The sequence below is a fragment of the Arachis ipaensis genome, chromosome B3 (assembly GCF_059453495.1).
Source record: "Arachis ipaensis isolate K30076 ecotype BB chromosome B3, ASM5945349v1, whole genome shotgun sequence".
Taxonomy (NCBI): domain Eukaryota; kingdom Viridiplantae; phylum Streptophyta; class Magnoliopsida; order Fabales; family Fabaceae; genus Arachis; species Arachis ipaensis.
In genome coordinates this window covers 97352400-97424488 of record NC_142438.1, presented here as the reverse complement: position 1 = coordinate 97424488, position 72089 = coordinate 97352400, and the positions used below count along the sequence as shown (strand labels likewise).

Sequence of the window (72089 nt, the reverse complement as noted above, 5' to 3'; positions counted from 1 at the left end):
CTCAGAAGGGTTTTATGCAGAAAGTTGCAGCATCACTTTTTTTCATTCTTATCAGGTAAGATTATCACTTTTTCATTGCATCCATCAAACACTGCTATGGCCTCTTGTTATTCTTATGTCCTTGGCACTTTTCTCTTCTTTGTTTTTCTTTTCTTTTTCTTAGAGCTTCTTTTGCTCCTTGTTTGCTTAGTGTCATGTGTTGCACAAGCCTTTGGCATTTTCTTTTTCTTATCAGTGCACTACACATATCCACTTTAGGCATTTTAGTTCACATTTCTTCTTGAGACATTGGTGCCCAGCACCTCTTTGTGTGACTAAATGTTTTGTATTTAGGTTGCTCTTGATAATGGACTTTTGGTTGATAATCCCGGGTTAGTTAACCCAAGTTACCAAGTGTTGAAACACTCCTCAGAACCTATTCATCCAAGCATATCCTTAATACATAAACACCACAGGCATTTGTCTCAGAAGTTCAAACCATTGGTACCTAGCTTATTTTCTCAATTTTTTTTGCTTTTTGGTTGCCCTTTTTCAGTGGCTTTTTCTTCTTCTTTTTCTTTCTTTTTCATGGCCAAAGACATTTATTCATCAAGATCCATAGACAGTTTTCAATTTCTACACAAAGAATGATAATTCTACACTCTAATTCCAGTGATCTGACTAAACAATCAAGCATGCATACCACCACTTAATTCTACTTGATTTGTCACTAATTTAGCCAAGTTACTTTTGTTCAAACTTTTCTTTTATTTTTGGAAACAGAACAAGCATGGCAAGCACTTGTTTAAGAAGGTGAAGTTATATCCAAACATCTAGGCATTCACTTTATTCAAAGCAATAAACAGACACTCATACTAAAAAAAAAAACTCCACATAACACTTAAATGACTTATGATGAAAGAAAGCTCATAAAGACAATCCACCAATGATCATTTGATTATTAAGGAACGAGACCACCTCTTATTTATTGCTTGGTTCTTCTTAATTCTTGGGATCCTGCTTCTTCTTGCTTCCTGCCTCTTTTTGACCACTTGTGCTTCCTTTGTCTTTTCTTATGAGCTTTTTCCAGAATCCAGCCTTTTTCATCGTTTCTTCCACTCCTTTTTCAAGGATCATTGCCTTGTTTATTTCTCCTTCTTTCCTCCCTTGGCTGCTTGTCTTTTCTTCTTTTGTGGCTAGATGAAGCTGCCATTGGTTCTTTAGTTTTGGTAAGTGACAAGCTAAAGTTGACAAGGTGAAGCAAGAAGTGTTGTTGGAAGTGTGGGGAGGTTGTTTTCGGCAAGAGATAGTTTATGCTATGATGAAGGAAATGTGCATGAAGGAGATTTGGTGGTGTTGAACTTGTTCCCCAAGTGGTTCTTTATAGTGCCCGTAAGTGCAAAATGGACGGCTAGGGTGATTTGTGAAGGGTGGCTTGATGGTAAATATATGAATTAGGGAGAAGGACGAATTGCTTTTCATTTTCTTGGAAGTATTCTGGGTGCATTAGGTTGTACATGTAGCTATCTTTTCTTGCAGAACTTCCTTTTCCCATGTGTTAGTTTCAAAGACTTGTGAATTTTCTTTTTGACCAAGCACCGTACCTCCCTTTGTCTTTTTCCTCCATTTTTGTCTTTTCTTTTGTACCTGCACAAACAAACAAGTTTGCTATCATTTTTCGGTCCATGTGAATTATGAATAGTACTTGCACATGTAAATCAATGATTGTCTTTATGAGCTTATAGCCGTGACTTCTACATGTATGCACACTTATTATTTGGACACCAAACTTAGTGTTTGGTCAAGTCTCCTGATGACATGAAATCCATATTGGTTGTCCTTAATGAATGTGCTTAATTCTAATAAATCATAGTCACCTTGGCTCTTTGATTCTAAACAAATTTACTACCCTAAGTAATTGAAACCAAATCATTAAAACATGCGAATGGTATACTTGTCATGAATTTCGAAATCCAGAGGAACTTCGTGCTTTTCATGTACCGTGTTCAAAGAGGAACACCAAACTTAATCTTTGGTTGTGCACTAAAAATTGAATGCATTTTGAATAAAATTTGGGGTGCCTTCAGGCACACCAAACTTAGAGGCAAATTGTATTTTACATGCAATGTTTAGTGCACTCTTTCAGCAGTTGTCCTGAGGATTCAAGTTCATGCATAAGAAACCATGCTTTATTAAATGCACAACAAAACAAAAAAAAGTAAGGATATTAAAACATGGGTTGCCTCCCATGAAGCGCTTCTTTAACGTCACTAGCTTGACGGTTGTCCCTTGTTAGGGTGGATTGTAGTGCTTGACCTCTTCTCCTCTCACTATGAAAACGTCCCCACTTGATTCATTCATGACCTCTAAATGTTCCATAGAAAGAACTTTCCTGATTGTGAACACTTGAGGGAGCTGGGAAGGAATGGTTTTGAGGCCAGGTGGGATTGGCAGATAATGACTTGATATCACGTTATCTCCCAGAGAAAAACCTTCAGTGGGAATTTTCTTGTTTCTCCACCCTCTTGGCAATCTCCCTATCACTCTTCCCTTTCTCTTGAGGATTTCTTCATTGACCCTTATGTCAGGAGGATCCTTCTGATCTGTTTCCACTGATTCTTGTGGCTTTAACTCTTGCAACTCTTGTTTGCCTTCCAAGGACTGTTTTAGAGTTTCAGCTGCTGGATTACTTTCCTCCAAACACAGATGGCTACTATCATCCTTAGGCTTTTCAGGTTCTGGTTCAGGCTCAGATGCAGGTTTGAAAACTTTGAAAATGAGCTGTTCATCATGTATTCTCAGAATTAGCTCTCCTTGTTCTACATCTATGAGCGCTCTAGTAGTGGCTAGAAATGGTCTGCCCAGAATGATAGGGTGTAAGTAGCTTTCCTCCATGTCCACAATGACAAAGTCTGTGGGGAAGTAATAATCCCCCACTTTCACCAGCACATTTTCAACTACCCCTTCAGCTTGCTTCTGAGTTTTGTCAGCCAGTTGTATGATTACATCAGTGGATCTCACCTCATTCAGTTGTAGCCTCTTCATAAGAGTTAGAGGCATCACATTTATGCTAGCTCCTAGATCACAGAATCCTCTGTCAATTTTTGTTTCCCCTATGATGCAAGGGATATGAAAACTTCCTGGGTCCGTTTTCTTAGAGAGTGTGTCCTTCTTGATGAGAGAACTGCATTCTTTGTTCATTGTTACCGTTTGTCCTCCCTTCAAAACTCTTTTCTTGCTTAACAATTCCTTTAAATACTTGATGTGTGTAGGCATTTGATGGAGAATCTCAAGAAAGGGAATATTGACATGGAGAGAGTTAAATGTCTCTAAAAACCTTGAATAGGTTTTCCCTTTTTCACCTCCTCCTAACCTCTGAGGAAATGGTGCTTTTGGTTGGTATATTTCCAGCATGCCTTTTTGCAGTTCCTTGGCTTGCTCAGTTCCACTTTCCTGCTTAACTTCTTCCACACCTTCCTTCAAGATTTCTGGCTCCTGCTCTGAGGGCCTGATTCCTTCTTCTTCTGAAACTTCCTTCAATATGGTGATGGCCTTGCATTCTTCCCATCTCACTCTCTTTTGTTCCCCTTTAGGATTCTTTTCTGTGTCACTAGGGAACACTGCAGTTGATTGGACGGCCTGTTGAGATAGCTCTCCTACTTGAGACTCCATCCTCTTGAGTTTTTCACCATGGTTTCTTAAGGTAGCTCTCACATCATCCCTGAAGCTTTTCAATTCGGTTATGTCTTGACTCATGGTTGCCATCATTCCTTCTATCCGGTTTAATTGATCTTGAAATTGTTGGTTCGGATTAAGTTGGGTAGGTTGATTATTTTGGCCATGATATGATGGTTGGGGGTAAGTGTTTTGTGTGGCTTGGTATGATCTTTGGTTGGAGTTTTGGTATGTGGAATTGTTATGTTGGTTGTGGTTGTAAGGTTTGTGGTTTTGTGGTTGGGTTTGTTGGTTCCCCCACCCAAAGTTTGGGTGATTTTTCCATCCTGGGTTGTAAGTGTTGGAGTGTGGATCATATGATTGCCTTTGTTGGTTTCCCACATAGTTGGCCTCTTCCCAATCACCTCCTTCAATGCTTACTTCCTCTTGATCTTGTGTGTGTATTGTAGCCACTTGCTTTGTTTCTAATTGCCTGGTAAGCTCTGCTAGTTGCTTGGCAAACACCTTGTTTTGGGCTAGAATTGTATCAACATGGTTCAGCTCCATGACTCCCTTAGTGTTGTGCCTTTTTGATGCATAGTAGTACTCATTCTCAGCCACTGTCTCAATCACCTCAATGGCCTCTTCCACAGTCTTTTTCCTGTTCAATGAACCTCCTGATGAATGGTCTACAGCCTTCCTTGATTCATAAGAGAGTCCATCATAGAAAATATGCAATTGCACCCAATCATGGAACATGTCTGGTGGGCATTTCCTTGTCAAGTCCTTGAATCTCTCCCATGCCTCGTAGAGAGTTTCACCATCTTGTTGTCTAAAAGTCTGAACCTCAGATCGAAGCCTATTGACCTTTTGTGGGGGGTAGAAACGTGCCAGAAACTTGCTTTCCACCTCATCCCATGTTGTTAGACTCCCCCTTGGGAATGATTCCAGCCACTTAGCTACCTTGTCCCTAAGTGAAAATGGGAACAAAAGCAGTTTATATGCATCTTCCTGGACTCCATTGGACTTCACAGTGTCACAAATTCTCAGGAATTTTGTCAGATGTTGGTTTGGGTCTTCATTAGCACTTCCACCAAATGAACAATGATTCTCCACAAGTGATATTAGCTGTGGTTTGAGTTCAAAATTGTTAGCCTGAATGGGTGGTTTCTGGATGCTGCTACCACAATTCCCAGAGGTTGGGTTTATGTATGAACTAAGAACCCTCCTCTCAGGAATGGCATTGTTTCCATCAGCTCTCTCATGGTTGTGAACTTCTCTATCCATGTTGAGATCTAAAGCTTCCTCAAAATTGTCCTCAGATTCTCCTTCAGATTCCTCTTCTTCCACTACTCTCTTCCCTCTTGCTTCCCTTCTCAGTCTATGAAGGGTCCTCTCTGGTTCGGTATATGGAGGAGTTGATGTCTCTCCTCTCCTACCTGTCATACAAGAACACAGCACAGGCACAAACAAGTGAAATACTCTTGGTTAATGGAAGAGTATGGTTAGAGCAATTGAGGAATTAATTCAAACAGTTAGTGAGTCAGTGAGTTAGTTGCTTGAATTTAAAGGCATAAAGAAAGAAAGCATGTAACCGAGTGCAGAAATTAAAATTCAACAAGTAACTTGAACAGAATTAACAAAGCAAGAGAAATTGCTCAATCTAGTTAGCTTCCAATTGGAGAATTGTCAATCGAAAACCAATCCCCGGCAACGGCGCCATAAACTTGATGCGCATAAACTAGTTATGCTATGATTTAGGAAATTGCACGATCGGCAAAATTCCTTCCGGCAAGTGCACCGGTTATCGTCAAGTAAAAAGTCACAATAGAGTGAGGTCGAATCCCACAAGGATTGGTTGAGTGAGCAATTCGGATTAGAAGTGTGTTCTAGTTGAGCTGAATCAAGATTGAGATGAGAATTGCGGAATGTAAAATTGGCGGGAAAAGTAAATGACAAGAAATTGAAATGGCGGAATCTTAAATTGCATGAATTAAAGAGCAGAAACTAAATTGCTGAAATTAAAAGGGAATGGGGGTGATTGCATGAATTGAGTTGCAGAATGTAAAGAGAAGATGTAAATCAGAATTGTGGGATTCATTGGGTTATAGGAGATATTGAGATCTCCGAATCAAAACATGTTTATCTCTTCCTCAAGCAATGCGTTCATTGAATTTTGCTTGGCAATCTTATATGATTGGATCCCAATCCCTTGGCTCACCAATTCTCTCTAAAAATGAACAAATTCCCAATCCCTTGGTTTAAATGTTCATAAGAAGAGATGATGCTTGATCACTGATTATACCACACAGTTTCATGAACCACAATTTGGTAGGATTACATGTCACAATATCCATCCAAACCCCAATCCAATTCACTGTGAGAAAGCTTCTCTAGCATGAATCCTCTATTCCTTTCCCAAGGTTCCGAAGGATTCCAATTATGGGTAGTTTCTTTCCCAAGACAACTACCCAATGGAATTAGATCAAGAAGCTTTCTAACAAAATTCAAGAGAAAAGATTGAAGAAGAAGATAAACTATTATTGATTCATTGAATTACAATAGAGCTCCCTAACCCAATGAAAGGGGGTTTAGTGAGTCATAGCTCTGAATTCAATTACAAAGATATGAAAACTAGCTAAAAGTGAAGGTCCCCGTCTCCCTAACTTAAATTCTATCCTATTTATACACTTTCTATATTGAGCTTCTGTTGTGTTTCTTGGGCTTTGAGGCCTCTCCCTGCTTTCCTTTTGCCTTGGGTTTATGATCCATAATCTTGATGAGGCTGTTGATCCAAATTCTGTAACATTCATTGAGCCAACTTAGTGATAATCAAATAATGACACATGACTCAATAAATTGAGATTTCAAACTCATCAATCCTTCAGGCCCAATCCCATAAACCATGATATTCAATTGGGTTTCATACCAGAGTAAGTTTAAGTTAATGTTTGTGCTCAAAGACTAACTTAAACCGCACTATTTTTGGCCCAGAAACCTTTTCCAAGAGTGGCGTTTAAGTTGCAGTTTAAGCTTAAACTGCAGCTTAAACGCCAGACACTTCCAGTGAGGCCTTTTGTAGAAGCACGTTTAAGCTTCAGTTTAAGGTTAAACTGAAGCTTAAACGTGGAAATGGAAGAAGGCAGCCCTGGAGAGTCATGTAGTCGAACACGTTTAAGCTTCAGTTTAAGGTTAAACTGAAGCTTAAACGTGGAGATAGGAAGGGCAGCCCTGGAGGTCGAACACGTTTAACCTCCAGTTTAAGGTTAAACTGGAGGTTAAACGTGGAAATGGAAGGAGGCATCTTGGAGGTCGAACACGTTTAACCTCCAGTTTAAGGTTAAACTGGAGGTTAAACGTGGAAGCTTAGAAGGGTAGCCCTGGAGGTGTCGAACACGTTTAAGCTCCAGTTTAAGGTTAAACTGGAGCTTAAACATGGAAATGGAGAAAGCAACCCTGGAGGAGAAAACTTGGTCGAACACGTTTAAGCTCCAGTTTAAGGTCAAACTGGAGCTTAAACGTGGAAATGGCTCCCTGGTGCACTTCCCATTTCTGGCGTTTAACCTCCAGTTTAAGGTTAAACTGGAGGTTAAACGTGGAACTCCTTCCTCAGTGGCATTCTCATTCTGGCGTTTAACCTCCAGTTTAAGGTTAAACTGGAGGTTAAACGTGGAATGCTTCTTTGGTGAGACTTTCATTCTGGCGTTTAACCTCCAGTTTAAGGTTAAACTGGAGGTTAAACTTCAATTCCAGCATTTCTTAGCCTTCATGATTCTGGCGTTTAAGCTCCAGTTTAGGCTTAAACTGGAACTTAAACTCCACATGTGATATTCAAGCTTCCTTTATTGATTTTGTTGCTTCCTTGCTTAGCCTCTTCTTCCCTGAAATCATCCAAACAAATGCATCAAAGTCTTGCAAAATTTCATGAGAAATCTTCCATTCATAGCATTCAAGTAATATAACTAAAACTCATGGAATTTGCATCAAAATCATATTGTTTGGATGGTTCATTGCTTTGTTATTCTTTTAACCATTCTTGGTTACTTTAAGCTCAAGAAAATGCATAAAACCACTAAAACTAACAGAAAAATACTAGTGAAACTAGCCTAAGATGCCTTGGCATCACCTTTCCTAGCCACAGCAGGAGCTGTGATAGATGTTAACAGAGGTGAATCAGTCCTTCAATTGAATGGAGACTCCCTTGTGTTTAAAGCACAAGGTTATTACCCTGTAAACATGGAAAAGAGGCACGATAAGCTTCTCTCAGTATAGTGTCAAATAAAGCCCCCACAATCAAACTTTAAGTTTGGTGTTGGGAGGCCTCGGCCAAACTCTAAGTTTGGTGTTGAACTCCCATATCCAAACTCTAAGTTTGGTGTTGGGAGTCTATAAAATTGACCTGATCACCTGTGTGGCTCCATGAGAGCCCACTGTCAAGCTATTGACATTAAAGAAGTGCTTGTTGGGAGGCAACCCAATTTTTATTTATCTAATTTTATTTTTATTTTATTGTTCTTTCATGTTTTATTAGGTTCATGATCATGTGGAGTCACAAAATAAATACAAAAATTAAAAATAGAATAAAAAACAGCAGAAGAAAAATCACACCCTGGAGGAAGGACTTACTGGCGTTTAAACGCTAGAACAGAGCAAAGAGCTGGCACTGAACGCCAGAAACAAGCATAGAACTGGCGTTCAACGCCAGAATTGCATGCAAATCCTTGACACCTCAGGATCTGTGGACCCCACAGGATCATCTCAGCATCTGTGGACCCCACAGGATCCCCACATACCTCCACTCACCTTACCTCCTCATAATCCTATATCACCTTTTCCCAAGAACCCTTCACCTATCACCCTCTCTCTCTCCACTCACATCCATACACCCCACCAACCTTCAAAATTCAAAATCTCTTTCCCACCCAAGCCCACCCATATAGCCGAATACACACATCCCTCCATCTCCTCCATATCTTCTTCTTCTTCTACTTTTCTTTCTTCTCTTGCTCGAGGGCGAGCAACATTCTAAGTTTGGTGTGGTGAAAGCATAGCTTTTTGTTTTTCCATAACCATTGATGGCACCTAAGGCCAGAGAAACCTCTAGAAAGAGGAAAGGGAAGGCAATTGCTTCCACCTCCGAGTCATAGGAGATGGAGAGATTCATCTCAAGGGTCTATAGCTCAGTGGTAGAATATTTGACTGCAAATCAAGAGATCCCTGAGATACCTCAGAGGATATATTTTCCTCCACACAATTATTGGGAGCAACTAAGGGTGGAACATCAAGAACACTTCATCATCCTTCATGAAATTAGAGAAGATCAAAGAGCAATGAGGGAGGAGCAACAAAGAGAAGAAAGAGACATAGAAGAGCTCAAGGACATCATTGGTTCCTCAAGAAGGAAACGCCACCATCACTAAGGTGGACTCATTCCTTGTTCTTAAATTTTCTGTTTTTCGTTTTCTTATGTTAAATGTTTATCTATGTTTGTGTCTTTATTACATGATCATTAGTGTCTAAGTGTCTATGCCTTAAAGTAGTAAATATGAATCCATCACCTCTCTTAAATGAAAAATGTTTTAAAAACAAAAGAACAAGAAGTACATGGTTTCGAATTCATCCTTGAAACTAGTTTAATTATTTTGATGTGGTGACAATACTTTTTGTTTTCTGAATGTATGTTTGAATAGTGCATATGTCTTTTGAAGTTGTTGTTTAAGAATGTTAAATATGTTGGCTCTTGAAAGAATGATGAACAGGAGAAATGTTATTTTATAATTTGAAAAATCATAAAAATGATTCTTGAAGCAAGAAAAAGCAGTGAATACAGAAAGCTTGCGAAAAAAAATGGCAAAAAAAAAAGAGAAAGAAAAAGAAAAAGCAAGCAGAAAAAGCCAAAAGCTCTTAAAACCAAGAGGCAAGAGCAAAAAGCCAGCAACCCTTAAAACCAAAAGGCAAGGGTAAATAAAAAGGATCCCAAGGCTTTGAGCATCAGTGGATAGGAGGGCCTAAAGGAATAAAATCCTGGCCTAAGCGGCTAAACCAAGCTGTCCCTAACCATGTGCTTGTGGCGTGAAGGTGTCAAGTGAAAACTTGAGACTGAGCGGTTAAAGTCAAGGTCCAAAGCAAAAGAAGGGTGTGTTTAAGAACCCTGGACACCTCTAACTGGGGACTTTATCAATGCTGAGTCACAATCTGAAAAGGTTCACCCAATAATGTGTCTGTGGCATTTATGTATCCGGTGGTAATACTGGAAAACAAAGTGCTTAGGGCCACGGCCAAGACTCATAAAGTAGCTGTGTTCGAGAATCAACATACTGAACTAGGAGAATCAATAACACTATCTGAATTCTAAGTTCCTATAGATGCCAATCATTCTGAACTTCAATGGATAAAGTGAGATGCCAAAACTATTCAAGAGGCAAAAAGCTACAAGTCCCGCTCATCTGATTGGAGCTATGTTTCATTGATATTTTGGAATTTATAGTATATTCTCTTCTTTTTATCCTATTTGATTTTTAGTTGCTTGGGGACAAGCAACAATTTAAGTTTGGTGTTGTGATGAGCAGATAATTTATACGCTTTTTAGCATTATTTTTACATAGTTTTCAGTATGATTTAGTTAGTTTTTAGTCTATTTTTATTAGTTTTTAATTAAAAATCACATTTCCGGACTTTACTATGAGTTTGTGTGTTTTTCTGTGATTTCAAGTATTTTCTGGCTGAAATTGAGGGACCTGAGCAAAAATCAGATTCAGAGGTTGAAGAAGGACTGCAGATGCTGTTGGATTCTAACCTCCCTGCACTCAAAGTAGACTTTCTGGAGCTATAGAACTCCAAATGGTGCGCTTTTAATTGCGTTGGAAAGTGGACATCCATGGCTTTCCAGCAATATATAATAGTCCATACTTTGCCCGAGTTTAGATGACGTAAACTGGCGTTGAACGCCAGTTCCATGTTGCAGTCTGGCGTTCAGCGCCAGAAATAAGTTGCAAAGTGGAGTTCAACGCCAGAAACACGTTACAAACTGGCGTTCAACTCCAAGAATGACCTCTCCACGTGTAAACTTCAAGCTCAGCCCAAGCACATACCAAGTGAGCTCCGGAAGTGGATTTCTGCATCAATTACTTATCTCTGTAAACCCTAGTAACTAGTTTTTATAAATAGGACTTTTTACTATTGAGTTATCATCTTTAGTTTTATCTTTAGATCACGTTTGGGGGCTGGCCATTCGGCCATGCCTGAACCTTTCACTTATGTATTTTTCAACGGTAGAGTTTCTACACACCATAGATTAAGGTGTGGAGCTCTGCTGTTCCTCAAAGATTAATGCAATGTACTACTGTTTTTTATTCAATTCAACTTATTCCGCTTCTAAGATATTCATTTGCACTTCAATATGATGGATGTGATGATCATGACAGTCATCATCATTCTCAACTTATGAACGCGTGCCTGACAACCACTTCCATTCTACCTTAGATTGAATGGATATCTCTTGGATATCTAATACAGGGGACCGAGTCCGAGTTATTAGTGTCTTCGTGGTATAAGTTAGAACCCATGGATGGCCATTCCTGAGATCCAGAAAGTCTAAACCTTGTCTATGGTATTCTGAGTAGGATCTGGGAAGGGATGGCTGTGACGAGCTTCAAACTCGTGAGTGCTGGGCGTAGTGACAGACGCAAAAGGATCAATGGATCCTATTCCAGTATGATCGAGAACCGACAGATGATTAGTCGTGCCGTGACGGAGCATTTGGACCTTTTTCACAGAGAGGATGGGATGTAGCCATTGACAACGGTGATGCCCTACATAAAGCTTGCCATGGAAAGGAGTAGGATTGATTGGATGAAGACAACAGGAAAGCAGAGATCAGAGGAACGAAAGCATCTCTATACGCTTATCTGAAATTCTCACCAATGAATTACATAAGTACCACTATCCTATTTTATATTTTATTTAATTTTCATCCACTATAATTTCTTAAAACTATTTGAATCCACCTAACTGAGATTTACAAGGTGACCATAGCTTGCTTCAAGCCGACAATCTCCGTGGGATCGACCCTTACTCACGTAAGGTTTATTACTTGGACGACCCAGTGTACTTGCTGGTTAGTTGTATCGAAGTTGTGACAAATTATGAATTAAGATTAGAGCACCAAGTTTTTGGAGCCATTACCAGGGATCACAATTTCGTGCACCACCCCATCCCCTTGGTCATGGGTTCAAGTCTTGGTGAGTGCATAGTTGAGCTTTTTCTCAATTTTTCCCTTGGAATGCCCGAAAAAGCTCTTGGGCAAAGCTCTTGGCAAGAGCTTTGCATGTGAGCTTGCCTTGCTTTCTTCTTCCATGTGCTTTTGATAAAGCTCTTGGCAAGAGCTTGGCTTTTGATTATGCTCCTTAGGCTACGCTTTTCTTATTTTTTTCTTTTCTTCATCTACAAGTAATCAAAACAACCAATCAAAGTATCACAAAATTCACAAAGCTTAAAATTCATCTAAAGCCAATAAATTTTAGCTTAAACTTCATGATTTTGTGTCAATTAAAGGGTGGTTGATTGATTCAAAGAAACGATGCAATTCCACTCCAAATTGCTAACTTACAATGCAAGAAAGTGAATAAAACCTATTAAAAACAACGGAAAAAGGCTAGTAAAACTAGGCTAAGATGACTTGTCATCACAACACCAAACTTAAAAATTGCTTGTCCCCAAGCAAGCATAAAACATATGAGAAGATAGAATGAAATATAGTAGTATACATGTCCTTATTAAGCAGATAGTTGAACTAAGTTCATGGGATTTCATGCAAATCAATAGTAGCTCATTTATTCTTTGTTGTTACATAAGATATGTTTCTTCAAAGATTCACTAAGGTTGCTGCTACAATGCCTTACTTTTTGCTTACTCCCTTGCTAGCTTTTCCCTTTTTTCTTTTGCATTAGAGAGCTTATTACTTATTGAAGGCTTGGTGGCAAATGTTGCAGTAGCCTTTGGCTTTGTTTTGCTCAACATTTCTTCACCACAGACACATGGCTCACCTTTTTCTTCCTAGGATCATTGATGCCCAGCATCTCTTTGGATAACTAAATGTTTTGTAGCTAGGTTGCTCTTTATTGTGGACTTTCAGTTGGCAATCCCAAATCAGTTGATCTAAGTGGCCAAGTTTCGAAATACTCCTTAGAACTTACTTGTCCAAGCATATCCTAGTACACAAACACCACAGGCATATGTCCTAGGGTCCAAGCTATTGGTGTCTAGCCTTATTGTTTATTTCTTTGCCACTTTTTGGCTTTTTTTTTTCTTTTTCTTTCTGCTTTGACTCATCTTCAAGGGATTTTTCAATAATACAAAGTTTCATAGTAGCAAACTAGCTTAGGCTTCAAGGAGCATGTCATTATGCAGCATTTATTTTGTGAGCTAACAATTGAGTCAAACACATACCACCACTAACTTTCATTCTAACTTTTGTAACATTGAACAATGACTTTTCTAAATCAAACATCTCTCTTTTATTCAAACAGCATGGGGAACAAAACAAAATTTTCAAACTTATGAAGGATGACAATTATTATGCAGATAGTTTATTCTAGCATGTACTTCCACTTGCAACTAAATGAACATTATACCCAGACATAAAGGAATCCCTGAATTAAAACATTTCACAACAATAAGGATCAAGTGTAAATACGACTTGTTGAGTTGCAACTTTTCATCCTTCCTTCTGTTGTGCTCTCCTTTTGAGTCATGCTGCATACTGTTCTTTAATTTGTTGATTGTTTTCCTGCATATTGCTCAAAAGTTGCTTGCTTTTCAATCCCTTTAGGTATCTGGTTAATCTGCCAATCTTGTTCATGGGCTTTTGAACTTACTTTGGTGTGTGAACACCAAACTTAGTTCCTTGCCAATATTTCTCATGCCACAAGTTAACTATCTGTGAAATTCTTTTTCCTAACTAAGGGTAATAAAAATAAAAACTATGAAACAACTAATTGGTTAACTAGTGTATCTGATTGCTTGAGGCTAGCATTATGCAGAAGGTGAGAATGTGTTTTATGATGAAGTTTTTGGTGGAACACAAAACTTAGAATCCTTCATTCTCCCTTAGATTGTTTTGGTGTGCAACACCAAACTTAGCTTCTTGCAATGTAGATAAAACTAATTGACCTTTTTATTAAAATAGCTATGAAAAGAAAACTACCTCAGGTTGGGTTGCCTCCCAACAAGCGCTTCTTTATTGTCACTAGCTTGACATCTCATCCTTTGATCATGGGGGTTGAAAATCATAGTGCCTCAGCTTTTCTCCTCTTACTGTGAACTTTCTTCCGGTCTCCTCTTTGATGATCTCTAGGTGTTCAAGTGAAAGGATCCGGTTCACAGTATTGCACTCAGATAATTATGGAGACACCTTCATTGGTTGGGTGTTTAACATCACTTTATCCCCTGGTGAGAAGCCTTCAGTGGGGATTTTTTTGTTTCTCCACCCTTTTTGCCTCTTCTTCTTTTCTTCTTTCTCAAGAGATAATTCATGCCTTGGTGGTTCTTTATCTGGAGTGTTGAGGTTCTCATCTGGGGGGTTTTGGATCTAGTTCCTCCTTGATTTCTTTGGTCTATTGCACCATCTCTACTTCTTTCAAGCATGGATTTAGAAGTCTTGGAGTTAACTCATTGAATGCATCTTTCAAGCTTTGATCCTTGGCTTTATCCTCCATACAATCTTCTTCTTGAGTGGGCTTATGCAGGGTTTTAAAAACATGGAATGCTAGGTGCTCATCATGCACTCTCAGCAATAATTTCCCTTTTTCAACATCTATCAATACTCTGTCCGTAGCCAGGAAAGGCCTTCCCAGAATGATGGGAGTGTTAGGGTCCTCCTCCATATCCAGGATAACAAAATTAGCTGGGAGAAGGAATTTTCCCACTTTTACCAGCACATTCTCTACAACTCCAAGTGCTTACTGAATGGACTTGTCAGCCATTTGAAGAGCTATTCGAGTGGGTTTCATCTCAAAAATTTGAAGCTTCCTCATAAGAGATAGAGGCATTAAGTTTATGCTTGCACCAAGGTCACAGAATGATTTCTCAATAGTTATGTTTCCTATGGTACAAGGTATATAAAACCTTCCAGGATCATCCTTCTTCTCTGGTAGACTTCTTTGGAGAATAGCACTACACTCCATTATCATTTCAACAATCTGTCCTTCCTTCAAGGGTCTTTTCTTTGTTAGCACTTCTTTCATAAATTTGGCATATAATGGCATCTGTTCAAGTGCTTCTAAGAAAGGAATATTGATGCTGAGTGTCTTGAATATGTTCAGGAAATTTGAGTATTGCTTATCCTCATTTTCTTTTTTGAACCTCTGAGGGTATGGAAGTTTGGGGACATATGGCTTCACCCCTTCCTTCTTCTCTTGTAGCTGTGTTTCAAGGATGTCCTTGTCTCTCTTTGAGCTTTTTGCATTCTTGGTCTTTCTCTCCTCTTCACTTTTCTCTTCTATCTATTCTTGTGGAACTTATCTGTTGTATTCTTCCTGATTGATGGCTTCCTTCTCACTTTCCACTATGATTGCTTTGCACTCCTCCCACTTTGTAGCTTTCCTTTGTCTTTCAGTGACATTGGGGAAGGTAATTGCTCTCTTCTCACCCATTTTTGCAATTCGTTTAGCCATTTGTTCTATATGCCTCTCAAGATTTCTGATTGAAGCTTCTTGGTTTTTACTTGTTGTGGCTTGATCTTGTCTTGCCATCTCTTGATTTTTCATGAGTTTCTCCATTAATATCTCTAGACTAGAGATTCTTTGAGAGTCTGGATTTGGTTGTGATTGTGTGAGATGAGATGGTTGTTGCTGAAGGTTGTTTGAATTATTTACGGGGATATTTTGTGGGTAGAATGTGGATGTGGAAAAGTTATTCTGGTGGTTTTGTGAGTTGTTATGGGGTTGGTGATATGTGTTTTGTGAGTTTTTGAATTGGTTAGTATTATTGGATGAATGGTTATAGTTGTTTGTGTTGCTGAGGCTGCCAGAGTTGAAGTCCCTTTGTCCTTGATTCTGATGCTCACCCCACCTTGAATTAGACTGAGTCTTCCAGGGTGTCTTGTGTGCATCACCATGAAAATTATGTTGAAATGAACTTGAAGTGTTATTCCTGTATTGTACCTGCTCAGGGCTTTGTTGCTCATAATTGAATGTCCCAAAACTTTCTTCAGGTTGATTCCACCTATGTGAGGTTTGAGATTGGCCTTGTGTATTTACTGCAGAAATTTGTAGTCCATCAATTTTCTTGGCCATATGCTCAAACTGTTGTTGAATCTGCTGCTGCATTATCTTTTTTTGAGCTAGGATGGTGTCCACTCCTTCCAATTCTAGCACTCCTTTTCTTTGTGATGGTTGGCATTGTCTTTGATGAGAAAAGAAGTATTGATTGTTTGCCACCATATCAATGAGGTTCTGAGCTTCTTCAGCTGTCTTCATGAGTTGCATTAAGCCTCCTGCTGAATAGTCAAGTGCCTCTTGAGCTTTCATTGTCAGTCTTTCATAGAAATTTTGGAGTTTATCCCATTCAGTAAACATCTCTGGTGGACACTTCTTGAGTAAAGCTTTGTATCTCTCCCATGCTTCATACAATGACTCTCCATCCATCTGAGTAAATGTTTGGACCTCTGTTTTGAGCCTGATGATCTTTTGAGGAGGATAAAACTTGGCTAGAAACTTGTTCACTAGATCCTCCCAATTGTTGATGCTTTCTCTTGGAAATGCCTCCAACCATTGGGTAGCTTTGTCTCTCAGGAAAAATGGAAATAACAGTAGCTTGTAAGTGTCAGGATGCACACCATTGATCTTCACTGTGTCACATATCCTTAGAAAGGTGGATAGGTGCTGGTTTGGATCTTCCAAGGGGCCTCCTCCATAAGAACAGTTGTTCTGCACCAAGGTGATGAGTTGGGGCTTCAATTCAAAGTTATTTGCATCGACATTTGGGGTAAGGATGCTACTCCCACAATGCCTTGGATTAGCAAATTTATATGAAGCCAATACTCTCCTTTGGGGCTGACCATTGTCGTTGGCCACTCCCACTTGTGGATTTGTTGGATTTTCTTCCATTTCTTGGTTCTCTTCTCAACCTCCAAAGTGTTTCAGGATCAAAAGGTGTGGATTCATTGCTTCTTCCTCTTGACATAAACACAGAACCAAGAACCAGAATTAAACACTCTATTGCTAGAGTGAAGTTAGTGCTAGCTTAAGCAAAAATTCAAACAGTTAGTATGCTTAGTAAAAAGAAAAAGAAAAAGTGCTTAATCTAGACCACCACCTTACTTAATCATTGTCAATCTAATTAATCCCCGGCAACGGCGCCAAAAACTTGATGTGTGGAAAACGATCCAACACAAAACTCACCGACAAGTGTACCGGGTCGCATCAAGTAATAATAACTCACATGAGTGAGGTCGATCCCACAGGGATTGAAGGATTGAGCAATTTTAGTTTAATGGTTGATTTAGTCAAGCGAATCAAGTATTGGGTTGAGTGGTTTGTAATTGGCAGAAGCTAAATTGCATGAAATGTAAAGGGAGAAGCTAAATTGCATGAAATGTAAAGGGAGAAAGAAGAATTGTAGTAAATTAAAGAGAACAAGAAGTAAGGGTGCTGAATCTTAAAGAACAAGCAATTTAAATTGCAGAAGCTTAGATTGCAAGAAATGTAAATGACTGAATCTTAAAGTGCAAGAAATATAAATGACTTGAATAATAAAAGGAATTGGGAGCTGGGATTTCAGAATTTAAACAAGAACAAGTGAATTGCAATAAATAGAAGAATAGAAGATGAATTGAAGTAAAGTAAATCTTAAACAGAAAAGTAAAAGTGGTTGAAGAATTAAAAAAAACAGGAAGTAAATGTAACTCAATTGCAGAAATTAAAAGAGAGATTGAAGATCTCAGGAGTAGAGGAGACTAGAAAACAAGTCTAGATCTCAAATCCTTCCTTGATCCAACAAGAACAATTACAAAAGAAATTGGAAAAGTAAATTGCAAAAGAAGTAGAAGAGTGAATGCAGTAAACAGAGTTTAAATTATGCAAACAGGTAAACAAAGAGATCTCAAGGTGAGATTGAAACAGAATTTCTTTAATTCTCCACACTTAAGACTCCAACAAAGCTTTGCAGAGAAGGAAACAAGAATGCCCAAAGGAAGAGAACTCAATTCTCCTTCCAATTCAAGCAAAGGTTTCCCAAAAGAGCAAGCAGTATTCAAAACAGAAAGCAAATTACAAAAAAGATTCCAAAAGCCAAAGAAAAGGTAAAACTAAAAAATTGTAAAAGTCCTTTTTACATCTAACTAACACCTATTTATACACTTCCTAATGTGGTTCTAAGAATTTGGGTGGGCTCTTATAATTGGTGAAGAAATGAATTAATTTGGATTTTTGATCAATTTTTGGCCCATGGTGCACCTCCCAGGGGAAAGTTTGGCTCTTGGCAAGAGCTTTGGTTCCCTTCCTTGCCAAAGTGTTGCGCGCCTTTTCTTGTGACAAGAGAACAAAGCTCTTTGCAAGAGCTTAAAAGCTCTTGGCAGGAGCTTTACTTGTCCTTGAGGTCCCTAGTTCAAGCCTTGGGTGAAGCACTTGGTGGCTATTTTCCTTGGCACAAGAGTAGCGCCCAAAATCTCCCTTCCTTGAGGTGTCCAGTTCGAGTCTTGGTGAAGGAAGTTGCAGGCCATTTTCCTTGGCAAATGAGTGGCGCACAAGGCCTTGCTTCCTTGATGCTTCCTGTTCGTACCTTGCTGAATGAAAACAAGCCAAATTGGCTTGTTTTTCCTTGTGGAATAGCGTTGGCCTCCTCCCATTGGTCATGGGTTCAAGTCTTGGTGAGTGCATAGTTGAGCTTTTTCTCCTTGATTTTTCCCTTGGAATGCCCGAAAAAGCTCTTGGGCAAAGCTCTTGGCAAGAGCTTTGCATGTGAGCTTGCCTTGCTTCCTTCTTCCATGTGCTTTTGATAAAGCTCTTGGCAAGAGCTTCTCTTGGCAAGAGCTTTTAAGCTCTTAGCAAGAGCTTGGCTTTTGATTATGCTCCTTAGGCTACGCTTTTCTTAATTTTTTTTTCTTCACCTACAAGTAATCAAAACAACCAATCAAAGTATCACAAAATTCACAAAGCTTAAAATTCATCTAAAGCCAATAAATTTTAGCTTAAACTTCATGATTTTGTGTCAATTAAAGGGTGGTTGATTGATTCAAAGAAACCATGCAATTCCACTCCAAATTGCTAACTTACAATGCAAGAAAGTGCATAAAACCTATTAAAAACAACGGAAAAAGACTAGTAAAACTAGGCTAAGATGACTTGTCATCAGGTCCCGACCGTCCTTTGTGCATTGTTGGTAGCACGGAGGACCGTGCTAAATTCTAAGTGTAGGGAGGTCGTTCGACCGATCTCCATCCGTTTGACCTGAACAGGTCGGTCGCTTCGCTACTGAACATCCCGGTTCGGACAGCTCGACCCCGGGTATGAACAGTGCCCCTGCTTGAACTCGGTCTTCCTTTTGGGGTCGAGTTCTCGACTTCGGTCCTTCTTTAGTGAAGCCGAACTCAAGCATTTTGTCGATTCCTTTGCAGAAGCTTTTTTGAATGTAGAAACGTTTTCCTCTAAAAGCGCGCCCTTTTGTATTAGCGCTTTGTCCTGGGGAACGTGCGAGGGTTTAATACCCTAATTAATTAGTATTAATTGCTCCGTTTTTCCTTTGGCTCTTTATTTTGATTTTTGAAAGCTCAGAGACGGTTTCTCTTCTTTACTCTTTCGTAACTTCTTCACCATTTTCCTCCATTTTTCTCGTTCTCTGTTTTTGTCTCTTCTTTTCCTTCGTGGCGGCGTCGCTTGGCGATTCTCGGGACAACTTACATCTCCTTCTTTCCTTTGAAGCATTTCTCTTCTCCAGGTGAGTTCTATTCACATTTTCTTTCTTTTTTGCTGCTTTTGGCTTTTTGTGATTAAGTTGCGATTTTTGCTTTGAGGGAAGTTTGGATCTTCCTGCTTCTACTGTGCCTGGTTATAGTCGTAATGCGTGCTCTGAATCTTTTTCGCCTTTCCTAGTGCTTTAGGGCTTCTGCATGTTATTTCTCGTTTGTGCTTTTGATGGTAATGCGTTTGATTCTGGAAAAAAGCTGGTGTCTTTGATGATTTCTTGTCTGGTATGCTCGGTGTTGGTGCTTGCTTTTTGCTTGATTTCGAAAAAAGTTTGCGCCTTTTCGCTTGGCCATTTTTACTAAACTGTAGAAATAGTGCTTTCTTCTGATAAACTGTATGAGGGTGATCCTTTTTGTATTTTCGCTTTCTTTTGTTTTCTTTTTGAGAGATGCTGGGGTGCGAGCTGTAGATTTTTCCTGGAAACTTTGCCTGATTATTGCCTCCAAAGGATGCCCCAAGATTTTGGTTTGAGTCTTGGGGTTTTTCCTTTTCTGCGTGATCTCCTGCATCGTATTGAGTTGTTTTCTCCCTTGTCCGAGATGCTTTTAGTAATCCCCTCTTCTTTTCTTATTTGTAGGATTTAGTTGGCCTTATGTCTTCTCGCAATAACATTGTAGAGATGTCTTCCAGAGTTTCCGAGGGGATGTCCGATTGGCTGGGCTCCCTTGTTTTGTTGTGTGTTTCTATTGTGGATGCTGAATTTTGCACAGAGCTGAGGAAGCGCCATAGGATTTGTGCTAACAGTTCCTGCGAGGGTGATTATGAGCTTGTTGCTCCTGATTCTGATGAGAGAGTTTGTTTTCCGACTTCCGTCGAGGGGGAGCGCCCCTCTTTCTATGCTTATGAATACTTTTTCAGCCAATTGAACGTTACTTTCCCTTTTACTTCCTTTGAAACTGATTTGTTGTGGTCCTGCAACATTGCCCCATCCCAGCTGCATCCAAACTCCTGGGGTTTTATCAAAATATTTCAACTTCTTTGTCAGGAGTTGGATATAACACCTTCTGAAACTCTTTTCCTTTATCTTTTTGTCTCGGCCAAACCTGGGGGTTCCTCCAAAAAGAAAGCTTCCTGGGTTTCTTTCAGGTCGGCCCAGGGGTATAAAGTTTTTGCCATGTATGATGAGTTGTTTAAAGATTTTAAGAACTATTTCTTCGGAGTCCGTGCCATTGAGGGGGTTCGCCCCTTTTTTCTTGATGAAAATGATGAACCTGCTTTTCCTCTGGAGTGGCAAAATAATGTAAGAGTGCCACGTTACACGTGGGAAATGCTTAGTGAGGTTGAGCGGACCTTTGTGGTCGTTCTTGAAGATTTGTGGGGGAAGCCACCCCACCTGGACACGAAGAGATTTTTGAGTGATCCATCTTTGGTTCGAGCTGCTTTGGGTACTGCCTGATTTGTTTTTATACTTGTTTCCGGGCTTTGTTTCTCCTGTGTTGTAACTTGTCTTTGTTTTTTTGTGTTTTTCAGAGATGTCGAAGAATAACGATTCTATGAGAGCCTATAAGAAGGCGAAGAAGGCGACCGCAGCACTAAACCTCTCAGCCAAAGCGGCCGGAGAGGGGTCTTCTCAGCCTCTAGTTAAACCTCCTATACCGAGTTCTCCCGGGCCGAGGAGAGCAATTCCTACTCCTCGGGTCCGTCAGGTCGATCCTCCCCAATCTTCCGTTGCTGCTTCCGGTCCCCCTAGTAAGAAGCAAAGAACAACTGAACCTTTCAACCTTGATGCTCCTGACTTTGATGCAGTTGAGTTTGTAGATCAACAAATCGGCCCTTATGGTGTTCTTCCTATGGACGACGTGTCGATTCTTCATCATTTTGATTATATCACCCGGAGTTGTATCAAGTTGGCACACATGGGGGCGGCCCTATATCGGACTGCTCAAAGTCTTCCTCTCCATGCCACTAAAGCTTTTATGAAGGAGGCCAAACAGGAGTTTGATCGGATGAAGGATTTGAAGGGGGAGCTTGAAGTAAGGGTGGCCAGGTTGGAGAAAGATTTGGAAAATGAAAAAGCTATTTCTACTTCCTTGGCTGGCTCTCTGAAACTGGCCGAGGACACGGCTATGCGGCATAAGGATAGTTATTTGACGTCTTACCGGGAGGTGTTGTGTCTAAGAGAAGAATTGGAGAGTGCCCGGGAGAATTATTCCGAACTCCAAGGTCACCTTGTTGGCAGTGTAACTGCTGCCTATGAGAACCTGAAGGAACAAGTTCGGGTTATTGCTCCCGAGGCTGACCTGAGCCTCTTTAGTTTGGAGAACGTTGTCAGGGATGGCAAGGTTGTCCCTGATGACGAGGATGAGGATGACGTCGATCCTCCCCCTGTAACCTCTACCAAGGTGTCGACTTCTGCTGCCCCTGCTGAGGTTGGTCTTCCTGTTTCTAATCCCGACTGCCAGATTTTGAATCGGGATGACGGTACCGTAGATGCTGTTCCTCTCCAGACTCGGCCTCCGTTTCCTCAGCCTGATGTTGCTAAAAAATCTTCTGACTCTTAGCTTTTTATTTTTATTCTGGACATGTAGTTGGCCCGGCTTGTGGGCTTTTTTAAACTCTTTATGTTTTGCTGATACTTTCTTGTTGCTTGCCTTGCAACTTTTGTTTTTTATAAAAACAAAATGTTAGCATGCTTCTACTTTTTGTGGTAGGTTTTAGTTGCCTCCGAGGCTTTTTAACCTTGTGGATGATAACTTTGTCTTTGTGCTTGACTTGGTGTTTCTTTTTCTGAGAATGTTGAAACCTTACAGCTTAACCTCCTTTGGATTGCTTTTGTATTTTGTATTTTGAATCCTTTGTGGCTGTGGCTAGGTAGGTCTAACTAAGAATTTTTCGGTTCGCTCTCGCTCTGGTTTATTTCTGACGATTCGTAACCGATTCCTTCAAGTTAGTCTCCGAATTGTTTTCGCAGTCTATTTCCAAGTTATATTTGTAGTCCTCTTTCTTGGATTCTTGTCAGATCTCTTTCAGGGACTACTTTGATAACTTTTAGTAGTAGTAGGAGTCCTGACTTGATTATATCGATCTTCTTTAAGTTATTTGTAGTCCTCTTTCTTGGATCTTTGTCAGATCTCTTTCAGGAACTACTTTGATAACTTTTAGTAGTAGTAGGAGTCCGACTTGATTACACCGGTCTCCTTTAAGTTATTCGTAGTCCTCTTTTTTGGATCTTTGTCAGATCTCTTTCAGGGACTACTTTGATAACTTTTAGTAGTAGTAGGAGTCCGACTTGATTATATCGGTCTCCTTTAAGTTATTCGTAGTCCTCTTTTTTGGATCTTTGTCAGATCTCTTTCAGGGACTACTTTGATAACTTTTAGTAGTAGTAGGAGTCCGACTTGGTTATATCGGTCTCCTTTAAGTTATTCGTAGTCCTCTTTTTTGGATCTTTGTCAGATCTCTTTCAGGGACTACTTTGATAACTTTTAGTAGTAGTAGGAGTCCGACTTGGTTATATCGGTCTCCTTTAAGTTATTCGTAGTCCTCTTTTTTGGATCTTTGTCAGATCTCTTTCAGGGACTACTTTGATAACTTTTAGTTTGGGCTGACTTTGTCATGTCGAGCCCTTATGAGTTAAAGTAATCCTCTTTAATAGGGTTGGCCAGACCTCTTTCCAAGGTTTACTTATAACTCGGGTTGACTTGGTCCGACTTCTTAACGTCGGCCAGTCTTAAAGTTATTATTTTAGTGATTCGTAGGACCTCGTCAGGTTCTTTTTTAGATCACTTTCGATAACTTCTTACATTATTCTATGTTCATCTTTGCCGATTTGTAGAAAGTGGTTGTCATCTCTAGATCGTCCTTTGGGTGAATCGCGTTTTCACCTTTATCGGACGGTTTGTCTTTACCGTGATCGTGCAGTGAAATTATTTTTCACTTTCTGCCGATCTGTTGCTTTATAATCGGACGATGAATGCTTCAGATTAATGTGTCTTGAAATCTTTGTAGAATATCTCAAATATATTTTATTAAAAGAAAAAGTAGAAATATACATATGGGATTGTCTGAGTCTCAACTTGGTGCCTCATTAAAAAACCTTTTTAGGAAAAAGAGTGCATCCAATGATGAGATCTTTTATATCCTTTTTTCTAACTGTAGTACCTTCTGAGGTTGCAGGCGTGCCATGACCTGAGAAGCTCTCGTCCGTCGAGTTCGGACAGTCTGTAGTAGCCCTTTCCAAGTACTTCTATAACTCGATAGGGTCCTTTCCAGTTTGCCGCCAGCTTTCCTTCTCCCGGTCGAGTTGTTCCGATATCATTTCGGATTAGGATAAGATCATTCTCCGCGAAACTTCTTGGCACTACCTTTTGATTGTATCTGGAAGCCATTCGACGCTTTAGGGCTTCTTCCCTGATCCGAGCTCTTTCTTGGATTTCGGGTAACAAGTCGAGCTCTTCTCTTTGAAGCTGGGAGTTTGCTCCTTCATTGTAGTGAACTATTCTTGGCGATCCTTCCTCAATTTCTACTGGAATCATTGCTTCCGTTCCGTATGCTAATCGGAAGGGGGATTCCTTTGTGGTGGAATGTGGAGTTGTTCGATATGCCCATAGGACCTGTGGAAGCTCTTCTGCCCAGGCTCCTTTTTCATTTTGTAATCTCCGTTTTAGTCCAGCTAATATGACTTTGTTAGCCGCCTCGGCCAGTCCATTGGCTTGTGGATGCTCAACAGAGGTGTACTGGTGCTTTATATTCAAGTCGGCTACTAGTTTTCTGAAGCCTGCATCTGTGAATTGAGTGCCATTGTCTGTAGTTATCGAATATGGAATCCCGAATCTCATGACAATGTTTCTATATAAGAATTTCCGACTCCTTTGAGCGGTGGCATTAGCTAGGGGCTCTGCCTCAATCCATTTTGTAAAGTAATCTACTCCCACTATGAGAAATTTAACTTGTCCTGATCCCTGTGGGAAGGGGCCGAGAAGATCGAGTCCCCATTTTGCAAATGGCCAAGGTGAAGTCACGCTGATGAGCTCTTCTGGCGGGGCGATGTGAAAATTGGCATGTTTTTGACATGGTGGACATGTCTTTACAAATTCTGTGGCTTCTTTCTGTAGAGTTGGCCAATAAAATCCTGCCCGGAGTACTTTTTGGCGAGAGCTCGCGCTCCGAGATGATTGCCACAAATGCCGCTATGTATTTCTTCTAGCAATTCCTTAGTGTTGGAGGTCGGTACGCATTTTAGTAAGGGTATTGAGATTCCTCTTTTGTACAGGATGTTGTTTATGATGGTGTAGTACTGTGCCTCCCTTTTTAACTTTTTTGCCTCCTTTTCTTCTACGGGGAGTGTTCCTTCTTTGAGGTAGTTGACTATGGGGGTCATCCATCCTTGGTCCTGACTTGTTATGGCCAGGACTTGTTCTTCTTCTGAGATTGACGGGTTTTGCAACATTTCCTGGATGAGGCTTCTATTGTTGCCCCCTGGTTTGGTGCTGGCTAGTTTTGAGAGTGCATCGGCTCGGGCATTTCGTTCGCGCGGTATGTGGCAAATCTTATATTCCCCAACTTGTCCGAGTAGTTCCTTGGTTTTGTCTAAATATTTTTTCATGGTGGGGGCTTTGGCTTGGTAGCTCCCTGTTATTTGTGATGTGATCACCTGTGAATTGCTGTAAATGTTGAGTTTTTGGGCTCCGACCTCTTTAGTCAGCTTCAAACCAGCTAATAGTGCTTCATATTCCGCTTGGTTATTGGAGGCCGGGAACCTGAACTTGAGGGAAAGCTCAACTTGGTTTCCATGGTTGCTTTCTATTATCACGCCTGTGCCGCTTCCAGTTTTATTTGAGGAACCGTCCACGTAGAGATTCCATTCTACGGGAGTTTCTGGGGTATCTGTGAATTCTGCGATGAAGTCGGACAGATACTGTGATTTGATGGCCGTCCAAGCTTCATATTGGAGGTCGAACTCTGATAACTCGACTGCCCATTGTAGAATTCTGCCTGCTAAATCTGTTTTTTGCAATATTCCTTTTATGGGCTGGTTAGTTCTAACCTTAATGGTATGAGCCTGAAAGTATGGGCGGAGTCGTCGAGATGTTAGGATGAGAGTATAGGCAAATTTTTCTATTTTCTGGTAGTTCATCTCGGATCCCTGTAGTGCTTTGCTAATGAAGTAGACGGGTTGTTGCCCATTTTCGTCTTCTCTGACTAGTGCTGAGGCTATCGCCCGACTTCCTACTGCGAGATATAATATAAGTGGTTCTCCTTCTTGTGGTTGAGATAGGATAGGTGGCCGTCCTAAGAACTCCTTGAAGTCTTGGAAAGCTTGTTCACATTCTGTCGTCCATTTGAACTGTTTTCCCTTTCTTAAAGTAGCATAGAAGGGGAGAGATCTTATCGTAGCTCCTGCTAAAAATCGGGATAGGGCAGCCAATCTCCCGTTGAGTTGCTGTACCTCTTTGACACAGGTTGGGCTCTTCATGTTGAGTATAGCTTGACATTTGTCTGGATTTGCTTCAATTCCCCTTTGTGTGAGCATGAAACCCAAGAATTTGCCTGCTTCAACTGCGAAGATGCATTTTGCGGGGTTGAGTCACATGTCATGCTTCCTTATAGTGTCGAATACTTTGGATAGGTCGGACAATAATGTATTTTCGTTCTGTGTTTTTATCAACATATCGTCCACATAGACTTCCATGATTTTCCCGTTGTGATCTGAGAAGACTTTATTCATTAGCCTTTGATAAGTAGCTCCTGCGTTCTTGAGGCCGAAAGGCATCACGATGTAGCAGTAGTTTGCCTTTGGTGTTAAGAACGACGTTTTTTCTTGATCTGGTGGATACATGGGGATTTGGTTGTATCCTGAATATGCGTCCATAAACGAGAGGTATCTATATCCAGAGGAAGCATCTACCAGAACGCAATACTTGGGAGTGGGTATGGATCTTTTGGGCAGGCTTTGTTGAGATCAGTGTAATCGGTACACATGCGCCACTTCCCGTTTGACTTTTTCACCAAAACGACGTTGGCTAGCCATAGTGGATACTTGACTTCTCTTATGAATCCTGCCTCCAATAACGCTTGTACTTGTTCTTCCACAGCTCGGAATCGTTCTGGTCCGAGTTTTCTTCTTTTCTGCTACACCGGCCGAGATCCTGGATAGACTGCTAACTTGTGGCACATTAACTTGGGGTCTATGCCAGGCATGTCTGCGGCTTTCCATGCGAAGAGGTCGACATTATCTCGCAGGAATTGTATCAGTGAGTCCTTTGAGTCTCCTCTTAGGACCGTACCGATATTAGTCATTTTATCTGCGGTGTCTCCAATCTGGACCTTCTCTACCTCACCTTCTGGGTGCGGACGGAGTTCTTCTCGACGCTGAGCTCCGCCAAGCTCAATTGTATGAAACTCTTCTCCTCGGCCTTTGAGGTTCAGGCTCTCGTTATAACAGCAACGTGCCATCTTCTGATCTGCCTTTACCGTGGCTATCCCTTCTGTAGTTGGGAATTTCATGCATAGATGTGGAGTTGAGACTATTGCGCCGAGTTAATTGAGTGTTGTCCGTCCTATGAGAGCATTGTAGGCTGAACTTACGTCGACCACAATGTAGTCTATTTTGAGGGTTCTAGATTGGTTCCCCTTTCCAAAGGTAGTGTGTAGCGATACGTATCCCAACGGTTGTATCGGAGTGTCTCCTAGTCCAAACAGATTGTTCGGGTATGCTCTTAGTTCCCTTTCGTCTAAGCCGAGTTTGTCGAAGGCTGTTTTGAATAAAATGTCGGCAGAACTTCCTTGGTCTACTAGTGTGCGGTGTAGATTGGCATTTTTCAGTATAATTGTGATGACCATGGGGTCGTCGTGTCCTGGGATGATGCCGGATGCGTCTTCTTTAGTAAATGTTATTGCCGGAATGTCGGGTGCTTCCTCCTTTCCCTCAACGTGGTATACTTCTTTAAGGTATCTCTTTCGGGATGATTTGGAGATCCCGCCTCCTGCGAATCCGCCATGTATCATGTGGACATGTCTTTCTGGTGTCCGAGGTGACCGTTCAATTCGTCCATCATCTTCGTCTCTCCGTCTTTTTCTTTGGTCATCATCCCGGGTGGCCAGAAACCGATCTAATTTTCCTTCTCTTACCAATTTTTCTATGATGTTTTTCAAATCGAAACATTCGTTGGTAGAGTGTCCCCGAATTCGGTGGTAGTCACAATACTCCTTCTGATTTCCTCCTCCCCTTTTGCCTTTGAGTGGTCGCACTGGGGGGATTTTCTTAGTATGGCAAACTTCTTTGTATATGTCGACCAGGGATACTTTGAGAGGAGTGTAGTTGTGGTACTTTTTGATTTTCTCACCCTGTCGAACTTCTTTCCTTTTGGGGTCCTTGTCTTTGTCTCGGTAGGAGGTTCCAGATTTTGAGGCTTCTCCCAGCCGAGCATTTTCTTCCATGTTGATGTATTTTCCTGCTCGCTCCTGTACTTCGTCTAAGGAGGTAGGATACTTTTTGGATATGGATTGGCTGAAAGGTCCCTCTCGTAAGCCATTGATAAGCCCCATAATGGCGGCCTCTGTTGGTAAACTTTGTATGTCCATGCATGTTTTGTTGAATCTTTCCATGTAGTTGCGGAGGCTCTCCCGATCTCCTTGCTTGATCCCTAGTAAGCTGGGTGCGTGCTTGGCCTTATCTTTCTGGATGGAGAATCTGGCCAGGAACTTTTTGGCCAGATCGTCGAAGTTTGAGATGGACCTTGGAGGTAAGTTGTCGAACCATCTGATCACCATTTTTGTGAGAGTTGTTGGAAAAGCTTTACAGCGAACGGCATCCGAGGCATCGGTAAGGTACATCCTACTTCTGAAATTGCTAAGATGATGGTTGGGATCTGTAGTGCCATCGTACAAAACCATATCCGGAAGTTTGAAGTCCTTTGGAATTTTGGTCTTCATGATTTCCCTGGTGAATGGGTCCTGTTCTTTGCGTGATTTTTCTTCAGGAGTGGTCCGAGGAGCTTTTGTTTTGAGGTCGTCCTCTAATTGCTGTAGTTTTTCTTCTAGTTCTCGACGTCGTCGTACTTCTCTTTGTAGATCCTTTTCGATCTCCCGTTGTTGTTGGGTTTCTTTCTCTAGCTGCTTTAAACGATCTTGGAGTGCTTCCATGGCTCCCGGATTTGGTGAGTTTTTGTCCTTGTTGGATTCCGGGGTATCTTTTAGCGTAGTGTCCGCGTTCTTGTGCGGCGTTCTGTTTTTCAGATCTGAATCGTGGTCATTGTTATGGCCGTCCGCCATGGTTTTGGGATGACTTTCAGGGTCCCCGGCAACGGCGCCAATGTTCCGAGGGTTACCTGAAACTGGAGGTCGATCTCGGATGAGATCTTCTGTACTGGTCAGAGATGACGTGTCCGGCTGACTGATGACGGCCGGAGCTGTTGGGTCCGACTCGTTGGACTTGCTGCACTGTTGATCCTTGGCCACCGGAGGGTGGGGGGTACCTGCAAGGGACTCCGATGCTTAAGTTAGCACGGGTATTAAGCAGGCTTTTTATGTAGAATTAGAGTATGAGTTATACCTGGGTGCTCCAGTGTATTTATAGTAGCGTGGGCTGACCTTTCTGATAAGATAAGTTAGTTATCTTATTTTATCTTATCTTGAGTGAAGTCAGCTTATCTTCAAGGGAGCCGCCTTTATCTCTATAGGCTGGGATTGCCTGTGGATTCTGGGTCGTGTTCCTCTATTTGGGCCCTTTTATTGGGCTTTGCTGTCGATTTGGCCGAGTTCTTCGTAAAGAAGTCGGTTCGCTTGACCTGAACAGGTCGGTCGCTTCGCTACTGAACATCCCGGTTCGGACAGCTCGACCCCGGGTATGAACAACTTCCTTGTGCTCTTCCTTGACAACTTCCACCTCTTTGCAAGCTTCTTCAAGTTCAACTTCTTCCTCTTGGTAGCTTTCTTCCAATTCAATCTCTTCTTCATTACTTACCAAGGGCATGGGAGGTTGTGCTTCTTCTTCTTTAATCTCCATCTCTTGATCAACCTCTTTAAAGTCTTTAGCCATGATATGCCTTGGAGGTTGTACATCCTCTTCAACATCAAATTCAAACGTCTTAGAAGGAGGTTCTATGACTGGACTTTCCCATAAAGGTTCTGCATCTCCCAAGTCTTCAACCACTTCTTCCTCTTCAATAATTACTGCTTTGTCCAGTTGTTTTAGTATAAAATCGTACTCATCCTTGATGATTTCCTTTCCATGATAACTCCTTTCAACTATTCCTTCATCTTCAAGTACAAAATCCAGCTCCTCCTTGTTGACTTCCACCTCTTGACAAGTTCCTTCAAGGGTCTCTCCTACCTCTACCTTTAGGGCCTCCTCTAGCTTCTTATGAAGTATGAATTCGCGAAGACGATTCCTTCTCTCTTGTTCCATGTCAATAGCATGACTGGGATCATCTTGCTCTTGGATTGATGGATGTGGGTGCTCTTCCATGGAGGGTAGTGATGGGATGGAAAGATCATTATGTGGTTGAAAAGGAAGTGCACTAGAGTTTGAGGGTTGAATATTGGAGGTAGAGGGTTGGTTCATGTGGGATATAAGATTTTGGAGTGTAGAGGTGAGACCAATGATGTTAGAGATGAGTGTGTTATTATCCAATGGAGGTTGGGGTGGATAGGAGGGTTCAATTGTTAGGAGAAAGGGCTCATAATACGGAGGTGGTTCTTCTTGATAAGGATATGGAGATGGTGAATATTGAGGTGGTGGTTCTAGGTGTGGTTCATATGGTGGTTGGTATGGTGGATAAGGATTAGGGTCATATAGAGGTGAATGGTAGAAAGGGGCTTGTGAGTATGGTGGTTCAGAGTTATGTTGAGGAGGGGGTTCATAAGCATATGGTGGGGCTTGTTGGTAAGTACAAGGGGGTCCACCATATTCATCATCTTGGTACGCTCCCTGGAATGACTCTTGACCAAAGTAATTTGGTGGAGGTGGTTTGTCACGAAAGGGTCCACCATAACTATTGTCTTGGTATGCATCACAGAATGGTTGTTGGTTATAGCGCATTGGAGGGGGTTGTTGCCAAGAGGGTTGATCAAATCCTTGTGGCTCCTCCCATCTTTGATTCTTCCAACCTTGATGCCTATTCTCATTATAGCTTCCATTCCTTACAACAACATTGGAATCAAATTTAAAGTCAGAAGGGTGAGAATTCATAGTAGCAAAAGAAATAAAAACTAATAGAAATTAATGATAATAAACTCCTAAAACTAGAAATACTAACAAAGAAAAAAAAAGCGAATATTTACAATAACCAATAATAAGGCACACGTTTGCAATTCCCCGGCAACGGTGCCATTTTGATGAATCGGATTTTCTGTCAGTAAAGAATTTTACAAATAAATTCTCGTTGCAAGTATAGTTTCTAAAGCAACAAAGAATCCTTTCGTACAAAAGTTTTGGTTGTCACTTAAGCAAACCCAATAAAATTTATAACCGAAGTATTTAAACCTTGGGTCGTCTCTCAAGAAATTGTAGGGAGGTATGATTTATTATTGGTTATGGAAAAGTGTATTTTTGGGTTTTTGAAATAAGGAACAAGAAAATAAAATTTCAAGAAATTAAATTAATAACTAATAAAGCTCTTAGCAAGGTATGAAAATTGAAAATCCTATCCTAGTTACCCTTATCAATTGTGATGAAAATTGTTCATTACTCTCACTTAGTTAACCCTTACTAAATAAAGGAAAGTCAAGTGGACTAATTAATTTGATTTCTCAAGTCCTAGTCAACTCCTAAGGAAAGACTAGCTTTAGAGGGATCCAAATTAACCAGTAAATTCCAATTATCAATCAACAAAGAGTGGAACTCAAGTGTCACCAATTAATCAATTCAAGCTAAGCATGTGAAAAGCTAAATTAAAATCATAAATCTGAAATACCTCAAATTATATTAAATAGAAATTCAAATCTACATGAAAAGTTCATAAGCCAATTTGGCAACATAAGTAATTAGCAAGTAAAATAGAGAAAACAAAATACTAGAATAAATAAAAGTAGAAAAGAAACTAAATTAAAGGAACATTGAACCTGGAATTGAGAAGAAGTAAACCTAAAACTAAGAGAAATCCTAAATCCTGAAATCTAGAGAGAGGAGAGAGCCTCTCTCTCTCTAGAAAACTACATCTAAAACCTAAAATTATGAATATGAAAGTTATTTTCATGAATGAGTCGATTCCCCCTCTTTATAGCCTCTAATATGTGTTTTCTGAGCCGGAAACTGGGTCAAAAACAGCCCAGAAATCGCTGGGGGCGAATTCTGATCCGTATAGGTCGATGATTTTTCTGCAGAACGATGCGTGCGCGTGATGCACGCATGCGCATCATTTTTATGTACGGCTACTATAGCGAATTATATATCATTTCGAAGCCCCGAATATTAGCTTTTCAATGCAACTGAAACCGCCTCATTTGGACTTCTGTAGCTTAAGTTATGACCGTTTGAGTGCGAAGAGGTCAGGCTGGACAGCTTAGCAGTTCCTTTAATTTCTTGCATTTCTTCCACTTTTGCATACTTCTTTTCCATTCTCTAAGCCATTCCTGCCCTATAAACTCTGAAATCACTTAACACACATATCAAGGCATCAAATGTTAATAAGAGAGGATTATTAATTAGCAATTTAAGGCCAAAGAAGCATGTTTTCAATCATAACACAAAATCAGGAAGGAAAACGTAAAACATGCAAATTGTATGAATAAGTGTGAGAATAATGGATAAAATCCACTAGATTAAGCACAGGATAAACCCTAAAAATGGGGTTTATCAAATTGCTACTGTGGTAAATTTAGAAGAAAATGACAACCATGGTTTAGGATTTGATAATGTCAACCAAAATTGTAGAACAATTCCTAATTATGACATTCATATGTCTAGACATGGTCAAAATGCTGATGATATGTTGGAAAGACTTAGGAAAAACAACTTAAGGCGGCATTATAATCTAGCTAGGAATGTCGAACAAGTTTTAAACCGTTTGGGGTTTAATGTTGGTTGCTTAAATAGGCCATACTTCGTGTCTACTTTTCCCGATTGTGTCCAACAAGCAGAGCTTTCAAGAGGTTAGAAAATTTCAAAATTCCTTACAAAATTTTTTGGAGAAGAGAATGAGTCTACAGTAGAGCATATTGCTCGATATACTGTTGAAATTGGGGAAGCAGCTTCTAATGAATATCTCAAGATGAGATATTTTTCTTCTTCTTTAGCAAAAAAGTTTTTATGTGGTTCTCCAACTTGAGACCACATTCATTCTTGGGCGCAGTTAGAAAGAAATTTTCATGATCAATTTTTTTGAGGTTAATTAAAAGTTAGCCTTACGAATATATTCTCTGTCAGACGTGCAGAGGGAGAATCCATTGATACTTATTTGGCACGATTTAGAAACATGAGAAATAAGTATTTTACTCCGATTCCAAAAATCAAAGTTGTCAAAATGGCTACTAAGGATTAGAATTTGGAGTTAGAAAAAACTTTGTTAATCAACATACTTTAGATCTTTCCCAATTAGCTGAGAGAGTAAGACAAATATAGTAAATTAAGAAAGAAAAAGAGAATTTCAAAAAAGGCTCTAAAAAAGTTGCATATGTTGATTGTTTATTCGATAGTAGTGATTCAGATGAGAAAGAGGTTTATATTGCTGTATTATGTGGAGTCCTCCTTATGTGTACAAATCTTTGAAATCTGTTAAAGAAAAAGAAAAACATTCTTCATATTCCAAAGTTGAAAATAAGACTTATTCTTTTTATATTTCTAAGGCAGATCAAATATTTGAGGTTTTATTAAATGATAAGCATCTTATTTTACCAGAAAGAAAAAAGATGCCTTCAACTGATGAAATAAAGAATAAGAAATTTTATAAATTTCTTCAGGTATTTTCACATACTACTAACCGTTTCAGGAATTTGATACAAAAATCCATTGAGGAGGGAATGTTAAAGTTTGAGGATAAAACTACTATGAAGGTGGACACTGATTTGCTACTAATTCAAATTACATTGAGCCATTCAATTTGTCAGTCAATATGGTAGAAATTGGCACCATAATGGCTAGTGCTCAAGATGAAAATAAAGACTTGAGGATTTTTTAATGAGACAAGAAGCCAATTTATCCTCATCTTGGTGAGGATCTGTTAGATTTTTTGCTAAGAATTAAAGAATCTGACAGCACCATCGCCATGTGCCCAAAGGCAGTGCTAGTTTTAATAAGGAAGCTGCAAAAGAATTTGAAAAATACAAAATTGAAGAGAAGAAAAAAGTTGAGTTGAAAAACAAAATTGTTGAAAAGGAGAATGAAACTAATGAGCTGAAGCAAAGATTGCTGAGGGAAAACAAAAGTTGGACTATCAGACTTCTTTGAACAAGTGTGTCAACAATATTGGGATACAATCCGTAAACCAGAAGATGAAGACTGTGGTCATGATTGATGGAAAACTTGATGATTTTTCTCAAAAGACAAGAGTTCATCCCACCAAAATTTCAAACAATAAATGGGTCCAGAATGTAAAAAATATGCAAAATCAACCTACTGCTTTTTCAAGAGGAAAGAACAAATGGGTAAGGCCTAGACCTTGTAAGCCCAGGTATTATGAATCACAGTTCTGGAACCTAAATCATGCATAAGATGGAGGTAGTGTATATATTCCAAAAAATATACATATTCTCTCAAAGCCAATTTATTCTTGTTATAATCCTAATATACAGCAGGTTCTTAATTATTCTCCTTGGCCAAATTGTCAAAATGTTCCAAAGTATTCTCCTTTCATGACTTTCTAGAAAAAAAAGATTATACATGAGTATGTTCCTTTAGATCCATACAAGGGGCATGGTGAAGATTTTCTTCCTTTCCCAACTATGGCTAAATCTACAAAAACAGGCAATTCTTCTACACACCCTAAATGTAATAAAAATGTAAAGAAGAATTTGACTGATAAAAAGGTAATGATTGAACACAAGGGAGAAAAAGATGAGGATTTAATTATTGACAATTTTGACACGTATTTTGATGACAGCTTAGAAGCTATATTTGGTGTTAAGCAACCTATAATTGTGATGTTAGTACTGCCTAAGGAGTATAGTCAAGTTCGGAAAGTGGAATCATTAGAAGATGATTGTTATGATATCTTTCCTAGAAGTGAATTCTTAAAGCTAGATGATAATGTACGTGGTGGTGGATTATTTGAGAAACCTACTGAAATGACAAGGAGCATTTGCGTCCACTGCATATCAAAGCTCGTGTTGATAGAAGGATAGTCAATAAGATTTTGGTTGACAGGGGAGCTGCTGTCAATCTCATGCGTGAAAGAATGATGGAAAGACTTGGGAAGACTGAAAAAAATTTGATCAAAAGTAGCATTGGGGTGACAGAATTTAATGGAAGGACTTCTTCTGTCAGAGGTGTAGTTCCACTGTCAATTGAGGTTGGTTCTGTCAATAGGCCAATTCTGTTTGTTGTTGTTCCATCTAAAGCTGGTTTTAACTTGCTTTTGGAACGTGATTAGATTCATGAAATGGGTGCTATTCCATCCACTTTACATCAAAAGTTGATTTTTTGGAATGAAGATGAAAGAGTGGAAGAAGTTCTTGCTGACAATAGTACGTGCACTACAAGAAAAAATGTCTATGGCCACGCTTTTTTTAGGGTAGCGACTAAATAGAGATTTGGCCACGTTTTTTCTTGCTACGCTTTAAAAGCGTGGCGAAAAGGGTCAATGGCAAATAGCGTAGCCATAGAGAAAAACAGGCACGCTTTTAAAGCGTGGCGACAAAATTTTGTTATAGAGTCATTTTAAAAGCGTGGCCGTTTCCTCCAACTCTTTTGGCACGCTTCAAAAGTGTGCCCAAAAGGTTCCACAAAGAAAAAAAATTTCAGAGAGCTTCGTTCGAAATTACTAAGTTACAATTGCAATAATACACCATCTACTCTTCCAAACTTTAGCTTTCCCCTTCTTTGAATTGCCTTAGCTCATTTAGATCAGAGAACCCTAAGCCCTCCACGCATGAAGTGACAATTCTCCTAACCCAAACCTTGTCTTCATTGTGCCTCACCCCAACCCACTCTTCATTGTGCCTCACGAAGAACCCCCTAATCGCGATGAAGAACATCATATCAAAGAACCCTAACCTCTCTTCATTGTGCACTCCGCGAAGAACGTCGTCGGCGCGCGTGATGCTTCCGTCGGCAATCCCTCTTCTGGCACCCGTAACCCTCCTTTGAGCTTCGCATGATGGCCCCCTGAACAACCACCCCAGCTCTGTCTCTATCACCTCCAATCACCGCTACGGTGCCACTGCACCTTCACCTCCATCGCCGTGCCTCTCGCCAAATCCACCAGCTCTCCTCCGCTCGCATCTCGCGTCTCCGCCTCTGGCCGCCTACGTCTTGCTCGTATCTCTGTCTCTGCTTCGCTCGCGATTCTATCACGAGCTCGCCTCCACTGCTCAAGCGCTTACTCCCTCTCATCGCACAAGGCTTCGACGTCTCAAACTTCTTCCCTCAAGTTTCACATCCATCTCTTTCTCTAAGTACCACAAATTCAATGCAATTTTGTTGACCTTTATTTGGGAGCGGAAATTTAGAATTAAGATATGGGGATTTTAGAAGATGAAATCTGTTCCTTTCTTTGTTTAATTGTGATCCATTTTTTCTTGTTTTCTAGTTGTATTTCGGTTCAATATTTGTTATGCTTGCCTTGTTTGATGAATTTCCTGAGAGATATGGAAAAAAGTGAAACTTGATTTCTGTATTTCCTATTTCCAATTCACAAGATTTACGTAATTTTCCTCTTGGATTGCTTATGAAATTGGGTGTAAGCAGTTAGTTTTCTCAGATTGTTAATGCTGTACAATTTCTAAACCCTACCATTTTTCATAGTGGAGGAAAAAACATATGAACGAGGTGGTTATAATCCTATTTTAGGCTTTGAAAATGATGTCTACTTCATTGCCAGCATACCATATACTTCATTGCGATTTATCTTCCAGTAGGTTAGTATTTTCTATCCAGTCTTTCCACCTGTCTGAAGGAGAACTTGGGGGAACACATTCCCTTGATGTTTTGAGATCACTCAATTTATATCTTATTTTGGCAAAATGTTGCTCAACTTTAGTTTTCCAAATTGCAATTCACCAACTTTGAGCTACTTTGCATGCTTATTGTGATCATTAATTATTATAGACTGCAGATAGGGTAATATTTGCATTGTAGAGTTTATACTTTATACCATGTTTACTGTGCTAAGATCTTATTTGGAGTGAGGTTAGTATTTGTTATGCTGTTCAAACATTTTCAAATATGCCAAGCTTATTCCTTGTTGTGCATGTTAATTACCTTGACTTTTATATCATTCCTTTACTTTCAGTTTTCTTCTTCTAATATATACCATATTTCCTCCTATTTTTCTATGAACAGCATGCAAATAATGTGTTTCTTTTTGATAAATAATTTTTATCAAATAATGCAGGGTTTCTTCTATGAAGACTGCTGAACCTACTGTTAATCGTATGAATTTGTTATTTTTAATTATAATTTTTGATCAAATATGAAGTGTGTAGTTGAGTTGCTTAATTTCATTAGATAGAGAAACATTCTTGTGCCTCTCTATTCAATAGCTTTTGAGAGCTATAATGGTTCATGATATGGTGGTATTCAGAACCTTTGTGATAAAAATTTTTAGAGTTTGATCCTTATTGCCCCAATCCTAAAATTGTATTTTAGCACAATATATTGGTAGACCTCTGCATTGTCCATGCAATAAGCCCAAAATAAGTGGTTGTGAGGGGCATGCATATTAGATACAAAAATATTTACATGCCTCTACTAAACAACTTAAGTTTTTGGAAAAGTTGCTTCAATGATAAATTTTACTAGTTTGAATGAATTGATATAGGTATTTGATTACAGGATTATGATAGTTGTAAGTTCTATTAGGCATTGAAAAAATTTGGTTTGGTTTTCGTTGTATAGGTAGAACTCATGCAATTTAAGGAATTCCAACAGGATTGGACTTGAAGAGTTATTCAGAAACCCCCATATCTCCATCAAAATTGTTTGAAGTAGTTGCTAATGACCTGCAAACACTCAACAAAAATCTTCAATCGGTAATTGATGCTTCTTCGAAGCATTCATGTTGTGTTTTGTGTTTACACTGTGCTAGATTGAACTGGAGCTGTTGCATTGCCTTTAACTTGACCAGAAAAAGATATGAACTTTGAATGGAATGAATTATATTCACTGTTCAGTGATTCAACTCAATCAGTTCCCGCGTTCATTTTTGTTGACTTGTTAACTTTCATTGAAATCCTTATTTTGCTAGTCTAGCCCTAATCATTCTTATTATTTGCTGGTGTTGTTGCATTTTATTTTCTTTTACTTTACAAATAGTAAATGTTTGAATTAATGCTTAATGTATCTGATGACGATGCTCTAATTCTGATAGATTGTAGGTGCAGAAAATCCAGTTTTAATGTCTGTAGTTGAGCAGATATTTAGCACCGATGGAAAGAGGATGAGACCGGCTCTGGTGTTCTTGGTGTCACGGGCTACAGTAGAGCTACTTGGCTTGAAGTAAGCATAAATTGTCTCTCAATCGTGCACACACACATTATTTGCTTGTTGTGGAAATTCTATTCATATGACACTAAAATAATTTTGATAAATCTCTTGGTGAAGAGGTAATTTTATTTCTATCATGTCTGCTGCTGCTTCCCTTGCATATGTTTCTTTTTGCAATTCATATTTGAATACTACCAAAATTGTGGTTGCAGATAAGAGCTAGCCTAAATGAGCATTTTGGTTCCTGCAAGGAGATCTCGAGGGTGTCAGTCCCAAAAGATATCGAGTCTGGAGGTCCTAAATGGTTTGTTTCTTCTTCAAATCCTTTTTCTTTTTTGTTTATTTTCAGTGTGAAAGATTTGCTATTTCATTTTTTGTGTATCCTTTTGTTTCTCAAGTTGGATGCTCAAAATGATTGTGTTACGTGTTGCTTTGAGTTTAGCAACTTGACACCAGGTGTAATTTAGAATTTTGCCTACATCGACTTTAAGGATTCTTCTAGCATGAAGAGAGCTCTAGAACTCAAATGAAACTGAACTTGCTGGTGGTTATTACCTCTCAGTTGAAGACAGTGTTTATTATTAATTTTTATTTATTATTAATTTGACAGAGTGTGGCGTTGGCTTTGATATGATAATTAACTAAAAGTTTGATTTCTTTATCCATTTATTTATTATTAATTTTTATTATTTATAGCTTGAGAATGAGGACATGCTCTATCTACTTTCTATTGATGATGATGAAGAGCAGTGCATTCAAATACCATATTGATTTTTGGTTATCACTGCTAGTATTTAACAGGTTATGGTGGTTGATGCTGAGGCATACACCTATGATGATGAGGTCATCAAGAAAGCTAAAGCAATGGGAAAGCCTGAAAATCCTGAAGAAGAAGCTACTGTGGAAACTACCAAAGCCATAAAGGCTTCTCAGTTGTTGCTAAATGCCATTGAAATCCTGAAGAAGAACCTAGATGCATGTTGTACGTCTCTGAGCACATAGTGGAGGTTGATGATTAGTTTGGTGAATTGGGTGCACATATGTGAGGAGGTTGATCAAAATTATTGTTAGATAGGATGGCAAAGTTATTGGAATTATAATTCATGTATTAGGAATACATTGCGTAGTTGTTATCATTTTGATTTTTGATGTTTTGTTATACTGTCATGTGATTAAACATTCTTTTTGGTGACTAGTTTATATATGTTGGATTAGTGAATTTAAAATTATTGGTCATTATCTAAATTTTAAAATTATCTATTAATTTTGTAAGGTTTTATAACAAATATTAAAAAAGATTAAAAAAAAACTATAGGTTACTGAACAAAGTTTTTGCCACGCTTTAAAAGCGTAGCCATATTGTACAACAGTATTTAATTGCCACGCTTTAAAAGTGTAGCTGTAAGTCTTGCTATTGGCACGCTTTAAAATCGTAGCTGTATCTCTCTCTATTGGCACGCTTTAAAAGCGTAGCCATATGGCCACACTTTTAAAGCGTGGCGATCTTTAAAAGCATGGCAAAAAATAAAGCGTGGCGATAGGTCACCAAAAGCGTGGCGATAGAGCAACCGGCACCCTTGCAGTTGTGATCCTTTCAAAAGCGTGCCGGTAGCTCAAAAAGCGTGGGGAAAAGCTATCGCTACGCTTTTTTTGACTTTTCGCCACGCTTTAAAAGTGTAGCAAAAGGCATGTTTCTTGTAGTGGTGTTACTATGATGATATGCATGTGGAGTTCAAGATGTATAATCCTGGAGTCAAGCTACTAACTGTTGACACCAAGGCATTTAATCCTGAAAATATTGAGCTGTGCAAAATAGATATGAATGGTTTTATTTTGACCCCTAAAGTCGCGGCAAATATGGCCTCAAGAGAGACTTAGATGATGAGTTTAACGAGTCAACTGGCTCGACTATCAGCCTATATGGCAGACAGAGAAGGGTGCATTGACAGTGTACCTTATGATTGTATATATGATGATAGTCCTTTAGGTTTTGAAAAAAATAACACTGATAGTGTGAAGAAGGTTGAGGTGCAGGATACTTTGGAAGAAGTAGATATATTGGTAATGGTAATCATCCTAAACCAACATAGGTGATTGGTGCACGAAATTGTGATCATCAATGGCGCCAACAAATTGGTACGCACAATTGTAATCTCAACTCTTTATCACAACTCCGCACAACTAACCAGCAAGTGCATTGGGTCGTCCAAGTAATAAACCTTACGTGAGTAAGGGTCGATCCCACGGAGATTGTCGGCTTGAAGCAAGCTATGGTCACCTTGTAAATCTCAGTCAGGCGGATTCAAATGGTTATAGAGTTTTAATGATTAAAAGATAAATAAAACATAAAATAAAGATAGAGATACTTATGTAATTCATTGGTGAGAATTTCAGATAAGCGTATAGAGATGCTTTCGTTCCTCCTGAACCTCTGCTTTCTTGCTGTCTTCATCCAATCATTCCCACTCCTTTCTATGGCAAGCTTTGTATAGGGCATCACCGTTGTCAATGGCTACTTCCCATCCTCTTAGTGAAAATGGTCCAAGATGCGCTGTCACCGCACGGCTATTCATTTGTCGGTTCTCGATCATACTGGAATAGGATTCAGTAATCCTTTTGCGTCTGTCACTACGCCCAGCACTCGCGGGTTTGAAGCTCGTCACAGCCATCCCTTCCCGGATCCTACTCGGAATACCACAGACAAGGTTTAGACTTTTCGGATCTCAAGAATGGATGCCAATAGTTCTAGTCTATACCACTGATGAGCGGATAATTTATACGCTTTTTGACATTGTTTTTAGTATGTTTTTAGTAGGATCTAGTTACTTTTAGGGATGTTTTCATTAGTTTTTATGTTAAATTCACATTTCTGGACTTTACTATGAGTTTGTGTATTTTTCTGTGATTTCAGGTATTTTCTGGCTGAAATTGAGGGACTTGAGCAAAAATCAGATTCAGAGGTTGAAGAAGGACTGCTGATGCTGTTGGATTCTGACCTCCCTGCACTCAAAGTGGATTTTCGGGAGCTACAAAACTCGAAATGGCGCGCTTCCAATTGCGTTGGAAAGTAGACTTCCAGGGCTTTCCAGCAATATATAATAGTCCAAACTTTGGCCAAGAATGGACGACGTAAACTGGCGTTCAACGCCATATTTCTGCCCAAATCTGGCGTCCAGCGCCAGAAAAGGAGCCAAAACCAGAGTTGAACGCCCAAACTGGCACAAAAACTGGCGTTTAACTCCAAGAAGGACCTCTACACGTGCAATACTCAAGCTCAGCCCAAGCACACACCAAGTGGGCACCGGAAGTGGATTTATGCATCAATTACTTACTCATGTAAACCCTAATAGCTAGTTTATTATAAATAGGACCTTTCACTATTGTATTAGACGTCTTTTTGACCATCTTTGGTCTCAGTTTTAATCCATTGTTCATCTTTGGATTACCTTATGATCTATTGATCACGTTATGGGGGCTGGCCTCTCGGCCATGCCTGGACCTTTCACTTATGTATTTTTAACGGTAGAGTTTCTACACTCCATAGATTAAGGTGTGGAGCTCTGCTGTTCCTCAAAGATTAATGCAAAGTACTACTGTTTTCTATTCAATTCATCTTATTTCGCTTCTAAGATATTCATTCGTACTTCAATCTGAATGTGATGAACGTGACAATCATCATCATTCCCTATGAATGCGTGCCTGACAACCACTTCCGTTCTACCTTAGACTGAATGAGTATCTCTTAGATCTCTTAATCAGAATCTTCGTGGTGTAAGCTAGAATGATGGCGGCATTCACGAGAATCCGGAAGGTCTAAACCTTGTCTGTGGTATTCCGAGTAGGATTCAATGAATGAATGACTGTGACGAGCTCCAAACTCGCGATTGCAGGGCGTTAGTGACAGACGCAAAAGGATAGTAAATCCTATTCCAGCATGATCGAGAACCGACAGATGAATAGTCGTGCCGTGACAGGGTGCGTTGACCATTTTCACTGAGAGGATAAGATGAAGCCATTGACAAGGGTGATGCCTCCAGACGATTAGCCGTGCCGTGACAGGGTATTGGATCATTTTCCCGAGAGATGACCGAAAGTAGCCATTGACAGTGGTGATGTATCACATAAAGCCAGCCATGGAAAGGAGTAAGACTGATTGGATGAAGACAGCAGGAAATCAGAGGTTCAGAGGAACGAAAGCATCTCCATTCGCTTATCTGAAATTCTCACCAATGATTTACATAAGTATTTCTATCCCTATTTTATTATATTATTTTCGAAAACTCCATAACCATTTGATATCCGCCTGACTGAGATTTACAAGGTGACCATAGCTTGCTTCATACCAACAATCTCCGTGGGATTCGACCCTTACTCACGTAAGGTATTACTTGGACGACCCAGTGCACTTGCTGGTTAGTTACACGGAGTTGTGAACCATGGTCTTGGCATCATATTTTTGGCACCATTTCCAGGGAAAGAAAGAGCAATGAATTTTACATAATTAAAGTGTAATCACGATTCTGCGTACCAAGTTTTTGGCGCCGTTGCCGGGGATTGTTCGAGTTTGGACAACTGACGATTCATCTTGTTGCTCAGATTAGGTAACTTTCTTTTTGTTTTCTTTTCAAAAAAATTTTTCAAAAATATTTCAAAAATATTTTCCTTTGTTTTCGAAAAAAATTTCTAAAAAAAAAATGTTTTCAAAAATATTATTTTTCTTCAGAATTTTTAAAGAATGAATTCTAGTGTTTCATGAAGCATGTTGAAGCCTATCTGGCTGTAAAGCCATACCCAAACTGCTTTGGGATGGGTCTTCAACTAATCACCTCAATGGAGCCATGTCCAATTCTTTTGGATAGGGCATGTTAGGCTTGTCATGTCTGAATTAGACTCATATTTTTATTAAAGCTTGGCTGGCTATTAAGCTGATGCCAAGGCATCTTAGGCTAGTTTCACTAGCATTTTTCTGTTAGTTTTAGTTGTTTTATGCATTTTCTTGAGCTTAAAGTAACCAAAAATGGTTAAATGAAGAACAAAGCAATGAACCATCCAAACAATATGAATTTGATGCAATTTCCATGAGTTTTAGTTATATTACTTGAATGCTATGAATGGAAGATTTCTCATGAAATGTTGCAAGACTTTGATGCATTTGTTTGGATGATTTCAGGGAAGAAGAGGCTAAGCAAGGAAGCAACAAAATCAATAAAGGAAGCTTGAATATCACATGTGGAGTTTAAGTTCCAGTTTAAGCCTAAACTGGAGCTTAAACGCCAGAATCATGAAGGCTAAGGAATGCTGGAATGGAAGTTTAACCTCCAGTTTAACCTTAAACTGGAGGTTAAACGCCAGAATGAAAAGTCTCACCAAAGAAGCATTCCACGTTTAACCTCCAGTTTGACCTCAAACTGGAGGTTAAACGCCAGAATGACAATGCCACTCAGGAAGGAGTTCCACGTTTAACCTCCAGTTTGACCTCAAACTGGAGGTTAAATGCCAGAAGTGGGAATAGCACCAGGGAGCCATTTCCACGTTTAAGCTCCAGTTTGACCTCAAACTGGAGCTTAAACGTGTTCGACAGCCTTTCTCCTCCAGGGTTGCTCTCTCCATTTCCACGTTTAACCTCCAGTTTGACCTCAAACTGGAGGTTAAACGTGTTCGACACCTCCAGGGCTACCATTCTAAGCTTCCACGTTTAACCTCCACTTTGACCTCAAACTGGAGGTTAAACGTGTTCGACCTCCAGGATGCCTCCTTCCTTTTCCACGTTTAACTTCCAGTTTAACCTTAAACTGGAGGTTAAACGTGTTCGACCTCCAGGGCTGCCCTTCCTTTATCCACGTTTAAGCTTCAGTTTAACCTTAAACTGAAGCTTAAACGTGTTCGACTACATTACTCTCCAGGGCTACCTTCTTCCATTTCCACGTTTAAGCTTCAGTTTAACCTTAAACTGAAGCTTAAACGTGCTTCTACAAAAGGCCTCACTGGAAGTATCTGGCGTTTAAGCTGCAGTTTAAGCTTAAACTGCAACTTAAACGCCACTCTTGGAAAAGGTTTCTGGGCCAATAATCTTGCGGTTTAAGTTACTCTTTGAGCACAAACAATAACTTAAACTTACTCTGGTATGAAACCCAATTGAATATCATGGTTTATGGGATTGGGCCTGAAGGATTGATGAGTTTGAAATCTCAATTTATTGAGTCATGTGTCATTATTTGATTATCACTAAGTTGGCTCAATGAATGTTACAGAATTTGGATCAACAGCCTCATCAAGATTATGGATCATAAACCCAAGGCAAAAGGAAAGCAAGGAGAGGCCTCAAAGCCCAAGAAGCACAACTGAAGCTCAATATAGAAAGTGTATAAATAGGATAGAATTTAAGTTAGAAAGGACCTTTTACTTTTACTTCACTTTTAGCTAGTTTTCATTTTCTTTGTAATTGAATTCAGAGCTATGACTCACTAAACCCCCTTTCATTGGGTTAGGGAGCTCTATTGTAATTCAATGAATCAATAATAGTTTATCTTCTTCTTCAATCTTTTCTCTTGAATTTTGTTAGAAAGCTTCTCGATCTAATTCCATTGAGTAGTTGTCTTGGGAAAGAAACTACTCATACTTGGAATCCTTCGGAACCTTGGGAAAGGAATGGAGGATTCATGCTAGAGAAGCTTTCTCACAGTGAATTGGATTGGGGTTTGGATGGATATTGTGACATGTAATCCTACCAAATTGTGGTTCATGAAACTGTGTGGTATAATCAGTGATCAAGCATCATCTCTTCTTATGAACATTTAAACCAAGGGATTGGGAATTTGTTTGTTTTTAGAGAGAATTGGTGAGCCAAGGGATTGGGATCCAATCATATAAGATTGCCAAGCAAAATTCAATGAACGCATTGGTTGAGGAAAAGATAAACATGTTTTGATTCGGAGATCTCAATATCTCCTATAACCCAATGAATTCCCCATTTCTGATTTCCACTTTCTCTTTACATTCTGCCACTCAATTCATGCAATCACCCCCATTCCCTTTTAATTTCAGCAATTTAGTTTCTGTTCTTTAATTCATGCAATTTAAGATTCCTCCATTTCAATTTCTTGTCATTTACTTTTCCCGCCAATTTTACATTCCGCAATACTCATCTCAATCTTGATTCCGCTCAACTAGAACACACTTCTAATCCGAATTGCTCATTCAACCAATCCTTGTGGGATTCGACCTTACTCTATTGTGAGTTTTTACTTGACGATAACCGGTGCACTTGCCGGAAGGAATTTTGCCGATCGTGCAATTTCCTAAATCGTAGCATAACTAGTTTATGTGCATCAAGTTTATGGCGCCGTTGCCGGGGATTGGTTTTCGATTGACAATTCTCCAATTGGAAGCTAACTAGATTGAGCAATTTTCTCTTGCTTTGTTAATTCTGTTCAAGTTACTTGTTGAATTTTAATTTCTGCACTCGGTTACATGCTTTCTTTCTTTATGCCTTTAAATTCAAGCAACTAACTCACTGACTCACTAACTGTTTGAATTAATTCCTCAATTGCTCTAACCATACTCTTCCATTAACCAAGAGTATTTCACTTGTTTGTGCCTGTGCTGTGTTCTTGTATGACAGGTAGGAGAGGAGAGACATCAACTCCTCCATATACCGAACCAGAGAGGACCCTTCATAGACTGAGAAGGGAAGCAAGAGGGAAGAGAGTAGTGGGAGAAGAGGAATCTGAAGGAGAATATGAGGACAATTTTGAGGAAGCTTTAGATCTCAACATGGATAGAGAAGTTCACAACCATGAGAGAGCTGATGGAAACCATGCCATTCCTGAGAGGAGGGTTCTTAGTTCATACATAAACCCAACCTCTGGGAATTGTGGTAGTAGCATCCAGAAACCACCCATTCAGGCCAACAATTTTGAGCTCAAGCCACAGCTAATATCACTTGTGGAGAATCATTGTTCATTTGGTGGGAGTGCTAATGAAGATCCCAACCAACATCTCACAAAATTCCTGAGAATTTGTGACACTGTGAAGTCCAATGGAGTCCAGGAAGATGCCTATAAACTGCTTTTGTTCCCATTTTCACTTAGGGACAAAGCAGCTAAGTGGCTGGAATCATTCCCAAGGGGGAGTCTAACAACATGGGATGAGGTGGAAAGCAAGTTTCTGGCACGTTTCTACCCCCCACAAAAGGTCAATAGGCTTCGATCTGAGGTTCAAACTTTTAGACAACAAGATGGTGAAACTCTCTACGAGGCATGGGAGAGATTCAAGGACTTGACAAGGAAATGCCCACCAGACATGTTCCATGACTGGGTGCAATTGCACATTTTCTATGATGGATTCTCTTATGAATCAAGGAAGGCTGTAGACCATTCATCAGGAGGTTCATTGAACAGGAAAAAGACTGTGGAAGAGGCCATTGAAGTGATTGAGACAGTGGCTGAGAATGAGTACTACTATGCATCAGAAAGGCACAACACTAAGGGAGTCATGGAGCTGAACCATGTTGATACAATTCTAGCCCAAAACAAGGTGTTTGCCAAGCAACTAGCAGAGCTTACCAGGCAATTAGAAACAAAGCAAGTGGCTGCAATACACACACAAGATCAAGAGGAAGTAAGCATTGAAGGAGGTGATTGGGATGAGGCCAACTATGTGGGAAACCAACAAAGGCAATCATATGATCCACATTCCAACACTTACAACCCAGGCTGGAGAAACCACCCAAACTTTGGGTGGGGAAACCAACAAACCCAACCACAAAACCACAAACCTTACAACCACAACCAACATAACAATTCCACATACCAAAACTCCAACCAAAGATCATACCAAGCCACACAAAACACTTACTCCCAACCACCATATCATGGCCAAATTAATCAACCTACCCAACCTAATCCGAACCAACAATTTCAAGATCAATTAAACCGGATAGAAGGAATGATGGCAACCATGAGTCAAGACATAATTGAATTGAAGAGCTTCAGGGATGATGTGAGAACTACCTTAAGAAACCATGGTGAAAAACTCAAGAGGATGGAATCTCAAGTAGGAGAGCTATCTCAACAGGCACCCAAATCAACTGCAGTGTTCCCTAGTGACACAGAAAAGAATCCTAAAGGGAAACAAAAGAGAGTAAGATGGGAAGAATGCAAGGCCATCACCATATTGAAGGAAGTCTCAGAAGAAGAAGGAATCAGGCCCTCAGAGCAGGAGCCAGAAATCTTGAAGGAAGGTGTGGAAGAAGCTAAGCAGGAAGGTGAAACTGAGCAAGCCAAGGAACTGCAAAAAGGCATGCTGGAAATATACCAACCAAAAGCACCATTTCCCCAGAGGCTAGGAGGAGGTGAAAAAAGGAAAACCTATTCAAGGTTTCTAGAGACATTTAACTCTCTCCATGTCAATATTCCCTTTCTTGAGATTCTCCATCAAATGCCTACACACATCAAGTATTTAAAGGAATTGTTAAGCAAGAAAAGAGTTTTGAAGGGAGGACAAACGGTAACCATGAACAAAGAATGCAGTGCTCTCATCAAGAAGGACACACTCTCTAAGAAAACGGACCCAGGAAGTTTTCATATCCCTTGCATCATAGGGGAAACAAAAATTGACAGAGGATTCTGTGATCTAGGAGCTGGCATAAATGTGATGCCTCTAACTCTTATGAAAAGGCTACAACTGAATGAGGTGAGATCCACTGATGTAATCATACAACTGGCTGACAAAACTCAGAAGCAAGCTGAAGGGGTAGTTGAAAATGTGCTGGTGAAAGTGGGGGATTATTACTTCCCCACAGACTTTGTCATTGTGGACATGGAGGAAAGCTACTTACACCCTATCATTCTGGGCAGACCATTTCTAGCCACTACTAGAGCGCTCATAGATGTAGAACAAGGAGAGCTAATTCTGAGAATACATGATGAACAGCTCATTTTCAAAGTTTTCAAACCTGCATCTGAGCCTGAACCAGAACCTGAAAAGCCTAAGGATGATAGAAGCCATCTGTGTTTGGAGGAAAGTAATCCAGCAGCTGAAACTCTAAAACAGTCCTTGGAAGGCAAACAAGAGTTGCAAGAGTTAAAGCCACAAAAATCAGTGGAAACAGATCAGAAGGATCCTCCTGACATAAGGGTCAATGAAGAAATCCTCAAGAGAAAGGGAAGAGTGATAGGGAGATTGCCAAGAGGGTGGAGGAACAAGAAAATTCCCACTGAAGGTTTTTCTCCGGGAGACAACGTCATATCAAGTCATTATCTGCCAATCCCACCTGGCCTCAAAACCATCCCTTCCCAGCTCCCTCAAGTGTTCACAATCAGAAAAATTCTTTCTATGGAACATTTAGAGGTCATGAATGAATCAAGCGGGGACGTTTTCATAGTGAGAGGAGAAGACGTCAAGCACTACAATCCACCCTAACAAGGGACAACCGTCAAGCTAGTGACGTTAAAGAAGCGCTTGTTGGGAGGCAACCCAACCTGAGGTAATACCTTGTTGCTGTTTCTTTTATTTGTTTCAATAAAAAGGGTGAAGTAGTTTCTGTGCATTGCAAAGAATTAAGTTTGGTGTTTCACACCAAACAATGAATTCATGGATCAATAATTCAAAGGGGAATGTGTGACTCTAAGTTTGGTGTTCCACCATAAAGATCAACTGAACACAACAACCTTTGAATTATATGAAAGGAACAACTATTCTAAGCAGTCACAGAAATGCTTAAAACCCTTAGTAGCAACTTCATTCCAAGAGAACTCAAGGATTCAAAGAACAGAGAAGTAAGTGGGAGACTAAGTTTGGTGTTCACACACCAACCTAAGACTCCGATACTTACCCACACATAGTTGAGCTAACCACTCAAGTGCTTGAGAAGCAAGCAACTTCATCACTCTTTGCAGGAAAGGAAACAAGAATCTTAAAGCATGAAGCAACATTTAGGAGAAGAAGGAGAAATCAAATTGTTTCCTGACAACAAAGAGAAAACAAGGAATTTCACAAGGTGGTATTGTTCCTTGATAATTCTTTAAAAAGGGCAAACAAAAGCATGCGTGTTCTGGTTTAAACTGTAAATGTTGAATCTTTCTGGAATGTGGAGTTTTTTTTTTTTAGTATGAGTGTCTGTTTATTGCTTTGAATAAAGTGAATGCCTAGATGTTTGGATATAACTTCACCTTCTTAAACGAGTGCTTGCCATGCTTGTTCTGTTTCCAAAAATAAAAGAAAAGTTTGAACAAAAGTAACTTGGCTAAATTAGTGACAAATCAAGTAGAATTAAGTGGTGGTATGCATGCTTGATTGTTTAGTCAGATCACTAGAATTAGAGTGTAGAATTATCATTCTTTGTGTAGAAATTGAAAACTGTCTATGGATCTTGATGAATAAATGTCTTTGGCCATGAAAAAGAAAGAAAAAGAAAAAGAAAAAGACACTGAAAAAGGGCAACCAAAAAGCAAAAAAAATTGAGAAAATAAGCTAGGTACCAATGGTTTGAACTTCTGAGACAAATGCCTGTGGTGTTTATGTATTAAGGATATGCTTGGATGAATAGGTTCTGAGGAGTGTTTCAACACTTGGTAACTTGGGTTAACTAACCCGGGATTATCAACCAAAAGTCCATTATCAAGAGCAACCTAAATACAAAACATTTAGTCACACAAAGAGGTGCTGGGCACCAATGTCTCAAGAAGAAATGTGAACTAAAATGCCTAAAGTGGATATGTGTAGTGCACTGATAAGAAAAAGAAAATGCCAAAGGCTTGTGCAACACATGACACTAAGCAAACAAGGAGCAAAAGAAGCTCTAAGAAAAAGAAAAGAAAAACAAAGAAGAGAAAAGTGCCAAAGACATAAAAATAACAAGAGGCCATAGCAGTGTTTGATGGATGCAATGAAAAAGTGATAATCTTACCTGATAAGTATGAAAAAGTGATGCTGCAACTTTCTGCATAAAACCCTTCTGAGGAACTTCAAATGCTTGCTAATATAGCCAATGTAATTGCTTTCTGTTTCATACTTTCTTCTTAAATAACTCAGGACTTGCTTAGGGACAAGCAAGTATTAAGTTTGGTGTTGTGATGCCAAGGCATCTTAGGCTAGTTTCACTAGCATTTTTCTGTTAGTTTTAGTTGTTTTATGCATTTTCTTGAGCTTAAAGTAACCAAAAATGGTTAAATGAAGAACAAAGCAATGAACCATCCAAACAATATGAATTTGATGCAATTTCCATGAGTTTTAGTTATATTACTTGAATGCTATGAATGGAAGATTTCTCATGAAATGTTGCAAGACTTTGATGCATTTGTTTGGATGATTTCAGGGAAGAAGAGGCTAAGCAAGGAAGCAACAAAATCAATAAAGGAAGCTTGAATATCACATGTGGAGTTTAAGTTCCAGTTTAAGCCTAAACTGGAGCTTAAACGCCAGAATCATGAAGGCTAAGGAATGCTGGAATGGAAGTTTAACCTCCAGTTTAACCTTAAACTGGAGGTTAAACGCCAGAATGAAAAGTCTCACCAAAGAAGCATTCCACGTTTAACCTCCAGTTTGACCTCAAACTGGAGGTTAAACGCCAGAATGACAATGCCACTCAGGAAGGAGTTCCACGTTTAACCTCCAGTTTGACCTCAAACTGGAGGTTAAACGCCAGAAGTGGGAATAGCACCAGGGAGCCATTTCCACGTTTAAGCTCCAGTTTGACCTCAAACTGGAGCTTAAACGTGTTCGACAGCCTTTCTCCTCCAGGGTTGCTCTCTCCATTTCCACGTTTAACCTCCAGTTTGACCTCAAACTGGAGGTTAAACGTGTTCGACACCTCCAGGGCTACCATTCTAAGCTTCCACGTTTAACCTCCAGTTTGACCTCAAACTGGAGGTTAAACGTGTTCGACCTCCAGGATGCCTCCTTCCTTTTCCACGTTTAACCTCCAGTTTAACCTTAAACTGGAGGTTAAACGTGTTCGACCTCCAGGGCTGCCCTTCCTTTATCCACGTTTAAGCTTCAGTTTAACCTTAAACTGAAGCTTAAACGTGCTTCTACAAAAGGCCTCACTGGAAGTATCTGGCGTTTAAGCTGCAGTTTAAGCTTAAACTGCAACTTAAACGCCACTCTTGGAAAAGGTTTCTGGGCCAATAATCTTGCGGTTTAAGTTACTCTTTGAGCACAAACAATAACTTAAACTTACTCTGGTATGAAACCCAATTGAATATCATGGTTTATGGGATTGGGCCTGAAGGATTGATGAGTTTGAAATCTCAATTTATTGAGTCATGTGTCATTATTTGATTATCACTAAGTTGGCTCAATGAATGTTACAGAATTTGGATCAACAGCCTCATCAAGATTATGGATCATAAACCCAAGGCAAAAGGAAAGCAAGGAGAGGCCTCAAAGCCCAAGAAGCACAACTGAAGCTCAATATAGAAAGTGTATAAATAGGATAGAATTTAAGTTAGAAAGGACCTTTTACTTTTACTTCACTTTTAGCTAGTTTTCATTTTCTTTGTAATTGAATTCAGAGCTATGACTCACTAAACCCCCTTTCATTGGGTTAGGGAGCTCTATTGTAATTCAATGAATCAATAATAGTTTATCTTCTTCTTCAATCTTTTCTCTTGAATTTTGTTAGAAAGCTTCTCGATCTAATTCCATTGAGTAGTTGTCTTGGGAAAGAAACTACTCATACTTGGAATCCTTCGGAACCTTGGGAAAGGAATGGAGGATTCATGCTAGAGAAGCTTTCTCACAGTGAATTGGATTGGGGTTTGGATGGATATTGTGACATGTAATCCTACCAAATTGTGGTTCATGAAACTGTGTGGTATAATCAGTGATCAAGCATCATCTCTTCTTATGAACATTTAAACCAAGGGATTGGGAATTTGTTTGTTTTTAGAGAGAATTGGTGAGCCAAGGGATTGGGATCCAATCATATAAGATTGCCAAGCAAAATTCAATGAACGCATTGGTTGAGGAAGAGATAAACATGTTTTGATTCGGAGATCTCAATATCTCCTATAACCCAATGAATTCCCCATTTCTGATTTCCACTTTCTCTTTACATTCTGCCACTCAATTCATGCAATCACCCCCATTCCCTTTTAATTTCAGCAATTTAGTTTCTGTTCTTTAATTCATGCAATTTAAGATTCCGCCATTTCAATTTCTTGTCATTTACTTTTCCCGCCAATTTTACATTCCGCAATACTCATCTCAATCTTGATTCCGCTCAACTAGAACACACTTCTAATCCGAATTGCTCATTCAACCAATCCTTGTGGGATTCGACCTCACTCTATTGTGAGTTTTTACTTGACGATAACCGGTGCACTTGCCGGAAGGAATTTTGCCGATCGTGCAATTTCCTAAATCGTAGCATAACTAGTTTATGTGCATCATAAGCCATACTTGACCCTTTGATTGGAGCTTTAAGACTAACATGGCAAGATTCCTGGAATTCATATTAAAAATTTTGAAATCCTTATTTTTGTTTTTCAAATAATTTTCGAAAAAAATACAAAAAAATTTAGAAAATCATAAAAATCAAAAATATTTTTTGTGTTCTTGTTTGAGTCATGAGTCATGTCATAAGTTTGGTGTCATTTGCATGTGCATTTTGCATTTTTCGAAAATTTCATGCATTCATAGTGTTCTTCATGATCTTCAAGTTGTTCTTGGTAAGTCTTCTTGTTTGATCTTGATGATTTTTTTGTTTTGTGTTGTATGTTGTTTTTCATATGCATTCTTGAATTCTTAGTGTCTAAGCATTAAAGAATTCTAAGTTTGGTGTCTTGCATGTTTTCTTTGCATTAAAAGTTTTTCAAAATTGTGTCTATAATGTTCATCTTGGCATTCAAAGTGTTCTTGGTGTTCATCTTGACATTCATAGCATTCTTGCATGCATTCATTGTTTTGATCCAAAAATTTTCATGCATTGCATCATTTTCATGTTTTTAATAAAAATTTCAAAAATAAAAAAAAATTATCTTTCCCTTTTTCTCTCATCAAATTCGAAAATTTGGATTGACTTTTTCAAAAATTTTTAAAAAAAAAAAATCAAATTGTTTCTTATGAGTCAAATCAAATTTTCAATTTGAAAATCTTATCTTTTTCAAAATCTTTTTCAAAAATCAAATCTTTTTCAAAATTCTTAGTTATTTTTGAAAATTTCAAAAATATTTTTCAAAAATTTTTTTCTTATTTTTATATCAAATTTTCGAAAATAACATAATCAATTAATGTTTTGATTCAAAAATTTGAAGTTTGTTACTTGCTTGTTAAGAAAGATTCAAACTTTAAATTCTAGAATCATATCTTGTGATTTCTTATGAATCAAGTCATTAATTGTGATTTTAAAAAATCAAATCTTTTTTCAAAAACTAATTTCTATCATATCTTTTCAAAAATATCTTCTCATCTTATCTTTTTCAAAATATCTTTTCTAACTTCCTAACTTCTTATCTTTTCAAAATTTGTTTCAACTAACTAACTAACTTTTTGTTTGTTTCTTAACTTTTTCAAAACTACCTAACTAACTCTCTCTCTCTCATTTTCGAAAATATCTTCCCTCTTTTTCAAAAATTTCTTTTTAATTAACTAATTATTTTTATTTTTATTTTTGATTTTAAAAATTTTCGAAAAATACTAACATTTTTTAGAAACCATTTTCGAAAATCACTAACTCTTTTTCAAAAATATTTTTCGAAAATTCTCCCTCTCTCATCTTATTCTATTTATTTATTCATCTACTAACATCTCATCTCACATCTCAACCCTCCTCACAGTTGTGTTTCTTCCATTATATTACATTCTTTGTCTCCCCATCTTCTTCCACTCACAAAGGGATCCCTATACTGTGGTATAAAGGATCCATATTATTATTATTATTTTTTCTGTGCCCTCTTCTTTGTCATATGAGCAGGAGCAAGGACAAGAACATTCTTGTTGAAGTAGATCCAGAACCTGAAAGGACTCTGAAAAGGAAACTAAGAGAAGCTAAAATACAACAATCCAGAGATAACCTTTCAGAAATTTTCGAACAGGAAGAGGAGATGGCAGCCGAAAATAATAATAATGTAAGGAAGATGCTTGGTGACTTTGCTGCACCTAATTCCAATTTACATGGAAGAAGCATCTCCATTCCTGCCATTGGAGCAAACAACTTTGAGCTAAAACCTCAATTAGTTTCTCTGATGCAGCAGAACTGCAAGTTTCATGGACTTCCATCTGAAGATCCTTTTCAGTTCTTAACTGAATTCTTGCAGGTATGTGATACTGTTAAGACTAATAGAGTAGATCTTGAAGTCTACAGGCTCATGCTTTTCCCTTTTGCTGTAAGAGACAGAGCTAGATTATGGTTGGATTCTCAACCCAAAGACAGCCTGAACTCTTGGGATAAGCTGGTCACGGCTTTCTTAGCCAAGTACTTTCCTCCTCAAAAGCTGAGCAAGCTTAGAGCTGATGTTCAAACCTTCAGACAGAAAGAAGGTGAATCCCTCTATGAAGCTTGGGAAAGATACAAACAGTTGACCAAAAAGTGTCCTTCTGACATGCTTTCAGAATGGACCATCCTGGATATATTCTATGATGGTTTATCTGAGCTATCAAAAATGTCACTGGACACTTCTGCAGGTGGATCCATTCACCTAAAGAAAACGCCTGCAGAAGCTCAAGAACTCATTGACATGGTTGCTAATAACCAGTTCATGTACACTTCTGAAAGGAATCCTATGAGTAATGGGACGCCTATGAAGAAGGGAGTTCTTGAAGTTGATACTCTGAATGCCATATTGGCTCAGAATAAAATATTGACTCAGCAAGTTAATATGATCTCTCAGAGTCTGCATGGAATGCAAGCTGCATCCAACAGTACTCAAGAGGCTTCTTATGAAGAAGAAGCTTATGATCCTGAGAACCCTGCAATAGCAGAGGTGAATTACTTAGGTGAACCTTATGGAAACACCTATAACTCATCATGGAGAAATCTTCCAAATTTCTCATGGAAGGATCAAAAGCCTCAACATGGCTTTAATAATGGTGGAAGAAACAGGTTTAACAATAATAAACCTTTTCCATCATCCACTCAGCAACAGACAGAGAACTCTGAAAAAAATGCTTCTAATTTAGCAAATCTAGTCTCTGATCTATCTAAGGCCACTGTGAGTTTCATGAATGAAACCAGGTCTTCCATTAGAAATTTGGAAGCACAAGTGGTCCAGCTGAGTAAAAGGATCACTGAAATCCCTCCAAGTACTCTCCCAAGCAATACAGAAGAGAATCCAAAAGGAGAGTGCAAGGCCATTGACATAAGCACCATGGCCGAACCCAAAGAGGGAGAGGAAGACGCAAATCCCAAGGAGGAAGACCTCCTGGGACATCCAGTGATCAATAAGGAGCTTCCCTCTGAGGAACCAAAGGAATCTGAGACTCATCTAGAGACCATAGAGATTCCTTGAACCTCCTTATGCCCTTCATGAGCTCTGATGAGTATTCCTCTTCTGAAGAGAATGAGGATGTTACTGAAGAGCAAACTGCCAAGTTTCTTGGTGCAATCATGAAGCTAAATGCCAAATTATTTGGCATTGATACTTGGGAAGTTGAACCTCCCTTGTTCATTAATGAACTAAGTGATCTGGATCAACTGACATTGCCTCAGAAGAGACAGGATCCTGGGAAGTTCATAATACCTTGTACCATAGGCACCATGATCTTTAAGGCTCTGTGTGACCTTGGTTCAGGAATAAACCTCATGCCCCTCTCTGTAATAGAGAAACTGGGAATCTATGGGGTGCAAGCTGCTAAAATCTCATTAGAGATGGCAAACAATTCAAGAAAACAGGCATATGGACAAGTAGAGGACGTGTTAGTAAAGGTTGAAGGCCTTTACATCCCTGCTGATTTCATAGTCCTGGATACTGGAAAGGAAGAGGATGAATCCATCATCTTAGGAAGACCTTTCCTGGCCACAGCAAGAGCTGTGATTGATGTTGACAGAGGTGAACTAGTCCTTCAATGGAATGAGGACTCCCTTGTATTTAAAACTCAAGGATCTTCCTCTGCAACCATGGAGAGGAAGCATGAAAAGCTTCTCTCAAAGCAGAGTCAACCCAAGCCCCTACAGTCAAACTCTAAGTTTGGTGTTGAACTCCCATATCCAAACTCTAAGTTTGGTGTTGAAGAGTTTCAACAATGCTCTGAACATCTGTAAGGCTCCATGAAAGCCCACTGTCAAGCTATTGACATTAAAGAAGCGCTTGTTGGGAGGCAACCCAATTTTTATTTATCTAACTATATTTTTCTTAGTTATATGTCTTTGTAGGTTCATGACCATGTGGAGTCACAAAATAAATATAAAAATTGAAAACGGAATCAAAAACAGCAGAAGAAAAATCACACCCTGGAGGAGCATCTGTCTGGCGTTCAGCGCCAGAACAGAGCATGGTTCTGGCGCTGAACTCCCAAAATGGGCAGCTTCTGGGCGCTGAACACCAGAACAGGCATGGTTCTGGCGTTCAACGCCAGAAATGGCACACAAATGGGCGTTGAACGCCCAAAATGGCCACCAACCTGGCGCTGAACGCCCAGAGTTGTGTGCAAAGGCATTTTTACATGCCTAATGGGTGCAGGGATGTAAATCCTTGAACACCTCAGGATCTGTGAACCCCACAGGATCTACTAAGGATCTGTAGACCCCACAGGATCCACTCAAGATCTGTGGACCCCACAGGATCCCCACCTACCTCCATTCACTTCTTCTCACCACTTTCTTTCACACAACCCCATAAACACTCTTCCCCATCACCTCTTCACCACTCACATCCATCCACTCTTCCCCATAAACCTACCTCATAAACTCCACCTACCTTCAAAAATTCAAAACCAATTTTCCACCCAAACCCACCCATATGGCCGAACCTTAACCCCCCCTCCCTTCCCTATATAAAGCCCTCCATTCTTCATCAAATTCACACAACACACCCCTCTACACCCTTCTTGGCCGAAACACTCCCCATTCTCCCTCTCCTCCATTTCTTCTTCTTCTTCATCTATTCATTCTTCTATTGCTCGAGGGCGAGCAAAATTCTAAGTTTGGTGTGGTAAAAGCATAAGCTTTTTGTTTTTCCATTACCATTGATGGCACCTAAGACCGGAGAATCCTCTAGAAAGGGGAAAGGGAAGACAAGCTTCCACATCCGAGTCATGGGAGATGGAAAGGTTCATCTCCAAAGCCCATCAAGACCACTTCTATGATGTTGTGGCCAAGAAGAAGGTGATCCCTGAGGTCCCTTTCAAACTCAAAAGAAATGAGTATCCGGAGATCCGACATGAAATTCAAAGAAAAGGTTGGAAAGTTCTAACAAATCCCATCCAACAAGTCGGCATCCTAATGGTTCAAGAGTTCTATGCTAATACATGGATCACCAAGAACCATGATCAAAGTAAGAACCCGGATCCAAAGAACTATGTTACAATGGTTCGGGGGAAATACTTAGATTTTAGTCCGGAGAATGTGAGGTTGGCGTTCAACTTGCCAAACATGGAAGAGAACGCACGCCCCTACACAAGGTTGGACCAAGTCCTTATGGACATATGTGTAGAAGGAGCTCAATGGAAGATTGACTCCAAAGGCAAGCCGGTTCAACTAAGAAGATTGGACCTCAAGCCTGTAGCTAGAGGATGGTTGGAGTTCATTCAATGCTCAATCATTCCCACTAGCAACCGGTGTGAAGTTACTATAGACCGGGCCATCATGATCCATAGCATCATGATTAGAGAAGAGGTGGAAGTTCATGAGATTATACCTCAAGAACTCTACAAGGTGGCTGACAAGTCCTCCACGATGGCAAGGTTAGCCTTTCCTCACCTCATTTGCCACCTATGCAATTCAGCTGGGATTGACATAGAGGGAGATATCCTCATTAAAGAGGACAAGCCCATCACTAAGAAAAAGATGGAGCAAGCAAGAGAAGCCATTCATGGAGCTCAAGAGGCGTATGAAGATCATCACCATGAGATCCCGGAGATGCCTCAAATGCACTTTCCTCCACAAAACTATTGGGAGCAAATCAACACCTCCCTAGGAGAACTGAGTTCCAATATGGGACAACTAAGGGTGGAACATCAAGAGCACTCCATCATGCTTCATGAAATAAGAGAAGATCAAAAAGCAATGAGGGAGGAGCAACAAAGACAAGGAAGAGACATAGAAGAGCTCAAGGACATCATTGGTTCCTCAAGAAGGAAATGCCACCATCACTAAGGTGGATTCATTCCTTGTTCTTATTTCTTCTGTTTTTCGTTTTCTATGTTATGTGTTTATCTATGTTTGTGTCTTCATTACATGATCATTAGTAGTTAGTAACTATGTCTTAAAGTTATGAATGTCCTATGAATCCATCACCTCTCTTAAAATGAAAAATGTTTTAATTCAAAAGAACAAGAAGTACATGAGTTTTGAATTTATCCTTGAACTTAGCTTAATTATATTGATGTGGTGACAATGCTTCTTGTTTTCTGAATGAATGCCTGAACAGTGCATATGTCTTTTGAAGTTGTTGTTCATAAATGTTAAATATGTTGGCTCTTGAAAGAATGATGACTAGGAGACATGTTATTTGATAATCTGAAAAATCATAAAAATGATTCTTGAAGCAAGAAAAAGCAGCAAAGAACAAAGCTTGCAGAAAAAAAAATATAAATAGGCGAAAAAAAAATAAGAAAAAGAAAAAGCAAGCAGAAAAAGCCAAAGCTCTTAAAACCAAGAGGCAAGAGCAAAAAGCCAATAACCCTTAAAACCAAAAGGCAAGGGAAATAAAAAGGATCCCAAGGCTTTGAGCATCAGTGGATAGGAGGGCCTAAAGGAATAAAATCCTGGCCTAAGCGGCTAAACCAAGCTGTCCCTAACCATGTGCTTGTGGCGTGAAGGTGTCAAGTGAAAACTTGAGACTGAGCGGTTAAAGTCAAGGTCCAAAGCAAAAAAAGAGTGTGCTTAAGAACCCTGGACACCTCTAATTGGGGACTTTAGCAAAGCTGAGTCACAATCTGAGAAGGTTCACCCAGTTATGTGTCTGTGGCATTTATGTATCCGGTGGTAATACTGGAAAACAAAGTGCTTAGGGCCACAGCCAAGACTCATAAAGAAGCTGTGTTCAAGAATCATCATACTGAACTAGGAGAATCAATAACACTATCTGAACTCTGAGTTCCTATAGATGCCAATCATTCTGAACCTCAATGGATAAAGTGAGATGCCAAAACTATTCAAGAGGCAAAAAGCTATAAGTCCCGCTCATATGATTGAAGCTCTGTTTCATTGATAGTTTGGAATTTGTAGTATATTCTCTTCTTTTTATCCTATTTGATTTTCAGTTGCTTGGGGACAAGCAACAATTTAAGTTTGGTGTTGTGATGAGCGGATAATTTATACGCTTTTTGACATTATTTTTAGTATGTTTTTAGTAGGATCTAGTTACTTTTAGGGATGTTTTCATTAGTTTTTATGTTAAATTCACATTTCTGGACTTTACTATGAGTTTGTGTGTTTTTCTGTGATTTCAGGTATTTTCTGGCAGAAATTGAGGGACTTGAGCAAAAATCAGATTCAGAGGTTGAAGAAGGACTGCTGATGCTGTTGGATTCTGACCTCCCTGCACTCAAAGTGGATTTTCTGGAGCTACAGAACTCGAAATGGCGCGCTTCTAATTGCGTTGGAAAGTAGACTTCCAGGGCGTTCCAGCAATATATAATAGTCCATACTTTGGCCAAAAATAGATAATGTAAACTGGCGTTCAACGCCAGCTTTCTGCCCAAATCTGGCGTCCAGCGCCAGAAAAGGAGCCAAAACCAGAGTTGAACGCCCAAACTGGCACAAAAACTGGCGTTCAACTCCAAGAAGGACCTCTACACGTGCAACACTCAAGCTCAGCCCAAGCACACACCAAGTGGGCCCCGGAAGTGGATTTATGCATCAATTACTTACTCATGTAAACCCTAGTAGCTAGTTTATTATAAATAGGACATTTCACTATTGTATTAGACGTCTTTTTGACCATCTTTGGTCTCAGTTTTAATCCATTGTTCATCTTTGGATTACCTTATGATCTATTGATCACGTTATGGGGGCTGGCCTCTCGGCCATGCCTGGACCTTTCACTTATGTATTTTTAACGGTAGAGTTTCTACACTCCATAAAATGGCATATGAATTTGAAAATAGGAAAAAAGACTCCCTAATACAATAGTAAAGAGTTCTATTTATCCTAAACTAGTTACTAGGGTTACAAAATTGAGTAAATGATGCAGAAAATCACTTCCGGGCCCACTTGGTGTGTGCTTGGGCTGAGCATTGAAGCTTTCACGTGCAGAGGTCTTTTTTGGAGTTAAATACCAATTTGTAACCTGTTTCTGGCGTTTAACTCTGCTTTGCAACCTGTTTCTGGCATTTAACTCCAAAATAGGGCAGAGAGCTGGCGTTGAACGCCAGTTTGCGTCATCTAAACTCGGGTAAAGTATGGACTATTATATATTGCTGGAAAGCCCTGGATGTCTTCTTTCCAATGCAATTGAGAGCGCACCATTTAAACTTCTGCAGCTCCAGAAACTCCACTTTGAGTGCAGGGAGGTCAGAATCCAACAGCATCTGCAGTCCTTCTTCAGCATCTGTATCTGATTTTTGCTCAAGTCCCTCAATTTCAGCCAGAAATTACCTGAAATCACAGAAAAACACACAAACTCATAGTAAAGTACAGAAATGTAATTTTTATTTAAAAACTAATAAAAATATACAAAAAACTAACTAAATCATATTGAAAACTATGTAAAAATAATGCCCAAAGGCGTATAAATTATCCGCTCATCACAACACCAAACTTAAATTGTTGCTTGTCCCCAAGCAACTGAAAATAAAATAGGATAAAAAGAAGAAAACATACTATAAATTCCAAAATATCAATGAAACTTAGCTCCAATCAAATGAGCGGGACTAGTAGCTTTTTGCCTCTTGAATAATTTTGGCATCTCACTTTATCCCTTGAAGTTCAGAATGATTGGCATCTATAGGAACTTAGAATTCAGATAGTTTTATTGATTCTCCTAGTTCAATATGTTGATTCTTGAACACAGCTACTTTATGAGTCTTGCCGTGGCCCTAAGAACTTTGTTTTCCAGTATTACCACCGTATACATAAATGCCACAGACACATAACTGGTGAACCTTTTCAGATTGTGACTTAGCTTTGCTAGAGTCCCCAATTAGAGGTGTCCAGGGTTCTTAAGCACAGTCTTCTTTTGCTTTTGGACCTCGACTTTAACCGCTCAGTCTCAAGTTTTCACTTGACACCTTCACGCTACAAGCACATGGTTAGGGACAGCTTGGTTTAGCCGCTTAGGCCAGGATTTTATTCCTTTAGGCCCTCCTATCCACTGATGCTCAAAGCCTTGGATCCTTTTTATTACCCTTTCCTTTTGGTTTAAAGAGCTTTTGGCTTTTTCTGCTTGCTTTTTCTTTTTCTTTTTTTTCGCATTTTCTCTTTTTTTTTTTTGCATTTTTTTTCTATAAGCTTTGTTCTTCACTGCTTTTTCTTGCTTCAAGAATCATTTTTATGATTTTTCAGATAATCAGATAACATGTCTCATTTTTCATCATTCTTTCAAGAGCCAACATATTTAACATTCATAAACAACAATTTCAAAAGACATGTTCAAGCATTCATTCAGAAAACAAAAAGTATTGTCACCACATCAAAATAATTAAACTAATTTCAAGGATGAATTCGAAACCATGTGCTTCTTGTTCTTTTGTAATTAAAATATTTTTCATTTAAGAGAGGTGATGGATTCATAGGACATTCATAACTTTAAGGCATAGACACTTAAATACTAATGATCATGTATTAAGACACAAACATAAACATAAAGCATAGTAAATGAAAAATAGGAAAATAAGAACAAGGAGATTAAGGAACGGGTCCACCTTAGTGAGGGTGGCGTCTTCCTCTTCTTGAAGAACCAATGATGCTCTTGAGCTCCTCTATGTCTCTTCCTTGTCTTTGTTGCTTCTCCTTTATAGCTCTTTGATCTTCTCTAATTTCATGGAGGATGATGGAGTGCTCTTGGTGTTCCACCATTAGTTGTCCCATGTTGGAACTTAGTTCTCCTAGGGAGGTGTTGATTTGCTCCCAATAGTTTTGTGGAGGAAAGTGCATCCCCTGAGGTATCTCAGGGATTTCATGGTGAGGAACATCCTCATGCTCTTGTTGAGGTCCATGATCTCTTGTTTGCTCCATCCTTTTCTTAGTGATGGGCTTGTCCTCTTCAATGAGGATGTCTCCCTCTATGTCAATTCCAGCCGAATTGTAGAGGTGGCAAATGAGGTGAGGAAAGGCTAACCTTGCCAAAGTAGAAGACTTGTCAGCCACCTTGTAGAGTTCTTGAGGTATAATTTCATGAACTTCCACTTCCTCCCCAATCATGATACTATGGATCATGATAGCCCGGTCTATAGTAACTTCAGACCGGTTGCTAGTAGGAATGATTGAGCGTTGAATAAACTCCAACCATCCTCTAGTTACAGGCTTAAGGTCTAGTCTTCTCAATTGAACTGGCTTGTCTCTTGAGTCAACTTTCCATTGAGCTCCTTCCACACATATGTCCATGAGGACTTGGTCCAACCTTTGATCAAAGTTGACCCTTCTAGTGTACGGGCGTGCGTTTTCTTCCATCATTGACAAGTTGAACGCCAGCCTTACATTTTTCGGTCTGAAATCTAAGTATTTCCCCTGAACCATGGTAAGCCAATGCTTTGGATTCAGGTTCACACTTTGATCATGGTTCCTAGTGATCCATGCGTTTACATAGAATTCTTGAACCATTAAGATCCTGACTTGTTGAATGGGGTTAATGAGAACTTCCCAACCTCTTCTTCGGATCTTATGTCGGATCTCCGGATACTCATTCTTTTTTAGCTTGAAAGGAACCTCCGGGATCACTTTCTTCTTGGCCACAACTTCATAGAAGTGGTCTTGATGGACCTTTGAGATGAATCTCTCCATCTCCCATGACTCAGAGGTGGAAGCAATTGCCTTCCCTTTCCTCTTTCTTGAGGTTTCTCTGGCCTTAGGTGCCATTGATGGTTATGGAAAAACAAAAAGCGATGCTTTTACCACACCAAACTTAAAATGTTTGCTCGTCCCCGAGCAAAAGAAGAAAGAAAGAAGGAGAAGAAGAAAGAGAATAGAGGAGAGGGAGAGAGGTGTGTATTCGGCCAAGGGGAAGAAGAGAGGGTTGTGTTGTGTGAAAATGAAGAAGGAATGAGGGGTTTATATAGGAGTGGGAGGAGGTTTAGGGTTCGGCCATTAGGGTTGGGTTTGGGAGGGAAAAGAGTTTAAATTTTGGAGGTAGGTGGGGTTTATGAGGAAGAGAGGATGGATGTGAGTGGTGAAGAGGTGATGGGGAAGAGTGATTGAGGTGATTGGTGAAGGGTATTTGGGAAAAAGAGTTATAAAAAGAGGAGAAAAGAAAAGGTGGGAATCCTGTGGGGTCAAGGACTTAACATCCCTGCTCCAACTAGGCATGTAAAACGCCCTTAGCATGCATGTCTGGCGTTAAATGGCAGCTTGCTGCTTGTTTCTGGCGTTTAACGCCACTTCCATGCTCTGTTCTGGTGTTAAACGCCAGTCTGGTGCTTGTTTCTGGCGTTTAACGCCAGCTTGATGTTTTTTTCTGGCGTTAAATGCCAGTTTGATGCTTCTTACTGGTGTTTAAACGCTAGTAAGTTCTTCCTCCAGGGTGAGCTGTTTTTAAAGCTATTTTTCATTTTGTTTTTGATTTTTCCGTAGTTTTTGTGACTCCACATGATCATCAACCTAAAAAAACATAAAATAACAATAGGAAACAAACATAAATAATTAAATAAAATTGGGTTGCCTCCCAACAAGCGCTTCTTTAATGTCAATAACTTGACAGTGAGCTCTCATGGAGCCTCACAGATAATCAGAGCAAGGTTGGGAACTCCCAACACCAAACTTAGAGTTTGAATGTGGGGGTTCAACACCAAATTTAGAGTTTGGTTTTGGCCTCCCAACACCAAACTTAGAGTTTGACTGTGGGGGCTTTGGTTGACTCTGCAGTGAGAAAAGCTTTTCATGCTTACTCTCCATGGTTACTGGTGTGCAGAAATTGTGACGGTTCATTCCTTGGTAACGACGCTAAAAACTTAATACGTACGTTCATAATCTTAGTTCTTTGTTATAACTTCGCACAACTAACCAGCAAGTGCACTGGGTCGTCCAAGTAATAAACCTTATGTGAGTAAGGGTCGATCCCACGGAGATTGTCGGCTTGAAGCAAGCTATGGTCATCTTGCAAATCTCAGTCAGGCAGATTCATATAGTTATGGATATTTGATAATTAAAATAAAATTAAAATATAAATAAAACGTAAATTAAAGATAGAGATACTTATGTAATTCATTGGTGAGAGTTTCAGATAAGCGTATGAAGATGCTTTTTCCTCCTGAACCTTTGCTTTCCTATTGTCTTCATCCAATCATTCATACTCCTTTCTATGGCAAGCTGTATGTTAGACGTCACCGTTGTCAATGGCTACATCCTGTCCTCTCAGTGAAAATGGTCCAATGCACTGTCATTGCATGGCTAATCATCTGTCGGTTCTCGATCATACTGGAATAGGATCCATTAATCCTTTTGCGTCTGTCACTACGCCCAGCACTCGCGAGTTTGAAGCTTGTCGCAGCCATCCCTTCCCAGATCCTACTCGGAATACCACAGACAAGGTTTAAAATTTTCGGATCTCAAGAATGGCCATTCATGGATTCTAACTTATACCACGAAGACTCTAATTAAGGAATCCCAGAGATATTCATTCAATCTAAGGTAGAACGGAAGTGGTTGTCAGGTACGCGTTCATAGGTTGGGAATGATGATGACTGTCACGATCATCACATTCATATTGAAGTGCGAATGAATATCTTAGAATCGGAATAAGCTTGAATTGAATAGAAAAACAATAGTACTTTGTATTAATTCATGAGGAACAGCAGAGCTCCACACCTTAATCTATGGTGTGTAGAAACTCTACCGTTGAAAATACATAAGAACAAGGTCCAGGAATAGCCGAGTGGCCAGCCCCCATAAAGGTCTAAGATAGCATAAAACTAATCAAAGATGTCTAATACAATAGTAAAAGGTCCTATTTATATCAGACTAGTTACTAGGGTTTACAGAAATGAGTAAATGATGCAGAAATCCACTTCTGGGGCCACTTGGTGTGTGCTTGGGCTGAGCATTGAGCTTTACACGTGTAGAGGTGATGCACGGAAAACTTGTCTCGCAACAAATCTTCCTTCGGCAAGTGTACCGAATTGTCGTCAAGTAAAACTCACAATAGAGTGAGGTCGAATCCCACAGAGATTAACGGATTAAGCAATCAATAGTTAATTGATTATCCTAGTTAGACGGTTCAGATTTGGATGATGAGCAGCACGAATTGTAAATTGATAGAAAAGTAAAGAAAGCAATAAAGTGCAGAAAAGTAAAATGGCAAGAAAAGTAAATGTAAGAACTAAAAATAAAATGAACATTGGGATCAAGAGATGTTGCAATCCTCCGGATCAAGTTCATTTTCATCTCTTCCTCAATCAATGCACTCATTGATCTCCTTGGCAGTCTTAATTGATTGAATTACAAATTCAATCTCTCAAATCTTGATCAATAGCCAATTCCTTGGTCAATTGCTCATGAGAAGAGATGAAGTATGGTCACTGATTATACCACATGCATTTCCCAAATCAAGTATTGAGAGGGTTATAGTCACATACCCATCCAAACCCAATTTGGTCCAGCATGAGAAAGCATTTCTAGCTTGATCTCTTCATTCCTCTTCCAAGGTTCAGAAGAGATCCAAGTATGAATAGTTTCTTTTCCAAGATAACTACCCAATTGGATGAAGATCGAAAGCTTTCAAGTAAAATCAAGAGAAAAGAAAGAAGAATGAAGAAGAATAAGAACTACACTTAATCCATTGAATCACAATAGAGCTCTCTAACCCAATATAAAGAGTTAGTTGATCATTGCTCTACCAAAATAGAAAAGAAAGAAAGTGCAGAAGAGTAAAGATGAAGATAAAAACTGAAATTGAAAATTTAACATTCATACATGAAAATTACAACTAAAATGAAACTACTCCTAAGGAAGAAAAGAAGAGAAAAGAAAGAAGAGTGGTTGAGGGGAGGGGTCCGAAGACCCACTCCCCTTGGAGTGTGCCAATTCACAGAAGTTTGAATTGGTCTTCACTCTCTCCCCCTTCCTTCAATTCTCCAGAATTCCAGAATGACTTGAATGTAAAAACTAAGGCCTTTATATAGGCTCTCCTAAATTACCAAATGAAATTAAAAGCAAATTACACTTAAATGAAAATTCCTATTCTAGATGCTTCTTGTGCCCTTGGTTGACAATTGTGGGCGTGCTTGCTTGAGCTTTGAAGTGGACTTGAGAGAGAAGTGAGTTAAGTTGAGGTCCAAGTACTAAAGTTAGTGCTAAAGTTAGCCACACTAATTCTACAAGTGTGGCGTTAGTGCTAAAGTTATTGTGGCTAACGTTGCACTTGCTGCCCAGTTGGTGTTTTTGGGGCTTAAAAGATGCCTCTTGTTTGTGCTCAAATTTCATGCCCACTATAAAGTATTATATATCGTTGGAAAGCTCTGAATGTTAGCCTTCTAACGTAACTGGAATCACCTCAATTGGACCTCTGTAGATCAAGTTATGCTCCTTTAAAGTGGACATGGTCGCTGGCATATATGCCAACGTTACTGGAAATGTTGATTGCCAATAACGCTAGCGATCAGGGCTTCATTATTGCCAGTTTCTGAAGCTCAAACTTAGTGTTCACCCCATACTATTATATATTGTTGGAAATCCCTGGATGTCTACTTTCCAATGCCTTTGGAAGCGCATCATTTGGAGCTCTACAACTCGAGTTACACTTCTCGGAAGGTGAAGAGGTCAGTTGACCTTAATACAGGTTGATACCATGTTCATCATTGCACTTTCGGGGCAGGTTTTCTCCCTCAAATTTAGTGTCAACCATGTAGTGTCATATATGCTTGGAAAGCTCTGGAATCCTACTTTCTAATTCCACTAGAATCATATCATTTGGAGCTTTGTGGCTCAAATTATGCGTGTTTGAAGAAGACATGGTCAGGCTGCCAGGTGCCACGTTAACTTCCACTTTAACTAAGTTAACGTGGGAGTTAACGTGGCTCATGGTGGCATGTGTGGCTCCTTCCAACGTTAGTGACAATGTTGGGTGTCACTAACGTTGGCGATCACCTTCTTTTTTTTCACGTTAGCTTCCACGTTAACTAGGTTAACATGGGAGTCAACGTGGCTCATTGGGGGCTTGTGTTCTTCCAACGTTAGTGACAATGTTGGGTGTCACTAACGTTGTCGACCACTTTGTTCCTTCACATTAGCTTCCATGTTAACTAGGTTAATGTGGGAGTTAATGTGGCTTAATGTGCTTTGGCCAACGTTAGTGACAATGTTGAGTGTCACTAACGTTGGCTTCCCCCCTTCCTTCTTAACGTTAGAGGCCACGTTAACTAGGTTAACGTGGACTCTAACGTGGCCACTCATGAGCTTGGTCCAATGTTAGTGATAATGTTAAGGGTCACTAACGTTGGCTCCATTTTCTCTCTTCAAAGTTAATGCCACTAAATTTTCTCACTAACGTTGGGGCTTTCCTTCCTTCCACGTTAGTGCCCATGTTAGTGTAACTAACGTAGCCACTAACGTGGCTTCTTCTCTTCTTCTTTTGTCTTGAAATCAATCAAACAAAGTGCATCAAAGTCATGCTCTTAATTATGGTATAATGCATCATCCAATTTATCATATAATTCATGCAAAATTCTCATGAAATCATGTAAAGTGCACAATGTATGCTTGAATCAAGATGTAAGTGAATATCAACCCAAAACTAGCTTATTTTCCAAGAAAATGCATGAAACTACCTTAAAAACAGTAAAGAAAAGGTCAATGAAACTGGCCAAAATGCCCTGGCATCAAGAGGCTTCTCTTGGAGTTGAACGCCAGTTTGTAACCTATTTCTGGCGTTTAACTCCACTTTGCAACCTGTTTCTGGCGTTTAACTCCAGAATGCAACATGGAACTGGCGTTGAACGCCGGTTTGTGTCATCTAAACTCGGATAAAGTATGGACTATTATATATTGCTGGAAAGCCCTAGATGTCTACTTTTCAACGCAATTGAGAGCGCGCCATTTAGAGTTCTGTAGCTCCAGAAAATCTACTTTGAGTGCAGGGAGGTCAGAATCCAGCAGCATCTGCAGTCATTCTTCAACTTCTGAATCTGATTTTTGCTCAAGTCCCTCAATTTCAGCCAGAAAATACCTAAAATCACAGAAAAATACACAAACTCATAGTAAAGTCTAGAAATGTGATTTTTTATTAAAAACTAATAAAAATCTACTAAAAACTATCTAAATCATACTAAACACTATGTAAAAATAATGCCAAAAACCGTATAAATTATCCGCTCATCAGTTACAGAAGGAGATCCTCGAGTTTTAAACACAAGGTTGTCCTCATTCAGTTGAATGACCAACTCTCCTCTGTCCACATCAATCACAGCTCTTGCTGTGGCTAGGAAGGGTCTTCCAAGGATGATGGATTCATCCTCATCCTTCCCAGTGTCTAGGATTATGAAATCAGCAGGGATGTAAAGGCCTTCAACCTTTACTAACATGTCCTCTAGTAGTCCATAAGCCTGTTTTCTTGAGTTGTCTGCCATCTCTAATGAGATTCTGGCAGCTTGCACCTCAAAGATCCCAAGTTTCTCCATTACAGAGAGTGGCATTAAGTTTATTCCTGACCCCAGGTCACACAGAGCCTTCTCAAAGGTCATGGTGCCTATGTTACAGGGAATTAGGAATTTACCAGGATCCTATTTCTTTTGAGGTAATTTCTGCCTAACCAATGCATTTAGTTCATTGGTGAGCAAGGGAGGTTCATCTTCCCAAGTCTCATTACCAAATAATTTGGCATTCAGCTTCATGATTGCACCAAGGTACTTAGTAACTTGCTCTTCAGTAATGTCTTTATCCTCTTCAGAGGAAGAATACTCATCAGATCTCATGAAGGGCAGAAGGAGGTTCAATGGAATCTCTATGGTCTCTAGATGAGCCTCAGATTCCTTTGATTCCTCAAAGGAAAACTCCTTATTTGTCACTCAGCGTTCCAGGAGGTCTTCCTCACTAGGATTCACGTCCCTCTCCTCCCTTGTAGGTTTGGCCATGATGGTCAAATCAATGGCCTTGCACTCTCTCTTTGGATTTTCTTCTGTATTGCTTGGGAGAGTACTAGGAGGAGTTTCAGTGACTCTTTTACTCAGCTGGCCCACTTGTGCCTCTAAATTTCTGATGGAGGACCTTGTTTCATTCATGAAACTTAGAGTGGCCTTAGATAGATCAGAGACTATATTTGCTAAGCTAGATGGATTCTGCTCAGAATTCTCTATCTATTGCTGAGTGGATGATGGAAAAGGCTTGCTATTGCTAAACCTATTTCTTCCACCATTATTAAAGCTTTGTTGAGGCTTTTGTTGATCCTTCCATGAGAAATTTAGATGATTTCTCCATGAGGGATTATAGGTATTTCCATAGGGTTCCCCCATGTAATTCACCTCTGCTATTGCAGGGTTCTCAGGATCATAAGCTTCTTCTTTAGAAGATGCCTCTTGAGTACTGTTGGATGCAGCTTGCAATCCATTCAGACTCTGAGAAATCATATTGAATTACTGAGTCAATATTTTATTCTGAGCCAATATGGCATTCAGAGTATCAATTTCAAGAACTCCCTTCCTCTGAGGCATCCCATTACTCACAGGATTCCTTTTAGAAGTGTACATGAACCGGTTATTTGCAACCATGTCAATGAGTTCCTGAGCTTCTGTAGGCGTTTTCTTTAGGTGAATGGATCCACCTGCAGAATGGTCCAATGACATCTTAGATAATTCAGACAGACCATCATAGAATATATCCAGGATGGTCCATTCTGAAAGCATGTCAGAAGGACACTTTTTGGCCAGTTGCTTGTATCTCTCCCAAGCTTCATAGAAGGATTCACCTTCTTTCTGTCTAAAGGTTTAAACATCCACTCTAAGCTTACTAAGCTTTTGAGGAGGAAAGAACTTGGCTAAGAAAGCCGTGACCAACTTATCCCAAGAGTTCAGGCTATCTTTAGGTTGAGAGTCCAACCATATTCTAGCTTTGTCTCTTACAGCAAACGGGAAAAGGATCATAGATTTGCAAGAATTCAGTTAAGAACTGAAAAGGATCTTCTGATGGAAGTCCATAAAACTTGCAGTTCTGTTGTATCAGAGAAACTAATTGAGGTTTTAGCTCAAAATTGTTTGCTCCAATGGTAGGGATTGAGATGCTTCTTCCATGTAAGTTGGAATTTGGTGCAGTGAAGTCACCAAGCATCTTCCTTGCATTATTATTATTTTCGGCCATGTCTCCTTCTTTTTCGAAAATTTCTGTCAGATTTTCTCCAGTGAGTTGTGCTTTAGCTTCCCTTAGCTTCCTCTTCAGAGTCCTTTCAGGTTCAGGATCAGCTTCAACAAGAATGCTCTTATCCTTGTTCTTGCTCATATGAAAAAGAAGAGAACAGAAAATATGGAATCCTTTATGTCACAGTACATAGATTCCATTATGTGAGTAGAAGAAGAAAAGAAATTCGAACACAGAAAGAGGGAGAGGGTTCAAATTTTAAGAAGTAGAGAAGTGTTAGTAGATAAATAAAATAATTAGAAAGAGATGAGGGGGAGAGAATTTCGAAAATTAAATAAATTAAAATAAAAATATTTTTGTTTTTAATTAAAATTAAAGTTAAAATTCGAAAATTAAGAAAGGAAAAAAAATTAAATCAAATTAAAATTTAAAACAAATAGTTAATAAAAAAGGAATTTTGAAAAGGGGAAGGTGATTTTCGAAAATTAGAGAGTGAGGATTGATACGCACAAAACTTGGCTCTCAACAAATTTTCTTCGGCAAGTGTACCGAATTTGTCGTCAAGTAAAAACTCACAATAGAGTGAGGTCGAATCCCACAGAGATTGATCGATCAAGCAACTTTAATTAGAGGAATGTTCTAGTTGAGCGAACCAGAATTTGATTTGAGATTTGCAGAAAATTAAATGGCGGGAAAGTAAATAGCAGAAACAGTAAATGCTAGAAATAAAGAGCTGAATGTAAATTGCGGAAAGTAAATTGCAGAATCTTAAATGGGAATGGGGTAATTGCTCATAAATGTAAATGGCAGAAATTAAAGAGAATGGGTAAGATCAGAAATGGGGAGTTCATTGGGCTCAGTAGATGTTGCATTCTCCGGATCAAGTTTATTTTCATCTCTTCCTCAATCAATGCATTCATTGATCTCCTTGACAATCTTAAGTGATCGAATTCCAATTTCTTGGTAATTCAATCTCTCAAATCTTGATCAATAGCCAATTCCTTGGTAAATTACTCATGAGAAGAGATGAAGTATGGTCACTGATTATACCACATGCATTTCCCAAATCAAGTGTTGGTAGGATTATAGTCACATATCCATCCAAACCCAATTTGGTTCAGCATGAGAAAGCATTTCTAGCATGATCTCTTCATTCCTCTTTCAAGGTTCAGAAGAGATCCAAGTATGAATAGCTTCTTTTCCAAGATAACTACCCAATTGGATAAAGATCGAAAGCTTTCTAGTAAAATCAAGAGAAAAGATAGAAGAAGGAGAATAAAAACTAATATTGATCCATCAAATTACAACAGAGCTCCCTAACCCAATGAAAGGGGTTTAGTTGTTCATAGCTCTGGAAAATGAAAACCAAGATGGAGAATACATGATGAAAGTAAAACTAGAAGTGCAGAGAAAGTAAAATACAGAGAGTAGTTCTATG

At 39.4% G+C, this 72089-nt stretch overlaps 4 non-coding genes across 4 annotated transcripts; 2 read left to right on the top strand and 2 right to left on the bottom strand.

The window, feature by feature from the left end:
* Positions 1-4390: 4390 nt before the first annotated feature.
* Positions 4391-4494, top strand: LOC148571703 (small nucleolar RNA R71). Its single transcript, XR_015909033.1, has one exon. It is a non-coding gene; the product is annotated as a small nucleolar RNA R71 (small nucleolar RNA).
* Positions 4495-46314: 41820 nt separating this feature from the next.
* On the bottom strand, positions 46315-46418 carry LOC148571702 (small nucleolar RNA R71). The gene has a single exon (XR_015908981.1). It is a non-coding gene; the product is annotated as a small nucleolar RNA R71 (small nucleolar RNA).
* Positions 46419-54557: 8139 nt separating this feature from the next.
* Positions 54558-54665, bottom strand: LOC148571701 (small nucleolar RNA R71). The gene has a single exon (XR_015908169.1). It is a non-coding gene; the product is annotated as a small nucleolar RNA R71 (small nucleolar RNA).
* A 15532-nt stretch (positions 54666-70197) lies between these two features.
* LOC148571700 (small nucleolar RNA R71) lies at positions 70198-70305 on the top strand. Its single transcript, XR_015909054.1, has one exon. It is a non-coding gene; the product is annotated as a small nucleolar RNA R71 (small nucleolar RNA).
* Positions 70306-72089: the final 1784 nt, after the last annotated feature.